Source organism: Nilaparvata lugens, chromosome 2 (assembly GCF_014356525.2).
Source record: "Nilaparvata lugens isolate BPH chromosome 2, ASM1435652v1, whole genome shotgun sequence".
NCBI classification, from domain to species: domain Eukaryota; kingdom Metazoa; phylum Arthropoda; class Insecta; order Hemiptera; family Delphacidae; genus Nilaparvata; species Nilaparvata lugens.
This window is the reverse complement of record NC_052505.1, coordinates 24,118,309-24,190,397: the sequence shown is the minus strand read 5'-3', so window position 1 is coordinate 24,190,397 and position 72,089 is coordinate 24,118,309. Positions and strand designations below refer to the sequence as shown.

At 33.7% G+C, this 72,089-nt stretch overlaps 4 protein-coding genes across 5 annotated transcripts in view; 2 read left to right on the top strand and 2 right to left on the bottom strand.

Moving 5' to 3' along the window:
• Positions 1-9,118, top strand: part of LOC120349599 (la-related protein 7-like) — a 14,250-nt gene extending 5,132 nt beyond the window's left edge. The window contains exons 3-6 of the mRNA XM_039420024.1: positions 2,759-2,867; positions 3,425-3,606; positions 4,621-4,785; positions 7,652-9,118. Of these exons, the coding sequence (XP_039275958.1) occupies positions 2,759-2,867; positions 3,425-3,606; positions 4,621-4,785; positions 7,652-8,464 (1,269 nt within the window). The 3' untranslated portion in view covers positions 8,465-9,118. The remainder of the gene's footprint in view (positions 1-2,758; positions 2,868-3,424; positions 3,607-4,620; positions 4,786-7,651) is intronic.
• A 17,452-nt stretch (positions 9,119-26,570) lies between these two features.
• Positions 26,571-30,083, top strand: LOC111049597 (cuticle protein 16.5). The gene is made up of 3 exons (XM_022335711.2): positions 26,571-26,751; positions 28,363-28,698; positions 29,683-30,083. Exons 1-3 carry the CDS (start codon positions 26,746-26,748, stop codon positions 29,848-29,850), a joined length of 510 nt encoding a protein of 169 aa, XP_022191403.1. The 5' UTR covers positions 26,571-26,745; the 3' UTR covers positions 29,851-30,083.
• A 10,055-nt stretch (positions 30,084-40,138) lies between these two features.
• On the bottom strand, positions 40,139-42,402 carry LOC111056390. Its single transcript, XM_039420023.1, has 2 exons — positions 41,844-42,402; positions 40,139-41,372 (listed from the first exon to the last, which is right to left on the bottom strand). The coding sequence occupies exons 1-2, from the start codon at positions 42,020-42,022 to the stop codon at positions 40,139-40,141; spliced, it is 1,413 nt and encodes a 470-aa protein (XP_039275957.1). The 5' UTR covers positions 42,023-42,402.
• Positions 42,403-44,232: 1,830 nt separating this feature from the next.
• On the bottom strand, positions 44,233-70,066 carry LOC111050090 (poly(ADP-ribose) glycohydrolase). Of its 2 annotated transcripts, none has more exons than XM_039420844.1 (13): positions 69,693-70,066; positions 67,966-68,097; positions 66,281-66,420; positions 65,693-65,803; positions 64,343-64,492; positions 63,039-63,292; positions 58,936-59,021; positions 58,256-58,415; positions 57,239-57,369; positions 54,926-55,113; positions 49,419-49,647; positions 47,785-47,883; positions 44,233-46,072 (listed from the first exon to the last, which is right to left on the bottom strand). In XM_039420844.1, coding segments are annotated over exons 1-13 (2,118 nt in total). In that variant the 5' UTR covers positions 69,694-70,066; the 3' UTR covers positions 44,233-45,635. The 2 variants fall into 2 exon arrangements, with proteins under 2 accessions (XP_039276778.1, XP_039276779.1); XM_039420845.1 differs by having other exon boundaries at positions 69,863-70,043.
• Between the last annotated feature and the right edge of the window lie 2,023 nt (positions 70,067-72,089).

Genomic DNA, 72,089 nt, shown 5'->3' with positions numbered 1-72,089 from the left:
ATCCCTATCCCTATCCCTATCCCTATCCCTATCCCTATCCCTATCCCTATCCCTATCACCATTCCTATCCCTATCCCAATCCTTAGTCTAGGCCGCTATTTTCTTCCAAAAGCATAATTTCATCACACAAAACAATTTTTCCTACAACTGCACGTAAAAAAATAATTCACATACTCAATTCTCCTCGTAAAACAGCTTATTTCTGAGGAGAATCTACTTTTTCGCTCGCTAACCATCTGCACATGCGCATTAGATTTTCTTTATGCTCGCTAATCAGCTGATGGTGAGCAGCTCGCCTAAAGTAGGTCAGATCTTAACCTAAAAAGTCGGTGATTGTACCGGTTCTGCACTATGCAGCCATGATGGATATCCGTAAAGACGAATTATCATTAACTCAAAATTTTCATGTTTGAGATGAAATATTTCATCGAAATTAGTTGAATTTCTACATTGTTGATAAACGATGTGGCAACATCGCAATGCGTGAAAGAGATAGCGCCATCTGCTTTGTTGAACGATAGACAAGGATAGCAACACCATTGCAAATATCCTACTGCCATTATAACGTGGACCTCACTATATCAAATAATATTTATGATTGCATTCTGTTGCTTGCATAATGATACAGTATCACAAAGTATTACACTGACTCGTATCAATATTGCTGCCAACGCCATCTAGCAAGTCAATACACAACTACATTAAGCTTTTCTCTACTCATTTTTCCGTAAGTGTAACCATTATTAAGGTATTTGAACTAATTTGTCGAATTTTTCATCAACTTTTGCAATCAATAAACATTTTCTGATAAGAAAGGAACATCTAGTATCAATTTAAATGTCATGTGTTGAATTTATCACACATAACTGACAATTAATTAGCTAACTCTCGCCAGAGTTTTGTGGAAACGTTTATATAGGAAAAGGTCTAGTCTTTGCTTGATGAGTTAGAATCAAATGATAAAAACAAATAACATAATATTTTTTTGGAGAATCAATGTGAAAATGGTCTCTTTGGGGAACCTTCACTTTGATTCAGTTATATTATTACGTGATTCGGTCTATCGGTGTCGTTCGACACGACCCGTCCAATGATTATTTAAGCAACTAAGATACCGTACATACTATCTACGTTTTCTCTATGTAGGTGTGAAACTGTTGAGAAATTTACAAACAATATTTCACCGTGAAATAAAGGCAAGTATGAGTAAAAAATTTCAAATTTGTTGAATTTGTTTATAATAGAGTATGATTTACAAATTACTTCATTGTTGTAGATTAGATTGATACATTGTTGAAGTTTGTAGTGAGGTTATATTGTCTCTACCGGTAATGAATTATTATTTAATTTTTCATGATTGAGCTCAAACGTTGTTCAACAAATTATGTAAAGTTACTAATTTCTAGTAGTCTATGTATTAAATTACAAGTTTAAGCTCCGGTTGATATTGGTACGGTATAAATATTAGTGAATACGATTTCTGTACTTTCAAGTTCCATGTTTAATGTAATAGCAATACGTTAAGGTTAAATACTTTGGTAAGTTATTGGTTCATTAGCAGGTATGCCGCTAATCTATATAGAAAGATCTACTGTCTACGTTATAACAGTAGAGATTTCACGAAACATTGCAAACCACTATTTATTTAAAATAAAATACTCTCTGTGGTCTCACTTTATCTTATGAAAGCAATCACTCTCGCTTCTGGACAGAACCCTGCACTCCGTTGTGACCGACATAATTGTAATACCAGAGGCAGAATAAATATTCACCTTCCGCAACATAGGGATAGGCTCCAGAGCACACATTACTTAATATGCTGGCTCGCGCTATTTCAGTATCCTGCCAAAGGATCTAAAGTCAATACGGTTAAAGAGTGCGGCAGAGAAAATTACTCATTTCTTTTAGAAAAGTCTTCACTTTGTTGGTTGTGCGTTTAGATGAGCGGGAAAAGTTGCATATGAAGTGGCAATATCAATCAACCCAAAAATGATATAACGTTATCAGAGCTAGCTCAAAAGAGTGTAACATTCAATATTGCGTTTTCCCAGCATTTGTTTTGAAAAGGTGATTGGGTTTTGGAAATCTCTATCACGAACCCTATCAGTCCTCTATGTTATCTATAGGCTAAAGCCTTTAATAAATTAAACTTAGAAACGTTATGTAGTTACAGCAAAATACCATTGTTGACCACAATAGGCTATAAGATTCAATGAATTTCTTACAATAACTCTTTCATCTTATTTCTTACGATTTCTCTCAAAGGCAATCTCACATAGTCGACATGCTTTCTATTCCTGCTTCATTCAAATTTTCAAACCGGTTTATCGAACCACTAATTTTTGTTGATCGAGCACGGGCCATCACAAGAACAATTTTTACGACACGATTACCAACATTTCGAATAATATGTTGCATATGAATGGAGAAGAATATAACAAATCGATTTAGTCACTAAATACTTGATGAAGATCACAACTTAATCAGTCATATTCAAGACTGTGTGAAACAAAATTTGGACCTAGACCAAGTTTCAGGGTTATTTCGATTTTAAAAGATAATTAAAACAATATTTGAAGTGCTTTAGTTTTTACTGACCTTTCAAAAATGTAGGTTACGTTTATTTAACACACTTGATAATTCATTTTTTATCTGGGGTTTATTGTTCTAATAGCTATATCATGTACATTATTTTGTATCCACTGATAAGTACTTTAACTTGGTTCTGATTATTATTTTCTTTTGTTCTATCCTCCAGGCTCCAGTGGAAAGAAGATGGGTGAAGAATCAGAAAAGACTGACAAAGAAGAACCAAAAGCGGCAGACGTGCCCAAAAAATCAATTTTTCTACAATTTCTTCTTAAAATGTATGAGTGCAGGACTACTTTCTATTATTTATAAAATAGAATTATAGTACCCATTGAAATTAATAGAATAAGAATACGAATTATATCTACTAGTTTTGGTGTTCACACCATCGTCTATTTTATTTTTATTTTTGTAACGTGACGATGGTGTGAAAACCGAAACTAGTAGTTAATTCGTATTCTTATTCTATTATTTTATTAATTTCAAAAGGCGCTACCATTTTTTATTGATAAAGAAGAGAAAAATCTATATTTGAATCTATTTTAGCTCATTAATGTCAAAATTGTTTGAATGAAACAGTTTTCCCAGTGTACATCTTTTTCAGCAACATGATGTTTATACTAGGAATTTGAAACACTTATGAAGTGAAAAATGCCCGTGACTATCACTGTAAGTGCATTTTTCACTTCATAAGTGTTTTTCGAATTTTCAGTTTGAAATAAATAGTGAAAAAGTATGGATATGCAACACAATGATGTTAATTCAACTGAGCTCATAATATACGGTATTTCATTTTGGAACTCAAGTAGAATGATTTATTCTTGTCTTGTTGCAGATGTTGATTTAAATGTGTTCCTCAACTTCAATAAGATAAAGAGTCTCACTGATAATATTAAAGATATAGCCAATTCTATTCAAAGCTCTGATCTGCTGCAGTTGACGGAATGTGGCACAAAGGTTTGCCGGGTAAAACCGCTTGAACAGAATCAAAACTATGATGAATGCACCATTTATGTTGTAAGTTCACAAGTTGCAAATTATTGGATTTTATCGTTCTTTCAAACTGGAAATATTGTAGAATTATTACATTTTATTACAATTATTGTTCTGTTTTATGACTATTGAAGGCACTTCGTGAGAAGCTTGTGAGTCTGGCTCTCTACTCCCTTTATGAAGAGTCAATCCAATGTTTTCTGAGATCTATGACTGACCTCCCATCTTGATCTCAGTCTAGTTATCAAGTTTCAAGTTTTTTTTTATGACGCAATCTATCCAGCAAGTGCTGGTCATGGATGGAGACTACTGAACCATTTTCAATGTAATTGATTCTATGCGAAGTTTTTTTAGCGAAATAACGGCACTACACTATTATAAAATGTAACTTATATCTTAATATTGAAAAGTATTATAGTGTGATAAGAAGTTTAAATTATTCTAATAGTATTCAAAGAATCACAGAGAAAAAAGGTAAAATAGATTAATTTAGTCACAATTGCTCTAAAGAATTGTATAGTCTTTCTAATCTTGAATAAATTTGGTTCAGTCTACTTCGAATAAACAGTCTACTTTTCATTGATCTATTTTAATTTTATATAACTATCTTAAGCCGTGTCCAGACTAAACAAATGCTCGACAAACATGTTTGTTGAAAAAGTTTGGGAAAATTTTATTATGATTGACAAACAATATCAACATTACATTTATTAGGCTATACATTTTTATTATACATTTTATTAAAGATACATTTTTATTAAAGAGAATCCAGATTCAAGAAATTGCTTATTTTCTTCAATCTTAACTGTGCTATCCCTCTATAATAATATGTATCGGGGTGAACTATATAGAAGACAAAAATTTCACTTTTTCACCTGCTAGTCGTCATTTATGGCATTAAAAAATGTATAAAAAATTGTAGTTTGTAAAAGATCAATCGATTGAAGTATTTTAATAAATAGGTATAGTATTCCAATAAATACTACCTACGTAATGGATTTATGATTATTAGTAATTGTATTTGTATTATTCCAACAGGAAAATATACCAGCAAAAACGGATCATGACTTCCTGTCAGTCGTCTTCTCAGTCTATGGAGAGATTGATTATGTGTCCATACCTCGCTTCAAAATCAGTAAAAAGAATAAAGGTTTCGCATTTATTGAGTTCAAGGAACCCGAGAGTGTTGAAAAAGCAATAACAGTAAGTAAAAACTATGCTTATAATTACTATTTACTATTTCATTTATTCTACATTCTTGTAGGTAAGCAAAATCATTCAACTCAAGTTATAAACAATTTTTTGAAACAGTGATGGCCAAGATTCTGTGGCAGATCTCATGGAATTCATAGGTAATCTATAATTATAAACAATTTTGTGCAACAGATAGTACAAACCATTCTGTCAAAAATTAATGACCAGCTTTTTTTTGCACAATCTCATGGTATTCATGTGTAGGCTAATCTATTCAAAAATTTGGCATAAAATTAAATTTTCGAAAAACTAGAAAGCCGGTTAAGTTTTAATTGTGATTAATTCCACGAGAACCAATCAGAAAAGCCGTCTTATCAAAAAGGTCTTCTCTGATTGGTTCTCGTGAAATTAATCACGGTTAAAATTTAACCGGATTTTGTGCAACCAGGCTGTAAATACAGTGTTTCGCTGTAAATGCGGAACACACATCAAGAGAAATGCAAAACCGTCAACTTGAATCTTGGACCTCACTTCGCTCGGTCAATGAATGATATTTTATAGTCTCATATTTCTTTGATCAGAAGTAGATGATGTATATAGCGATATTGGAGTATGAAGGGTTTCACTAAAATTACTATTGCCCAGGTCAGTAAAATCATTGAAAACGTGAATCTTTTGCTTTGATTGTTTTCTATTATAGATATGGCAAAAGGAATTTATTTTGGTTGTTTCTCCATAAACTTTTTTATTGATACTACTAGTCTATATATCAATAATAATTTTTATTGATTTAAATACTATTCATATATCATAAAATATTATTTATTACCCCGTCACATTATATTATGATGAAGTGGGGTATCATTTTTTTAAGATTGTGCAAAAACAGTGCAGTAGGCCTAAAACTTTTTTCTGATTATTACTTTTGTGAGATAATGGAATAAGTAGGTAATCAATAGACTAATATTAAATATAAATAAAAATACTGAAATTGAGTTTTTTTAAACAAATAACTTTTTCAAAAATTAATATTTTTTTGAGAAAAATTCTCTATTCAAAAATACCATGAAGAAAATATCCATGTACATTTACTGAATCAAAGCTCGTACTGTATATGTCCAACTACATTTTCTATTTCACTTTTGGCTTCAGTTCCATTGTGCATTATGATCACTTGACTTAAGTTTGCAGGTTAAATAATGAAAAAATGAATTCTTTATCTGACATTGCAATTGGATTATAATAATGTTGTTTATCCAAGTTGATAAACATTTGGGAAATATTTTGTTGATATTTTGTCAAGTCTTTGTTGCCTCTCACTTCCTTTGATATTTGAATATGTTTTGCTGACTTGGCATGCCTTTCAAGTTCAAATTTGTGGCTTGAAATAGTACAATTACACACTTTACAATAAGCTAAATCATGTCCTTCCCTTTTCTGATCATGCTTTTTTAGCCACCCAATGAACTGGGGCATTTGCATTCATGCAGGGTTAAATTTATTTGATCGAACTTTTGCTTCAGTTTTGAGTTTCTTAGTAGTTGTTGGTAGCAGTGAAGTGCCTTGTGATAGAACACCTGAATTTGAAGATGAAGAGGTGGTAGGCCTAGGTTCAGCTTCAGGTTCATCTTCATCTGCCGATTTATCACTTACAGTTCCACTTGATGGTCGCTTAGCACCAAAACTCAGATATTTTTTCATATTGGTAAATATATACTCCCAATCCCAAGAAAAGAGTACAGAGATTGTTAATAAAAATTACTGTGAAACTAGCCTAACTATTGGTTACTGTTAAAACTGTTCAAACTAACAAAACTATTGCTGTTCTCTTTATTACTACATAGAAAAAGTTCACTAAAGAATAGAAATCAAAAAACTACTGTCTACTAGGCTACCCAAAGCCTACCTACAAGCCTAGACTCACAAGGCTTGAGACTTAGTAAAATAATGCTTTAAGGCAAATATTAATTCCAACAATCACTGTCACACGAATCACGAAATGAGAATACAACAACAAATAAAATATTTTGAAGTGAACCACGCCGCGCACAGACACTGCTAAACTAAACAGTAAACACCAGTAAGTATCAGCCACATGGTGACCGCATGGAAGATGGAACTTGGAATAAAGGAAACGGAAAGGAACAGTAACTTGGAACTGGAGAACAAAGAACAAGGCCCAAACCACTACATCACTACTCTCTAGTTCAAATTATGACTACCAGAGCGGGAGGAAACCATAACTTCAAAATCAGTTTGCATATTGGAGAAAAATGAATAACACATTTGCTAAGGGTGAAATTACCCGAATTTACCCACAAAATTTGAATACCCACATTACTCAAAAATACCCTCAATTTGGGTAATTACCCACACATTAGCAACCCTATTTACCACTCGCGATGAACATAATTGATAGCATGAGAGGTAATAGCGCCCCAGGCCACGATAGTATAACTGCTAGGGTAATCAAAGAAAACGTTCACATCCTCCTACACCCTATTCAACATTTAGTAAACTTGAGCTTCCAGGCGAGTGAATTTCCAGACATTCTGAAAATGTCAAAAGTAATTCCAATTTATAAATCAGGCACAAAAAATAATTACACCAATTATCGTCCCATTTCAATGGGAGAGATAATGATAGATTCCGAGTAGAGGCTGTGTCAGGTTCGAGCTCCTCGTTTTTATAGCTTTTCGTCAGTTTAAAGTTGGATTTTTGAATTTTTATACGTACTATCGTGTGCAGTTTTCTTTGTTTTATAAAATTGTCAGTTAATAATTCCTGTTACTTTCGTGTTGTGGCTGCAAATTGTGTCTTAAAACTAAAATTAATCATGAATTCACCAAAACACACTACTGTGACTCGTTCTCAGTCAGGCAAAGCAGATAAGCAGTCATCGTCATCATCGCAGTCGTCCTCATCAGCTGTGAAAGATAAGGTGCCACAGCAGACGACATCTACTGCTTCGAAGCAAGGCTCTGCCTCTGAGCCGGCTCGCCCTTTATCACCGGCTGTTATTTCAGGTATTGAGAACAATTTCGTGCTTAAAATTCTAAATGACAGCAATGTATATAACAAATTAGTTAAAGACGTTGTGTCCGGCGTGTCTTCCCTAGTCATTGAGGGGTTGACAGCATCTCTGAACTCTGCTATTCTTCAAATAGTGGATCTTCAAAAAGAAGTGTCATCTTTGAAAGAGCAGCTTAAGCTCAGTGATGAGAAAGTCAAGCAATCATTTGATCGTGCCGATAATTTAGAGCAGTATCAAAGAAGAAACTGTATTCGCATATTTGGAGTGCCAGAAGCAAATAAGGAAGATACTGATCAACTAGTGATCGATGTTTGTAAAGATAAGCTGGGTGTTAACATCGAGCTGCAAGACATCGATCGCTCGCATCGCGTGGGGCGTCGGCTGGCCGTCGCGGCGTCCAACACCCCTCCACCCCGACCCCGCGCCATCATTGTCAAATTCGTTAGCTATCGTCAACGGTATGCAGTTTTCTCTCAGAAGAAAAAGCTCAAGGGTACTGGCGTTGTTATAAGGGAGGACTTAACACAACGAAGAATACAATTATATAATTCAATGGTCGAAAAATTTGGATATAAAAACGTATGGTCCTTTGATGGAATAATTTATTGGACTGACACTGAGGGTAAAAAGCATAGTGCAGCCAACCATGTCTGAGAAATGTATTTATGCTTTGAGTTTTAAATTTCCATTAATGATATGATTTTATTTAATTTATTTGTTCCATTTATTTAACACTATATACAGCATATTTATTTGATTTCATATTTCATACTCTCTGTCCACTTAATTTCATTCAATGAATCATTAATTACTATTATTAATATTATTATTTGTTTTTCTCTTAGAATTTTATTACTTTATTTCTCTTTATTGTCGGTCGGCTAGATAAATGAAGTATGATTCAGTATAACATTTCTCTTCAACAGAACCTTTCCATTCAGTCAAATCCATATATTATCTTGATGTTACTTTTGCATTATATTTCTGTGTGTGAATGAAGAGTAGAATCTCACGTGATTGTGATCTAGTTGTCTTTCTTATCCCGTTATCATGACTACGCCTAACTTATCTGTTGCCTCCGTTCTCTGTCCTAATTCTTCCTAATCGGTAGGGTTTACCTCTTTGTCAGGAGTACATGATAACATTATTCACTTTTCTATTATTATTATTATTATTTTCGACTATTTATTCTTTTATTATTATTATCATATATTAGTATATGTTTATGTATGTTTTTATGGCGATCTTCTCATTTTTCTGTGTCACAATGGAAATAAGTTACCGCTCATACACTATCAGTATGCAGTTTGTTGCCTAATATATGTATGTGTATATATATATTTTTTTTCTCTCTCTCTAATTATTTTGCTAATTACAGTATTTTGATTAAGTTATCAGCCTTCTGCTTCTTTTTTCTTCTCAATATTCGCTATTCCTGTGGTACTTGTATTTGATCAACAGTATTAGTATGCTTGTATCAATGGAGCCGAACCGCCTTGACCATCTAATACAGCGTTATCCTATTGTTCATAGCGCTCGACTTCTTCACTTGATTTTGTTTTTCTTTTATCTCATATGATTTCTATATTTCTTTTCTCATTTCTTTCTTTGTGTGTGTGTGTCAGTATGAATGTGGTAAGTGTCTTTTTTGTATCTTCTTGTTGTTTCGCCGTTTCACCCCTCTCTTCTGCATTGCTGCTTCGTCGCAGCCACCTTGTCTATACAGCAGGATGACGGCGCGGCCGTGCTGAGTGTCGGCGATGCCCTCAAGCGGGCTGTCTCTCCTTTCCCTGATCGTCTTAAAGTCGCTCATGTCAATGCACAATCCCTTCTCTGCCATATAGATGAATTTAGGCACACTTTCGAGGGCAAAGATTGTGACATCATTCTTATATCTGAAACCTGGCTAAAACCGACAATCCCTAATAGACTTGTTGCACTAGAGGATTATGTGCTCATTAGGAATGACCGGTTACACAAGAATGGGGGAGGGGTTGCCGCGTTTGTCAAGCGTTCTCTGTTGCCTGTTCATAAGTTTTCCTCTGATACCTCCCGTGCAGCTAGACCTGAATACATGTTTATTGAAGTAAAGTGTAACGGAGTTAAAATGTTAATAGCAGTTTGCTACAGGCCGCCTCATATTGGGTATATGTCAGAATTTGAGGAAGCACTACTTGAGCTGATGGTGCCCTATGAACATGTGGCTATCATGGGTGACTTCAATACTGACTTACTTGGACCTGATACTCATGACAAAATACAACTGACCACTATGTTTTTTGCGAATGGTATGACCTTGCTGCCTCTCCAAGCTACGCACCATACATCCACCTCTGACACATTGCTTGATCTTATTGCAGTTGCTGATAAGAAGTCAGCTGTGTGCCATGGGCAGATCCCTTTTCCAGGCCTTTCAGCACATGATATGATATTCCTTGTCTATAATATCAAGAGGCCTAAGCCTAAACCTAAAATAATCACTTATAGGGATTATAAGAATATTAACTACCACAGCTTGTTTAATGATGCAATTAACCTTGACTGGCTACACATATTCCATACTAACGATGTTAATGTTATGTTGAACATTTTGAATCACAATATAATCTCTCTTTTTGAAAAACATGTTCCTTTGAAAAATCGTAGAATAACCAGGGATCCTGCTCCATGGCTCACTGATGAGATACGCCAGCTGATGAGGGATCGAGATTATTGGTGCAAAAAAGCAAGAGCGTCAAAAAGCCCTAATGATTTCAATCATTATAAGCGTTTGAGAAACTCTTGCAAGCAAAAAATTAGAAATTCTAAAGCTACATTTTACCGAGACTTGATCTCCTCAAAGCGATCATCAACTTCATCTTTGTGGCGTGCTCTGAGGGAGATTGGGGCTGGCAAGGAGAGGCAGGTACCGACTGTTGCTCACTCGCTGGATGATCTCAATGATTTCTTCACTGACATCCCTGTAAGTTTGGACCAAGCTCGTGCTCACTTTGACTCTCTGCCTGATTGTCATCAAAATGAGGATTTCTACTTCTCCAATGTCACGGAGCAAGAGGTCTTCTTGGCTGTTCATAGAGTAAAGAGTAATGCTGTTGGTGCAGATGGTATCCCAATCAAATTTATCAAAATTATCCTTCCTCTCATCCTTCCTTTCCTCACTCATTTAATCAATACCTCACTTTTAACGTCGGTTTTTCCTGATGGCTGGAAGTCATCTATTGTAATCCCCTTGAACAAGATCCCTAACCCTCTCTCTCCATCTGATTACAGGCCTATTAGCTTATTGTCCGTCTTGTCAAAGGTTCTGGAAATCATTGTTCACTCTCAATTGAGCACATTCGTTCATGGCTCTGGATTGATTGGTGACTTTCAATCGGGGTTCCGTAGTGGTCATAGCACCACCTCTGCACTCCTGAGAGTAACTGACGACATCCGTAGGGCCATGGATAATAGAGAGCTAACAGTTCTAGTCCTAATAGATTTTAGCAAGGCATTCGACAGTATTTTCCATCCTACTCTACTCTACAAACTCAGAAAATTAGGTTTTTCCAACTCCACTGTGGCATGGGTGAGGTCCTATCTTCGGGGTCGGTGTCAGTGTGTGAGAGTTGGGGATGCCTCTTCACGGTGGCGTGAAGTGAACAGAGGAGTTCCTCAGGGTTCGGTATTGGGTCCTCTATTGTTCAGCATTTACATAAATGACGTGACAAGCACTCTACTTACGACCAGACATCACCTGTATGCAGACGATTTACAAATATACCGACACTGCAAGAAAAATGACTTTGGCGTCACAGTTGATGAGGTCAATGCTGACTTGACTCGTTTGGTACAGTGGACTGAGAATAATGGACTAAAAATTAACGAGACAAAATCGAAATCTATAGTGATAGGTTACTCAAGACTTTTAAACACAATTGACATATCTAACGGACCATACATAACATTGAATAACATACAATTGGAATACAGCTCTGACGTGAAAAATTTGGGACTGACAATGACAAGGACTCTTGACTGGACCAGCCACGTGACTCAGACTTGTAACAGGGTCATTGGGGGGATCATGACATTGAAGAGGATCTCTGACTTCATTCCCTTTCCTACAAAGGTTATGCTGGTCAAGACTCTGATTTTCCCAATCTTCAACTACTGTGACATTGTGACTCTTGACATGACAGTTCAACTTTTGCAGAGGATGCAGCGTGCACATAATTATTGTGTTCGCTTTATCTTCAACCTGAGACGTGACGACCATGTGACCGAATACTTTAACAGACTTGAACTCATGAAGCTGCGTGAGAGTAGATCACATCATGCTTTGTGCTTCCTGCATAAGATATTGAAAACCAAAACGCCTAAGTATCTGGCAGTGGAGTACCGTTACTTGGGTGATTTTGGCCGTGGAGGAACGCGGCATGGATCCCATCTGCTGGCTGTCCCAACACATAGGACTGTTATGTTCAATAAGTCGTTCCTTGTGACAGCCTGTAGTTTATGGAATTCTTTGCCTGCTGAGCTGAAGCTAGTTGAGGGACGTCGCCGGTTCGGCGCGGCTGTCTTGCGGTGGATCAGAGGTGGTGGACTCGGCTGGAATGCTCCCTAACCCGTAATTCAAGTCTATATAGTGTATATATGTGTGTGTGTGTGTGTGTGTGTATGTGTGGTTCCTCTCTTTCTTCCTTCTTTCTCTCTTCCTTTTCTTTTCTTTCTTTTCCCTTCTTCCCTTTCTTCTACCGGAATAATCTATGGATTTGGACTGAAAATTCTCAACTGTATTCACTTTTCTCTTCTTCCTTTCTGCATAACCACCTTTAAGTACTCAAATTCGAAAGGAGTTCGAGTTTTCTCTTTTTTTTATTTTTATTATATTTATATATAATTATAATATAATAAAAAATTAAATATAGTTATTATATTTATATATATTTTTTCTTGTAAATTTTCTAAGTTATTGTTTTCTTTTACTTTAGTTCATTGTTTATGATGTTGTTTTAGTTGTAACTTAGAATTGTATGGAGGGTTAAGTGTAAGAGAGGGCCGGCTGCGCCCTAACTTCGCCCTCCTAGGTTTTTAATAAAGGCAGCGATTCAATTCAATTCAATTCAATTCAATTTCACTATTGTCTATAATTTCAAAAATCCTTGAAAGATGCGTAAAGATACAATTAATGCAGTACTTGAACAGATATAACCTTCTATCCACCTCACAATACGGTTTTCAGAAATCAAAAAATTCTTCTGATGCATTATTTGATTTATTTAAATTTATTGCAGATAATATAAAAACAAAGAACAAAGTAATTATTACCTATCTTGATCTAGCAAAAGCATTTGATTCAGTCGACAGGGAGAAGCTCTTGACAAAACTGGAGATGATGGGTATCAAACAACCAGCTTTACAGTGGTTTAGGAGCTACCTGAAAGACAGAGTCCAATATGTTCAGATCAATGATAGTTTGAGTGGCCTGGAGCAAGTTGATTACGGGGTTGTTCAAGGGAGTACTCTTGGGCCTATTCTCTTCCTGATATATGTTAATAATCTACCACTGCTGAGCATCAAAAGTAAATTTTTTTTTATTTGCTGATGATACGGCTGTGGTCTCAACTGGTAATTATGGGACGACGCATACAGGAACGCTACAGCTGACTTGTCTAGAATTAAAGCCTGGTTCGACCACAACTCTCTGACTGTCAATATTAGCAAGACCAAGTACATGCCTATAGTAACCCGTAATCAGCAAGATCCAGGACACAAAGACCTGAAACTCCACTCATGTGGGGACTCTACTTCAATTTCCTGCAACTGTGAAAACTTAGAAAGAGTTAATCAATATAAGTACCTTGGGCGGATAACAATCGATAACACCTTAAGTTGGAGTCCGCACATCCAGTTGGTGAAGCAGCGACTTAGAAGGCTACTGTATGCTTTTTCCCAATTGAGTCAAGTTTTGACTAAGAAGCAGTGTAAGACAGTCTATTACGCATACGTCCAGTCTATTATACAGTATGGCATACTGGTTTGGGGAGGTCTTCCTGCTACCCTCCTTGAACCGCTTGCGGTGTCGCAGAGACAAATTATCAAAACTGTTTTAAATAAGGAATGCCGATATCCAACAGCACAACTTTTTACAGAATTTACAGTTTTAAATGTAAGGCAATTGTACATTAAATCTTTATTGATCTACCTAAAAACTAATAAACTTAAAATTTTATCAGATATTTTACATACCTATCCTACACGGTATAGAGCTAACTTCGGTTTTGCGACGCCGCAGGTGGTTCATGGAGTGGAGCTGAGGACACCTTTTTATTTGGCTCAAATGGTCTATTGTAATTTGCCCGCTGAGATAAGAACTGATATTTATTTATTTATTTATTTGAAAATTTACATATTTGAGGGCACCAGGAACTGAATCCCATTATTGCCCTCATAACACACATTGAGCATAATACAATTTGAAAATACAATACATTAAAATGAAAATAGAATAACTTAACTAATATACTATTGAGTTTTAGAAAAAACAAAATACAACAAAAAATAATAGAAAACCTTGCAAATATGAAACTTATATTATAACAGATAAAAGAAGAAGAACTAAGTATGTAACTAATACTGAAAAATTCAAGAAGAAAAGAAAAAAGAAATAAAGAAAAAAGAATTATGGAAACTTTGCAAATATGAAACTTATAAATAAACACTAATAAATTATGTAATACATAGGAAAGAAAAAAAAGACAAAACTCAACAAACATAAATCTTATTCAAGTCCCGCCTGAACACACTGTCTGAATCAAAAAAATCTAATGCATTATTAAGCCTATTATATAATCGAAGAGACCTAAACAGGGGAGCATTGTAACCACTGACCGTTCTACATCTGATAATATCAAAGGTGGGATGATCTCTGGAATTGAACGCAGGAACATGGAACCTGATCAATGAGAGCAGCGAAGGAGAAGAAAATCGACCCCTTAACAGACCATGCACGAAAATCAATGAGTCTCTCTCCCGTCGTAATCTCAATGATACAAAGTGAAAGGTACTTCTCAAACGGTCTGTAGGAAAACCCAAAGGACAGGATTGGCCGAAGCGCTTGTAATAGAGAAACCTCAAAAACTTATTCTGAACTACCTCAAGACCATATGGATGAATGCAGTGTGGCTGCATTCAAGCGTAGGGTGGAGGGGTGGCTATACCGCCTGGGCTGGGAGTCGTCAGAAAGCCTGCTTCAGTCTGTTTATTGGCACTAAGATCATCTCTATTAATTTGATAGCTTTTCTTATACATACATAGATTTTTTTTCATTTTTGAGAGCTTATAAATTTTCATAACTTACCTTTCTTCTCTTTATATTTACCACATACTTTATTTAATCGTTTATAGATTTACACATCTTCATTACTATATTCTTTTCAATAGTCACTGTGGAATCGGCTGGTTTCTGTTCCTCGGTAATTTTTTATATGAGAAGCTACCATTATTTTTTACAATAAGTATATACAACATATATTCCACTCATGCAATCTCAAGAATTTATTCATATTCCAATTCTCGAATCTGTATAATATATATGTTACTCTTTTCAATCTTTTTCTGTTTATGAAATTTCGTCAATGTACAATGTAATAGGTAATATTTAATTTCATAATTATAATACAAACTATCTTATACTTACCTTCTTCTTGTTAAAGTCGGACATTCTATTACCTATATAATATTATGAATAGACTATTGGCTACCCACTGTAACAGGAACCCACCCCCTACACTCAGACGAATAGTCTTGTAGGGGTATTCCAGTAAAACATGCTCTGTATTACAATGTAATCTGTTTTTTGTATGGAATAAAGAATATTTGAATTTGAATTTGATGTTTTTACAAAATTGATAAACTATCGATGTATTGAATATCGATGATTGGTATCGATTAAATAATAATAAAGGTTATTATCGACTAGTCGTATTTGGATATTATCGATCGACTGATATCGATATAACAAAGGTGTAGAAGCGGTCTGTTTGAATTCACATGAAATTGATAAATTACTTTTATATTTTCAAGGTTTGTAGAAAGTTTATACACCTTGGCTCATTTATCAAAAATATTATTTGAACTTATAAAATAAGATTCAATGAAGGTTCTGAATTAGAGTAGCCTATTCGTAATTGCTTAACATTCCATGATTTCTCTTTTTTATAACCCCTCCTTAGTTGCTTCTTCTTTTTGTAATCTACAGGTAGGTAGCCTACGGTAGAATACTGTACTTTTTGTTTTAGAACTGTTTGATGTATTTCTGCTCCTCTTAATTAGATTTTATTTGCGTAATTTTACTAGTAGAACTTATTCAAAAAAATCCTAGAAATTAGACCATATAAAAGTACGCTTGAAGTCTTGAATATAGAATGTTTTTTTAAAATAAAATATTAAACATAATTAGGCTTTACAATTTGCAATAAATTAAAATAATATAGTACCTGAATTTTTTGTTTTGTGTCAATTTTAATGTTTATCTGAAGACTGAAAAACGGCAATTATAAGGTTATTATAATAAATTGATGGACCTTATGTTTTCAGCAGAAATTTTTGTAGTGCCTATTTTTTATTTGCAAAAAAATATTTTTTTGTTGTTTTATGATCAATAATTAGCTTTAATAACTCTGTATTAGAGGAGGCTATTGTTGAACTCATCATACAACAAACAAAATGTCATACCGCATTATTTGTACTGATGTTTTGTTGAATGGAATTATTATTACAAAAATAGAACACAAGAGACCATTATTTTGTCAACTAAAGTTATTCTACCTGCAAACGGTGTTCTTCTATCCTCTGTAGAAGAGATATGAATTACGAATCAAATAGTATGTTCTCTTTCTTTAAAATAATAATTAAATTTAATTATATTATGCTTATTCATTTTTTATGCCAAGTTCAGTTAATAAATAAATTACTTAATATTATAATGTTTAACTTAGATATGTCTTGTCAATTTTATTTTTTCCGTTCTTACTTTTTGTGGGTTTAGATGTCAACCTCTCCCATAATCCCCTCCAGTCATGACATGGCTCGCTCAGCGAATACCCTTGAGTCCCCCTTCATAGGAATACAGTAGACAGTCACCCACCAAGTGCTGCATCTTCTGCACATCTCCACAGCTGCAGTGGAAAGCAGTAGCTATGCCCCAAGTAGTTTGTGCACTCTCACTTCATCACAGATATCAAATTTAATATTGAAAGTAAATATAAATTGAGGATACAATTCAATATTTTACAGAAGAAGCACTGGTGATCAAAATAAATACTGACGAAAAAAGCCTGCCCAGAAGAACCCGCACCATCCTTGCTCAACTGAGATCGGGCTACTCTGTGATTCTGAACAGTTACATGTCCAGAATCACTGATGGTGTGAGTGATTCATGTCCCGACTGTGGCGGCGGTCCCCACAGCACAGTGCGTCTTTTCAGCTGCCTCTCGAAGCCGACACTACTGACAGCCGCCAGACCCCTGTGGGGTGGCCCGCTTCCTGGGCCTTGAGACGGAGGAGGAGTGAAACAACAGGGTTCCCGAAGTTGCTACAACAAATTACGAGCACAAAGAAGAAATTCCTCTAGGTCGAATAGTTATTTTATTAACAACTGAGACTCATAGTCATATTAATTTATTTCACCGTAAATTTTAAAAATAACTTTTTTCTGTTATTACGAAATGCGAAATACCAACCAACAATGAAATATGGAGCACCTCAATAATACAGTAACTGTAGGCTGTAGCCTACTCAATATGAGAGAAAACTAATAATAATAATGAGGGTGATACCCACATAAGCGCATAGACTTGTGCGTGAGTAATGAGTGAGAGGGATGATGATGAGAGATGACGACTACTTTTTAGGTAGTCGGGACCGACGACTTATCGTCTCCTCCGAAAGACGAGGTGGCCGTATCTATGTGATTGTGCTGTGGTTAAAAACTTTTTCCCCGGTAGAGATCGAACTCGGGTTCTCTAGATTGTTAGACCGGCGTGTTATCACTTACTCCAACGAGCCACTCTAAACTCATGCAAAGCCAACGACAAATTGTGAAATACATAAGCCGTAATGTGTTGAAAATTTCAATAGGAGTTAAATAGAATTTAAAGGAATTTCGATAAAAGTATTTCATCATGGTAGACTAGAAGACTACATCAAAGGCTAAAAATACTTCTAGGAAGTTTCCTTTATAAATAAATAAATTAATAACAATCAAATAATCGGCTTTGTACTTTTCATGGAAATCCTAGGTAGCCTACACCTTTTCAGCAAGCAAAAGTCAGTATCAGCTCAACAATAATAGGATACACATACAATATTGAATTCTATTGTAGTATATCAGTAATCTTTATCACTGCAATACCATTCAACAAGACACAAATATCAGCATAAGTCTTTACGGTAGGGGTGGGGCCGGATGAAGCAAAGTCAAGGAAGTATGTTAACCTTGCAAGTTCACAGAGGCTGTTAGTCAGCGCTAGCGGTCCTGGTTTCAAGTTATATAATTTACAAGTATATATTATCTTCACATAGATATATTCATCCATATTAGATATATAGAATACATAGAAGTTGTATATATATGTGAGAGGTACCGTCCGTCCCTTACTCTCACCGAGCGCCTCACTCCAAGGTCGGCCAGTTCATATTATTGCCGTTTGTTCAACGATTATTCATTATTTGCCGCCCAACCTAATTAATTGGATCAACTACGTCAGGATCGGGTGCTCGACTCTGTAATGAGATTCACTTAAAACAGGCAGTATTGCTTGAATGAGAAACGTATAGATGTTTTTTCAATAAGGAATGTTGAATCTCACTATACCGCTGTGGGAGTCTGGCACTGTCAAACCAGTTTCGATTTCGATCAATCGGTGCTTTGTGTGCTGTCTCCACATTACTTTGTGTGCTTTGTATAGTAGTAGGTCTACTTGCTGACAACTGCCATATAATGTTCATTGCGTGATAGAATGAGAGTTGATGTTCAGATTTAGATTCTTGATGATTTTGATTGCATGAAGTTGTATGCTAACGCATTATTCACACTTTATAGACTTTTAACCGAGAAAACCTTTTGGAAAAGCTACTAAACAGCTAATTGGTGTTACAAATTTTTTAGATAAAAAATGTTCCATTCATTAAGGATAAAAAATGAGGTTCATGAATTATTGTGGTTTTAGAAATTACACCATATAAAAGCTAAATCCAAAGCTATTTAGCTATAACAGCTAAAAGCTCCGTTGACTGTCTATTGAATTTGCTGTCTCAGGCTTCCAATCCACCTTTAACTTGTGATTAATTTGTAAAATTAATAGTTCCGGTACGTTGAGGCATGGGGGAACCTTGGGGGGGGGGGGTGTCCGGGGTCCTCCCCAGAAAAGAAATGAAATTTCAACTCCTTAAAACTCGTTTTAGATTTTCAGATTAAGTTGTGTATTTTTACCATAATTTTTCCATATTTACATTAAAATTATTATTTTGTCACATGAAGCCCTGCCTATAAGAATAATTTATTTTCCATCTCCAATCCAGAATACTAATTGAGATCTCTACAGATTCATTTCATTCATTAATAAGCAGGAGGTAGAATCGCATCCTTATGAGAAAATGTTGTCAAAATTATCATAATACAGCACTAAGCAATCACTATATGCTATCTATTTTCACCTCTTTAAATATTTATGCCTCAGTAAGAATTCCAGATATTTTTATCAGAGCCTATTTCAGCAAGTCTTCTCTTAATAACGGTTGAATACTAAGTTTAAGATATTGTTTTAGTAGGTGGCACTGTAAGTGGACATGTCTAAAGTACTGGTAAAGTTTAGTGTAGCCTATAGGATACTACCACGGTACTGGATGTAAAAAACCGATCTCCCTATAGTCCTAATACATAGCATGACCATCGCGGACTTGAGAGGCATAAACAGGATGTTTGGATGTAGGCTATCCTGTTTCTATGATAATGCTGGTTTCTTCTAAGGAGATTGAATATGCATCAAGCAAAGGATAGAAGAGTCTGCGGTGTTTGGAAAAACCAAATGAAACTCTCTTGTTCTCATTTTAAGCGATCAACAACACATTCCAAGCTCCTTCTGAATTTATTAGCCCAATAAATTTATTGTGATTTGGTTGAATAAAGATATAAAAAATGATTTCTGATTTTGTGCACCTACCTAGTGGACAGTCACATAAGTAATAAAAGTTTCATATTTTATTATGAGGCCAAGTTAATCTTTTAGAATTTTTGTTATCAACATAATAATAATCAGAATGCAGGTATGTTGATTACGTTTGAAGGTCATTCTTACAAGCAATACATGGAAATGTTCAATTGCTCTATTTATAGTTTGATACATTAAAAATTGATTGCGTGCCCACACTCTATTAACGTGATCAGTGATAAATGTTTCTTTCTAGAAGAATCTGTGAAGTAGAATTTATGTATAAAATCATAGGCAGTCCTCAACAACTAGGCGTTCGAGATTGGCAATTTATTATCCCAGTCCCTTATGATCGAGGAGACAATAGACTTCGTCTTCAGTACCTACATTAGATGCATCTTGAAAATTAATATATAAATATTTTTTTCTTGGTTCACTACAACCATACAAGTTGCTACAATAACTACATTTGATTCATGATAAGGAAAAAATTGACATCGTTCTAATACAGCAATGAACATTTGACAAAATAATGAATAATTGATCAGTAGTTATTATTTAGAACCGTATTGATAGTTTGATATAGCAAAACTTTTGAAAACCAACAATTCTTAAATTGTCTGCTATGATTACTTTTTATCACTGTATCAACATCATTAATCATATGTTGGTATTTTATTCCTATGGTTGGTGTGGTCCGGATCATTCCCCAGGGGCAGAAACAGAGTGACCTTGATAACCATTATTACTATCACTGGCCGTTACAAGGTAATCATTACTGGAAGCAGTAATGGATTTTTCGACCAGTTGGAGTAATAAATGATTTGTTGCATACAGGTGAGTCATAAACATTACGTTTCGAAAACGAATTATGTCACATAATATGCTAAACTAAAGATTTTCCGTGTAAAATTTTAATGTTTTTGTACATTCATCTCACAAACTCAATTTAATTAGAATAGAGATATTTATTCAATATAAGATTTTATTTAAAACCAATGGCTACACTGAACGCAGAATGATAAGAAGTGTATAAGTTAATCATTATCAAAGAGAACCCAGAATAAATGCTTTCAACTACAGTACCCTGAAGACTTCAACGACTTCAACCAGAGTATTGAATAAGGTGATTTAAGGGTATAATAGGGAAAACAGCAGGAAGGAACACCAATGAGCGCTACAATACCCAAATTATTTATTCTCCCTATCAGGGATCAAACCAGGTAAGTTATCTCCTGTTTGCCGGTCGGGCATGCTACCACTTGAACAAGCATTAAGAAAAGTCTCTATAATTATTATTCATTTTCATCTAAATAAAAATGTATGATAAACAAATTTTGGAATTGATTATATTCAATACATTCGATTTGATAATAATCACAATATTGGAAGAGATAAGATAAGGATCTTACGGTATATTTTTAAAAGATAAGTTACAGTTAACATGATACGGTACCAGAACACAAGAGTTCAAGTTGAAGTTTAAAAGTAGTGTAAATAAAGAATACAATGATTTGATGTTCCGCATTGTACGATATGAGAGATCTTTGAGAGGATAAGAGAAAAAACGAAAAGAAAAAATACTACTGTAGCACAGTTTCATCATTTGACCTTGCTGCAGCGCCATTCCATCTCAGGTCACTCAACTCTTTCCATTGAGAAGATTCTGTGTTTGCTGGTACATTTAAATTTATCTGGTTGATTTTTACTTTTCTTGCCCTACCTACTAAATAAATATGATACTAATAGTAAAAAATAAACTTTTTAAACTAAAATAACAAATAATAAAAAATGCAAAAATAGGTAAGAATGCATTATTTTTTGTTTAAAATGGGGGATACAGAATAATCAAAATTAGAAAAGACTTGCACCGCAAGGGAGGCAGTAGGAGGGGGCAATGCGCGCGCGGAGGCTGCTACCTGCGCTACTCTACAGAGTTGCAAGTGGCAAAACCCCTTGCCGAGTGCGAAGCGCGAGTCAAAATAAAACAAAGAATAAAAAGTTAATTTAGAAAATTTACTTTTCACAAGAATTGAGATAAAAATGATAATGAATGAAATAAGCAAATCCAAAACAAAATAATCAAATGATAATGAGTAAAAATACATTGTAATAGTAACATATGAAATGTAAATACCCAATGTGTACTCCTATTGGATAAAATTACAAATACAACAACGTAATCCCGATGCAATGCATGAGTACATAGGATATTTTCATAGCAAGGAAAGTAGTATGTGTGCCACACCAGATTTTTAAAATTATCGTTTTATTATTATTCATTTATTTTATTTTTATAAAATAAATATAATTTTTAAAACAATTGTTCTACTTCCATCATTCATTGATATTATAATCAAACAATGCAACACAAATTATATTGTCAATCACAATAATTAGTACCTAATCCACAGCTTTGTATATTGTAGGCCTACATGTATGGCCGATTACTACAGTCAGATTCACTTTCAATTGGCATCATATTCTTTATAAATAACATTAACTCTACCCATTCAAGCAATGCTGACATTTTGAAGTGAATCTTACTATAGTGCTACTGTATGATTCAACCACACCCTACTAATTGAACATCAATACTTTTTACTGTAAACAGATAATTATATTGTCGTGGCCTATTTGAAGAACGATCTCGTAATATCTTATCACAACCAATCATACTTGTATAACCATTCCACATATTGCAGTCAAATCAAAATATGCAAGAATTTCTCATTTTCTAAAAATGGAGAGTGAAATAAATGAACCTGTCTCAAAACACGATCTCCTTTTCAATCAAAAAATTTCGGTGGATTTTGATTATAGAGACGCCATTAACTTAATTGCGGGAAGTTTATAAATAAAAATATGCGTCCTTGACTAGTTTTTCGCAGATCCAAGTTCGGTCCGCACAATAAAACGATTAGTCGGATTAGTATTATTATAGTTTCGTCTCATTCCAAAGAAAGGATATCACGTGGGTACCAAGATTGAGTTCACCTTCTAGAGTCTAGAGATTATTATAATTCACCTAATCTTCTCTAAAGGTGTCTTCTACACCGTCATCTGGATAAACCACCTCTTACTGAGAGAGATAAGACTTTTTATCCACAAGCTGTCAACTGTACCACTGATAAATGCAAGAAAAATTCTCTTCTATCTATCATCTAGTACCTAATTTTTAAAATGGTAGAAATTTATCATTTTCCTTTCACAAATAACATGCTTTTTGAATTTAATTAATATTGTTGTCATTGATTCTGTTGAATTAATTTCATTCAATAGAGGAATTTCAATCAATTATTACAAATTTAATGGATTTCACTCTGTGTGGATGGTACGGTATTAAAGAATGAGAATAATTTGAAATGACTAAATATAAGGATTGAATAAATTACTTAGCATACAGATTGTAGTTCATTAATAATGACAATTTATTACATATAAATAATATTTTTTAATAATTCAACTTTGTCACCATGTCTCTGTATTTTTATAAATAAAAATAGAAATTTAAGTACAGTACCCTTTTTAAAATTATTTAGTCTCAACATGTTTCGGCTATAGTATTATTATTATTTTATTGATTCAATGATACAAAATTATTATGTAAAATAATTTGGGGAGGATCAACAGGCACAGCCCAAACTGTTCCTCCCCGAATTTTGATTCATTAAAATAGTGCAGAAAATAGGTTGTTTTCTTCACTTTATAAAATTTTGTCTAATTTTCTCACCAAACACTTGAAACAATTATGCCGAATCATGCTGTGACTAAATAATTTTAAAAAGGGTACTTGGATTTCTATTTTTATTTATATTCAAGAGTAGCTCTGTATTTTTAATTGATGATTGTTTAAAATGTTCAAATAGAATATTAAATCACATATTGATGAATGATTACCTCCTACTATCAAATGTTCTCCTTATAACTTTTCCCAACTGACAGTACCGTACTTCTTACAAATTATTTTTTGTCAACATCAATTTATTGTAAGCTTGGAATTTGTGTTTTCTTTAGATTGAAATCTTTTACCAAAAACCATTCTTGCAAACAGAAAATATTCCCTACAAGCGAGCGAAGTATTATTAATATTTCTGGAGTCTGCGCCCATTCCTGTGAGAGAAATAGCATCAATATATTTCTCGAGATATATATCTGGATCCAAGCACAATAATAAAGCAAACAGAATAGAATATTTCCTTCATTTCCACTACAAGCAAGCGCAAAATAACGTTGGAACACAACTGTCAAAACACACACCACTCACACAAATCACCTCAGGAAAAAAGAAAAGTCTTGGCTCTTTTTCACTGCCCACTCCCAAGTGAAAATGTAACGTCCACTCAGTTCCAAATTTGGAAGTAGAAACCCATTAAACCGATCCCACACATTTCAAACCGATACATACGACACACCACGTGTGTATGTATGTATGTATGTGTGTGTGTGTGTGTATGTGTGTGTGTTTGAAGTTGAAGGTTACAGCTGACTGCTAAAAGAAGGACACTGACCCTGAACTTCAACTGTTGCTAGAGAGAGTACAGTGTCGAGAATGAGATTCAAATTAAACTGTCAGGATTGTTTGAATGGGAAAAGTCAATGTTATTCATAAGAAATGTTGACAGTTGAAAGTGACTGTCATTAAACTGACAGCATTGGTAGAATGGAAATCATTGATGTTAATCATAAGGAATGCTGCCAGTTTGAAGTGAATAGAGGCCGCCGGTTCAGTGATTGGCAAATCAGTAATGAACTTGACTGCAGCCTGCAGCCGCCCAACTTAACTGTAATCACTGCTCTGTTTTGACATCAATGAAATTTGTTTCCCAGTCTTTATTATTTCATTCACAGCACATTTCCGCATTTCAATTGTAGAGGCAATTTGTAAGCGATCAAAAACTTATTTGTCTCTATTTTTGAGCCTAATTTGGACTTAAGAAGTGTATAGCAGGCCTAGCAGGTACAATATTAGGCTGCATACCGTAAAAGTGAAAGGAATAAATCATTCGCATCTGGAAAAATCATTAATGGATGACACTGAACAATAAAGAACAAGCAACATGAGGCGTTTTTTTTTCAGACGAGTCTGCAGGGCAGGAAGCTTCCAATTGGCTGATTAGATCAGCTGATTCTCGAACTCTAACCCAATCTGCCCATCGGAGAGCTTTCTGCCCTGCCGACTCGTCTGAAAAACGCTTCATGTGGCTTGGCCCTAAGTGTGTGTGATATATCATCCTTTCGCATCCTAAATATTTATAAAAATAGGGAAAATAATGAAATATACAATGAAACAATTCAAACAAGTCAGTGTTTCTGTACAAAAACTCCATCAGTTCCTGTGTAGGTACCAATCCTCGAAGATGAAACTGGTATTGTAATAAACTAACAATGATACGAGAATGATTCCAATTACACAATAATAAAATAAAATATCATAGAGTAGGGCATACTACGGACAAACAAAATGAAACTGTAACCGATAGTAAGGCTGTAAGGATTCACTGCACTACTGACTGCACTTATTTCTTGAACTATGGTCTATTAGTCTATCTTCAATATACAAATGAAATATATCGTACATTATTATTTAAATACACACATCAGAATATGATATTGTGATATATTCTATCAACTTATATTCTTGAGGTGAGAGGGCTTCACCACTCCAGCATTATGAATTCAGTTATTTTATAGTGTTAAATAACATTTTAAACATAATTGATAATTGAAATTTGGTCTAATAAGAGTATTGGAAGTAATTAAGTCGATCACAGACATGATTACAAAAAAATAATACCAATAAAAACAATCAATGCTAGATAATTCAGACCAAGACAACGAAAATTATTAATTCAGACCAACAAATAATCTCCAGTTTAAAACAAAACAATCAAATAAAAAACATATTTTCTCAATTTAATTGGTTTTTATTAACGTTGAGTCAACTACTGCTTATTATAGAGAAGTTACAATTTGAATAGTAAAGGTATAACTTGATAAGGGATTATTCTAATGAGTTGATAATCTCTTTGGAATAAAAAATATGATCAATTTATTACAAAAAAGTGATGGTAGACAGTTATTGTTTTCTTTTCAAATAAATTTCTGACAGCAGTACCTACATAATTATATGAAAAGTAAGTCAACAAAAATTAAAAACAGAATAATACATTATTCCAGTATTTTTTGACCTTAGAAAAAGTGATCTTAGTTGCATCTGAGCCGGTTTCCAACCGTTGATTTCACCAGTGAGTGAATAGCTAATTCTTCTTCCAAGCGTTTTAGCTTTTAGCGTTTTAGCAATTTTGTGTAACATTCAGCAGTAGAAGAAAAAATGTACCTTCAAAACAAATAATTTGATATGTATGTAATGTACCGTAAGATTACATGTACCCCTAACCGTTTTTGAGAAATAAAACATGAATATAATCTACTTATTTCATATGCTGCATAATGTATCATACACCAGCTACAATTACCGGTACTGTGTACAGTAGATACTTTCCGGATTCTATCAGCAGTCAGCCAAACCATTAATAACGTCGTTTACGATTAGGCGTTGCCGTGAGGTTAGGTTAGGACTCTCCGGTGTAGAGCTCTTTTTGTCTCCGGGTGAGAAGTACAACGCAGGAAGGTCAACCCCTGCCTACCGCCCCACTATAAAAGCGAGCGCTTGCTCCTTCCAAGGCATCATTGTAGTTCCCTTGCTCACAAGAGGTAGACAATTATCAACTTACAAACATGCAGGTAAGTCACTGAAACTTATTTCTTCCAACTACAGTAATACTTTTTCATATAAGTACTTTTCTCATTGTGATCAAATTTTTCTAAATGTATTCATTTTCCAGTAGAAAATTTTTGATTTTCTTCAACTAGTATTTAATTTTTAATATTAGTACGGTAGGCAATTTTATTTTTCTAGAACCACATATATTATATAGTGATAAACTTATTGTCAACTTATAATTTCTATCTAGTATTTCCTTTTAGAGTGATCTAGTATTTTCATGTAATTTTCCTCCAATGTTAATTAAAATAAAAACTTTCTTAATGCTTCTAATTCGAATCATAATTCTAACTTGAATTTTGAATTCTCTTCTTATATTTTCTTTTAAAGTGATATAGTATTTTCATGTTATTATAGTTCACTCTAATAGTATTTATAATGAAAACGCTTTTAATTTATTCTAATTGAAATTATAATTCGAACTTGAATTTGAACTCTCTTCCAACATATTAGTATTTCTTTTCAAATTCTTTAGAATAAAATCAACTTTACAGTAATACACGTCACATGTAGTCTATTTTCACCTTCAACCAGTTTATCAGTATTTGTATTCTTAAATATTTTAATGATCATCTTTTTTATAAAGCCTTTTACCGGTATTCATTCACCATTCGGAATGTTTCTCAATAGTATAATTTTCGAGTGAAAACGTTTCAATTTCCTTCTAATAGTAGGCCTATTTTAATCATAATAGCCTAACTTTGTTAGGATATACTTATGTGAATGGAACATCCAAAGTAAAATCTAGCAGTAATTCATCTTTAGCAATGTATAATTTAATTGTCCTAATGGAATTCACTCTATTTATACAATTTTCATTTGAAAATCATGTTTTTATTTATTCTTGTCTAGTATTTCTGTCTCAATGAATACCATTTTCCAGAAAGTATTGATCTTCCAGTTAATTTTTATTCGCATTTATAAATTTTCCAATTCAATATTTTTATTCTATTCTACCCACAATATACAGTTTTTATTTGTATTATAAGGAGTAGTACATCCCAATCGGTTTATGCCTAGTGTTGTCCACTTTTTTATATTATGTTCATTCATTTGTGATACACATGAATTTACTGATTGATTTCCATTTTTATCTAGCTTTTCATTTTGAAAAATTTGATTCCATTTTCAAAAATCGTATCCATTTTCAATGAATGTGTTTCTAACAAGAGCTATTAAGTCCATACAAATCATAATTATACGTTATAGCAGTGTTATCAAAGTAGCTGAAACCCAGGTTTTCCAATTTAAAAGTATCTAAAAATGTGTCTTGGTTTATCCAGCTTTTCCTTTCGAAAAATTTTATTCCATTTTCAAAAATCATTTCGATTTTTAAATAATATTTTTCTAACAAGAGCTAATAAGTCCATTGTCCATAAAAAGCATATAGTTACTTTTCAGCAGGTTTATCACAATTTTAGTAACTTAAACTCTGGTTTTCTAATTTGAAATTATCTAGAATTAAATTCTAGATAAATTTTTTCTTGATTATTGAGAGGCTCCATAGCATCAACATTTGCTCTATTTTTATTTAACCTTGTGTATAATGGTCATTTTGTGATGTTTGACAGGTCGCAATCCTTGTTCTGAGCGCCTTGGTGGCAGCCGTCAGCGGCGGAGTCCTAGTGGCCCCCGCACCAGCCCTCGTCCGTGCCCCCGCCCACGACAGCGCAGTCATCAAGTTCGACCGCGTGGGGGGCAACTTCGCCTACAGCTCGGTCGAGGCTCCCGCCTACGCCGCAGTCAGCCCCGTCATCAAGACCGTTCCCACCCCCGTTGCCGTCAGCTACCAGGCCACCCCTGTCGTTCTGCCCGCCCCCGCACCTGCTGTCATTCCCGCCCCCAAGGTTGTCGCCCCTGCCCCAGCCTACGCCTACGCCGCACCTGCTGTTATCCCAGCCCCTAAGGTGAGACACATTCTTTTATTTCCTTAATGAAATTGGCATTTTATTTTTAATTCGAATTTGTTCAAGTGTGCTATTGTGCATTAAATGAAATATTTACTTCATTTGACATTTTAAATTGTTCAAGTGTGTATTACCTGAGATTGACACTTTAATTGAACGTCTCATTAATTTAAATCGTGTCGAACCTAAACTAGGGTCGTGTGACAGAGAGAACCTAGAATCATAACTCCACCCTTGATAAATACAATAAATTATTCTCAATGATTAATCCTTCTTATACTCTATAATTTTTATACTTTTTAAATAAATAATACTACATCAGCTACTTAATACCAGCATCAAAAATTTTTGTTCATAAAACATCACAGCTATTTTGTCTTTGCAATACTATAGTTTCAATTGAACCTATTGAATTTCTTGTTTATTTTATTCTAATGACGCACCAGTTAGCTTCTGCCGGTAGTGGCATATTATACTGTAATTCAAAGTCAATATGTTCACTATTATACTAACAATAATAGGGGACCTAGTAATTATCTATAAGCAAACTACAAAATATATTTGATTAGGTGATAGATTATAAATACAAATTCTTGTATTTTTCCTTGCTCTAAAACACCCTTTTTGAGGCTGAATTCAGAAATGTTTCCTCTTCTGAATACCCTCCTTTGGAACACTGCCTAACAGAACCCATATCCTAAACCACTATTTTTAAGTACAATTATTGTCGTCTAAGTGCCGTTTACTAAGTGCCAGTTCAAACCAAATTTCATCTTAAATTGGATTAAATCTATATCAATTTTCATTTGTTATAATGTGATTCATTTTGAGTTTAAGCAAACAGCAGATTGAATTCGGTTTAAGCTTTCACTGTGCAAGGCGGCCCTAAATGTTGTATTCATCACATTGTGCTAATTTTATAGTATTGTTTACCGTGTATTATTGCTTTAGTATTTCACTAATAAATTTTGTTCAATTTCGAAGGTGGTTGCCGCCCCAGCTGCCTACGCTTACGCCGCCCCAGCTGTGATCCCCGCCGCCCCCAAGGTCGTTGCTGCCCCCGCATACGCTTATGCCGCCCCTGCTGCATACCCTTATGCCGCCCCTTACAGCTACGGCTACGCCGCCCCCTACTACGCTTACAAGAAGTGAGCACAACAAATGTTGCCAGCCTACACGTCACAGTTCCTCCCCAAAATATTGTTTACAAACGTTGAAAATTTATGAATGTTGCTCAGTCAATCGTAGTCTGATTTAAATCACTTTAAAACTATGTATTTCTTTGAAATACATATCTATGTAAATTACCTTTCAAAATGACCGTTCACTATGTTTTACATAATTTATTAATTTATAAAACCAAATAAATATTGTCGTTTTTCAAACTTGTTTTTTATTTGCTTATAATATGTTTTTATTGCGGATGATGCCTAGTGTAATATTACATTTTTCTTCTCACATTTAAATCGAATCTTCAATTCGAGATATATGGAACTTTATAGTAAATGTCAGAGTTATCAATAGACGGACAAATTTTTTGACGGAGAATTTATTATCGTAAATGTTTGTTGCATTGTTCCATAATGTCACCGAGGTAGGGTTAACAAATTACTAAATAAATCGTTTATTTGAATAGAATATATGTATAAAAATTTAAAATAACATTTTCAAATTAAAGTTTTATTGAGAACAGATGTAGAATGTGAATTCTAAATTTATAAGTTATAATTTTGTGTTGACGTGTCTGTAAAGATCGATATTGAAGAGGGCGTTGTCTTTCGTGACTGGTAACTTGTGTCTTTTTCCTGTTGGAGCTTCTTCTGAAACTAATGGCTGGCTGTTGCTTGTATAATTTTGTGCTCTGAGTTATTGTCTGTTTAAATGAATTTATTAATGTTTTAGATTGAAGTTTATATAAATTTTTGTGCAAAATTCGCTATTAGTGTAGTAAAGCCAATAGCCACTGTGTTTCAACTGTAAACTAGATAAGTATTTTAGTTCGTAGTTACTTGAAATCATTAAGCTTATAAGTTATTGTTCGTTTTATAATTCTGTGTTTTTGCCAAAATTTTCATCTGAAGATTATAAGTTAATTTGCTCTGAAAACTGGATTTCTCATTCATAGGCAATAGATCCATTCACAGTTTATCAAGTATCTATTTTATTGGAGCCGACAACTTTCCTTAGTGTGACAGGTGTTATATGCTATTCCAACCGTTTAAGGAAAAATTGGTAGCACGGCAAATGGTACGCCCTGGTGTGGGACCCAAACTACAAAATATATCCCTGGTTATATAAAAAATTATTGGTAGGATAGATATCTTGATGGATTGTGAATGGGAATTTCTGCTGAGTGGGAAATCGGTTCAAGAAAGTTCAGGTTCTAATGAGTAAATATTTTTTACGCAGTAGCAAGATGGAGAGCAATAAAAATAATGAAGTTTTATCCAGTGAAAACATTCAAAACTTAGATGAAGAATCACAAGATTTAGACCTAACCTTAAACAATGACTCAAACGATAGTGTAGCTGTAAGTGAAAACGTTTCAAATGTAACAATCCATGAGAAAGTAGTAGAAATATCAAATGAAACAAGTATGGTAGGAGCTAAAAATGATATAAATCTTATAGCATTCCTAACACAAAGGTTTGATGAGCAAAATGCTAAGATTGATAATTTGAAACAAGATCAAAATGCTAAGTTTGATGATATGAAGCAAGAATTTGCTAGCATAAAACTAGATCAGGTTAGTACAAAGCGGGAAATAAAAGAGATAAATGATACATTAAGTAAAAATCACAAAGAAATAGGTCATCTACAGCAGAAAACTAATGATCTTGAAACATCAATGTTAGATGTAGAAACATCAATGCAAAACAAAATCATTCAAGTTTCTGATAGGGTCAGTGAGGTTAATGAAAGAGTAAATAAAAATAAGATCATAGTTGAGCAACAAAATACGACACAAAATGCTATCAATGCAGAAAATAATGAAAGTATTAAGCATGTTGAAAAAGAGGTTGTAGAATTAAACGAAAAAGTAGACAAGGAAATCAAGGTATTATCCTCTTTGAAAATAGATTGTCAAGAAAATACAGCTGCTATAACTGAGGTTAGAAAAAACATAAATAAAATTAACATGTCAACAAAACCGATGTGTAATCATACTGGTAACAATAGTAATTTCGATAAGTTTGAATTCCAAATGCAAATTGACAAAAAGAATCCAATGCATTTCTTAATAAACTTGACCGAGTATCTTGAGAGAAATGAAATCACAAACTGGATCAAAATTAAGGGTATTTTGGAAAACAATTTTAATTCAAATTTTGCTCATCGTGATTGGTGGATTTTCATTCGTTTTGATATAAATAACTTTGAAGATTTTAAAGAGAAATTCATTGCTAGAATGTGGTCAGACAACATTCAGTCATCTGCTAGAGATGATTTGAGATTTGGAAAATATAAGCCAAACTTATCTAAGAATCTTACTGAGTATTATATTTCTCGTTTCAACATTGCTAAGAATCTAATTCCAGCCTTAGATAAAGATACTATTTTCAAGTTTTTGAAAGGTCATTTTGATGAAACCATATCTACAGCTGCTATTATTCGTAACATTAAGACTAGTGATGAGTTTATTTGTTTGTTGAATGAGTTTGACAATACTGACACTTACAAAGTAAACAGACAAATGCCCCGTGATCATAACAATGCTCAAGCTAGAAGTCAAAATAAAACAATAAGTTTTCATCAGAGTGAACATAGGGATGATAGAAATAGGTCTCAGAATTCGAATGGTGTGATGTTTCATGATAATAATAAGCAGTATCAAGGAGGTAGGAATTATTTCCAAAATCGACGGTACCAAAATGGACCAAACAATAATGTTCATAGAGATCGAAATTTTCAGCATAATTTCAGAGATAATAGAAATCATCAACTTGGGAATTCAAATCAATCAAATCCAAATCGACCAGCTAACAACTACCAGTTAGATTTCAGCTTACCACCGCCAGGTTATATGCCTGCTCAAACTTCAAATCAGATAAATGCAAATCGTCCAAGACATAATGCTCCTTTAAACTAATTATGGGACGACGAAACGACAGCCCTGCTCTCCCAGTTAAGGAAAGGTCAAATTTTGATATAACTGTAGACATGAATAAAATAAATTTTGAAACTGAAACTTCAAACAGATTTGAAGTAAGAAAGCCAGAATTAATCAGTCAAATTCATGTGCAAGAAAATAGCTGTAAGAATTTAAGTAATGAAGTAATGCCTAGTTATCAAGAAAGTCATATTAAAGCATCAAGTGTTAATATGGTACATACTCCAGAAATTCAGGTAGATGAAGCTATGAGTAAATCTGAAATTGTTTGTCAAGAAGAACCATACATGATAGGTTGTATTTTTAATGAACTATTGGAGGAACAAGAGAATACTCCACCCACTGGATATGACTTAGCAGAAATAGAAGTACAAATTTTCAATAAGAAATATCAAATGATTATTGACACCGGCTCTGAGGTAAATGTAATTAATGAGAAACTTGTTGATGAAATGAAGAAAAACAATCTCAAGTTGAACTTGGTACCAGCTCCTAATGTAAGTATAGTTGTAGCTACTGGTATGAGACATAAGAAGATAAATAAACAGATTATGTTAGAGGTATTTTTTGGTAAGTTAGAATTGCCAATAGTTTTTCTTATAGTTCAAGATTTAAATGTGGATATTTTGGTGGGTTGTGATTTCTTAAAAGATGCTGGAGCAATTATTGATTTTAATCAAAATATGATATCACTGAAAGATTGTTGTTTTCCATTTATAAAAAAGGATACCTTGAAGTACAATAGACTTTTTCATGTTAACATGGTAAGAGACCAAGAAACGTTTGATACTTTATGGAAGCAGCAGATTGATAATTTAAGATTACAGCTAAGCGATGAATCTCCTGAATTGGTAAACAAATTAATTGAAGTATTTGAAAATAACAAAGATATTTTCTCTGATAGTCCTGGATCTGCAAAAGACTATTTATGTCAACTTAAAATGAAAGATGATGTGAAATTAGATAAGAAGAGTTATCCGATTCCATATCAGTATAGAGATCAAGTCAAGAAAGAATTGAAGAAAATGTTAGATCAGAAAATCATTGAACCGGGTAGCTCTGAATATACAAGCCCTATGGTAGTAGTGAAAAAGCCAAACAATGAAATTCGATTATGTTTAGATGGAAGAGAAATAAATAAGTACATAATAAGGGATTTTACAGAAACTGAACCAATAGATAACTTGATCATACGTTTCAATAAGTGCAACTACATTAGCAGTTTTGATCTCACTCAAGGTTTCAATCAGGTAAAATTAACTGAAGATAGTAAAAAGTATGTAGCTTTCAATGTTTTTGGACAGACTTATCAATATACACATCTACCATTTGGATTGAATATTAGTGGTTCTGAATTTATCAAGTGCTTGTACAAAATGCTAGGTGAAGAGGTTTGTGAGTTTACTATTGCTTATATTGATGATCTTGCCATTTCTAGTATATCTCTTGAACAACATATCAGTCGAATTGAATTATTATTCAATAAGTTGAGGGAAAGTAATTTAAAGTTGAAACTGAATAAATCGAAATTTATTGCAGATAAGATAAAGTATTTGGGTTATATTATCAGTAAAAATGGTATTGAAGCAGATGACTCTAAGCTAAATGCTATTCAGAAATTTCCCATTCCTCAAAATTTGAAACAATTGCAGTCATTCATAGGTCTCTGTAATTTTTACAGAAAGTTTCAAAAAAATTATTCATACTTGACAAATCGTTTTAAGCATCTTCTATGCAAGAAAAATAAATTCATTTGGACTGAAAAAGATAATGATACCTTTCAAGAAATCAAAGATAGGTTCATTGACTGTGTGATCTTGAAACATCCTGATTATAACAAAAATTTCATTTTGGCCACTGATGCCAGTGATGTAGGAATTGCAGCTGAGTTATTTCAGGAAGGTGAAGATAAGGAACACTGTGTCATTGCATATGCTAGCAGAAGCTTAACGAAATCTGAATTAAATTACACAATATGTGAGAAAGAATGTTTAGCTGTATTATTTGGCTTGATGAAACTTCAAAATTATTTTGGTAATCAAAAAATAGTTGTCCGTACAGATCATAAAGCCTTGACCTTTTTAAAAAAATGTAAGATAGGACATGGTCGTTTGGGAAGATGGATTCTTGCATTACAGAATTTTAATATTGAGTGGGAATTTGTAGCAGGAAAGGATAACATTGTGCCAGATATCATTTCTAGAACTGATTATGAAGGTAATTTCGAAAATCGAAATTCAAATGAATTCAAGGTATTGAATATCATTAAGAGTGATAACAAGTTAATTGAGATAGTAAAGAAGATCAAAGAAATTCAAAAAGATGATGTTTGGTTAAAAAATGTAAGAGAAAAGTTGGAGACAGGTAATTTGAATATCAACAAATTTTTTAAAGTAAATGATGATCTTTTGTTCACTAGAAAATCTGGAAAGAATAGTTTTTGGAAAGTTTGTGTGCCTTCAGCACTGTATGAAGAATTGATAGTTGAATTTCATGAAAGATTAGGTCATGTAGGTATATCAAAAACATGCAAATTTATTGAAGAAACTTTTTACATAAAAGATTGTTACAGACTTGTTACCAAAACTATAAGATACTGTAAGTATTGTCAACTTGTAAAGACATCAAATGAAAAGAAATTATTAGAAATGCATACCATAATTTCTGAGAAAAAACATCACAAAGTGTTCATTGATGTCTATGGAGAATTACCAGGTGGCAAGTACAAATGGATGTGCATTATTCATGATGGCTTTACTAAGTTTACAAAGTTGTATCCTATAGTTAAGGCTAACGCCCATAATTTAGTAAAAGTTGTTGAGAAATATGTAAATGAATTTGGTAAATTTGAATATATAATCAGTGATAATGGTACTTGTTTTCAAAGCAGATTGTGGAAAGAATCTATGGAAAGATTAGGTATAAAATATTACTACATTTCAGTTTATCATCCCCAGGCAAATCTTAGTGAAAGACCATTGAAAGAGGTCAATCGCATATTGAGAACTTACGTTCCTGTAAATAAGCATAATATTTGGTACAAGTATATTGATAAGGTTGAATTTGTCATCAACAACAATTTTCATGAATCGACTGGTCACATACCCATGGAGCTTATGATGAATCATAAATTGGCACATCTTGTTTTCAAATATATCAAATATCCTGTAGAAAATAAGTTTGAACTTGAAGAAGAAAGTATCAGAAACAAACGAATACTGTACAGAATAAAGAATAGAGGTGTCATCAGGAGATTCAAACAGAATATGCATAATAAACCCAAGTATAAATTCAAAGTTGATGATCTAGTTGTAATTCGAAATTACATTTTGTCGAGCAAGCTGAAAAAGTTTTCTGCCAAGCTGTGTCCTAAATATCGTGGACCTTACATAATAAGAGATGATCTCAATAAAGGGTGTTTCAAACTGGAAGAGATAAGTACAGGTAAAATTGTGAGAGTCAATCAATATATGATGAAGAAATACCATCAGAGAGCACACAATGATTAGGAATCCTGTGTTATGCCGGGATTCAGAATAGCATAATCGCTACACAGTGTATGGTAAGAGTCCATAATTGTGTCTTTTTTCTTTCCTGTAGCCTATTTTCTTGGCCCTTAATCTTTTCAATTTTCGATTCTTTCCTGTCTTTGTGTAATATTCAGTAAATTTCTTCTATGAAGCATATCTTAACCAATCTTGTCCATAGTCATTTAAATTTGTATTTTTTTCTGAAATAATTTTAGAAGTTAAAATAGTAGCTTATTTTCCTAATCTTTAATTGTTGATAAAACTTAACTTTTCTAAAATCTATCCATTGTTGTGTAAAGAATTGTGTGCTTGTGACATATTTTTTCATCATGTATCACTTATTTTGAAATGTGTGTATTGTTTTAGGGAATTTATTTACCCAGTTTTCTTTTTCTCTTGTTTGTATTTTTTTAGGGAACTTATTTACCCATTATTTCATCTTGATCATCTTTGTATTATAATCTTGAAATGTTTATACTTATTATACAGTCTTTAAATTTTAAATTATTTTAAAAAATAATTGATTTAATTTAAAACGTTGTGTTATATTATCAATTGAAATGAGTTAAAGGCTAAAATTTTTCTAAAGTGTTTTGTAATTGATATTTTTTTTTTAAATTTTAAAACTGTTGTTCTATAAATTTTGATATGATTGATTATCGTTTGAAATGGATGCTGGAGTGTATGTAGAATTTTTAGTGGGGTTTGTTGATTAGAATTTTGCTGGTATGTGATTGTTTTTTTTTTTGAGATGGAAACCCATTATTGCCTAAAGAAGGAATAACAGAGGTTATGACTTAGAGAGGCAGTAATGAGATAATAATTTTTGTGTTGATTACTTATGTTGATTGCCATAGATGCAAATTAATGATTAATAATGTTGATTGCCATAGATGCAAAATGATGATTACTTATGAATATTGTTTGCCTTTGAAGCAAAATATTATTGATGTTTTGAATGGTTTCTTGTTTAATGATTGATAGTAAAGTTTTGTCATGAAATGTAGTTTGTGTTTAGAACATTGAAGAGTCGAAATAAACTATAGTATCCAACAAACGATGATTAACAATATTAAATAATTTGCTTTTTATACAATTTTTGAACAAAATTAAAACTAAATAATTTTGAAACCCTGAATGATAAATCATAAATGTGAAATGAACATACTATAAATGAAATGTTATACTAAATAATAATGAAATGCAAATATATTATGAAATGATTGAATAGAAAACCAAATGTCTGAAATTATTGAAATATGTATTGAAATTAAATTTTTGTTGTGTTGTTATGATGTTTGTTTTTTACAATTTTGATAATGATACAGGGTGTTATGAAATTCTATTTCTATTTTGAAGAATGGATTAAAATTTTGATATTTGAACAGTGAATAGATGAAAATGAATGATTTTTTTTTTAAATTTATCATTGATATGTCCATATTTCACAATTTATGTATTGCTGACTGTATAATAAGATGTTAACAAATTTCAATTTCATAGATACTTAAAATAATTTTTATGTGTATTAGATTGTATTGATAGCCTAATCAAGTTTTTCTTCTTAGTTTATAAGCATTTTAAGATAACAGGTACAGCACAGACATTAACATTGAAATAGTTATCATGTGAATCTCGAAATCAGTAACAAGTGAACGCCATGAAGAGTGTTAAGAACATTTGGGTGATTTTCGAACTAGTGTGACATATCTACGCCAAAATCAACGTTGCGGCCTACACCAATAACTACGCCAAAATCTACGCCGATGCCTGTGCTGATGCCAACGCCAATATCTACGCCGATGCCTGCGCCGAAGCCAATATCTGCGCCAATGCTGATGCCAAAATCTGCGCCAACGCTGATGTCAACAACAAAAATCAATGCCAATGCCTGCGCCAACGCTGATGCCAACAACAAAAATCAATGCCAATGCCTGCGCCAACACTAATAACTACGCCAAAATGCCAAAATCTGCGCCAATGCCAACAACAAAAATCAATGCCAATAGCTACGCCAATGCCTGCGCCAATGCCAATAGCTACGCCAATGCCAAAATCTGCGCCAATGCCAACAACAAAAATCAATGCAAATAGCTACGCCAATGCCTGCGCCAATGCTGATGCCAACACCAAAATCAACGCCGATGCCTGTGCTGATGTCAATGCCTGCGCCAATGCCAATGCCAATGCCTGCGCCAATGCCAATATTAACGCCGATGCCAAAGCCGACACCAAAGCATACGCAAATAGCAATGCCAATGCTTATTGCTGACTCTGTATCTCAAACTTCAACACTACTGCATTACCTGGAGGTAATTGCCATCCATGTTCACATTCACAACTTTGAATTCAGAAGAACAGTCACAGTATCATGAAAGAATTGATTCAAAAAATCCTCTCCTAAATTATTCCTGTATGCAGAACTCTAAACCTTGAAAACTGAAAATATCAAAAAACCAAACCTTACCTAAATTAATCCTCACCTAAATTAATCCTGTATGCAGCGTCTATCTCTTTTCCAAAAAAAAAAATGAATTACATTGTCATTTCAAGCCTGAAATGTACATTGTATAATTACAAATATGATACGAAATTTATGTGACTCTGTATTGAATTTGGAATGCAGCCGTCTACTACAAACATGAAGCAATGCTAACTGAGATGTCACCTGTATCGAGTTTGGTATGCAGCAGTCGACTACAAGTATCAGCCCAACACTATGTGCATCCAGATCAGCCCAACACTAACGTCATCACACTGGAGTCACACTAAACTGAAAATCATACTGAGTGCCTTAACGGACTGTTTTACAAAATGTGCATCAATAAAATCAACCGCGTCAATAGTGAAAGAAATGAACATTTTTTGATTTATTGAAATTTTATGTGAAAATTAAATGTAACAATTGAATCGCTTCATGCAAAAAGGGCTTCAGTCAAGTGATCATGGTTTTGAGAAAAACAAGAAAAACTGTCTCACTCAAAAACACAGAGAAATTGAAAACACATATTTATTTTATTTGAAGGGAGATATTTTCAATATTGAATTTTTATAAAGAAATTCAATAATTTTTTTATAATTATTGAGTAAAAAATTTTTTTTGTTGGTTGACTGAAGCCCTTTTTGCACATAACCCTATGCAAAGCTCTTGTTGCATGTAAATTCACCTTTATAACACTTTTTTTCACACTCAAGTGACTATATATTGCAAAATTCAACATATTTTGCCACTGGAAAGCAGTATATTATGAACAAAAAAGGATTTTTGACTAAAAACAATACAGTTGAGAATTTTTAACAGTAAGTTTTAATGATCAGCTCATGTGGAAAAAAGTAAATAAAAAACTTTAAAGTTTTTAATTTTTTCAAATTAAATTTCAATCATCTTGTATTTCTGGATCGATTCCTTCTACTGTAGGCCAGTCCATGATGCTTTTGTAGAACTCAAGATGTTCTTGGGGAATATATGGTAGGAGATGCCTGACGTCGTTCAGCTTTGCTGTTTTGATTGGAATATTACTTTGATAAGCTGCAGCTGGTGGCAAAGTTGGCTTCGCATTCGCATCCTTACACATCTTAAACGAGTGACTCACAATACTATCAATCATTTTCGAGGCATATATTATACCTTGCTTATTTTTGTTGAAAGTCATTTGTCTGTAGCTGCTTATCTCAAAATGAATTTTATTTGCTTTTGGAACGCTTTTTTTGTTTGTTTCTTGTGAGATGCAACTTTTTTTATAATAGGTAGGCCACAAGGCTTTGAAGTTCAGAATATCACTACTTTCAACTTCCTTTACTACAAATTTTGGATTGTTACCAAGCTTAGTGCTGCTACTTTCAATAAGATTTCGAATTTCACCAACAGTGTAAATTCTGTCATACTTTTTAACATGCCGTTTAATTGTGGCAAAATCCTATCACAGGGCAAAAACGAGTGGCCCCTTACTGGAAAGAACATGGTGACTTTTTCAAAACGACCTGTATCTGTGAGCATCAACAAAAATCTGGTCAATGTGTGATTTTTATTTTGACCCCCACAGTTGTCTGCAAAAAGTCTTAACTCTGTTACTTCTGATGGTACCTCTTTCAGATATTCATAGAGAAACGAGCAAACCTCATTAGGGGTCTTATTGGCCTCACCCTCATGATAAACATAAACTTTTGCTGTCCTTTGTTTTATGTTGTGGATTGAAAAAACATTTACTGTAATCTGTCGCAGGTAAAAAGTTTGCTGGACAGGAATTTGAGGAATGCTGAGATTTTGCATGAAATCCATGCATATGGAAAGTACATGTGATTCATTTTTAGGGTTCATGGCTTCTTCTTGGATTTTGTTGTAAAACTTCTTTGCTCGTCTTTTATGTACCATTAATTCTGCAGTTGCAACTCTCTTAGCTGCATCATTCAAGTGTGGGTTCTTAAGCTTAATGCTAAGCTCTTCACATGTGGAACAGGTGTCAATCTGGGGTCTTCCAAACCTAAGGTTAAAGTTTTCGTGAAAAAACTCATAAAAATATGCTGGACTACAAATTCCTGGGTGTTTGGCAACCAATAGATCGTACATAGTTTTAATACTGAGTCTTGCATCCAAATACTCTGTGGCCCTACCAGCATAATGACTAAGCTTAGTTGGAAAACTCTGAATATGGCTTCTAATTTTTTCTTGGTTTTCAATACTCATTCTGTTAACACTAGGTGCCTTTCCCCTTTTGTCTAATGGATTTTTTCCTTCTTTGGCCAGTGATCTCAGTCTTTTCACTCGCTTATCACTAATTGATAGTAATGATAAAAAAGCTTTGTAACATACCGGAGTCCTTTGGTTACCAACCATAACAAAGTAGGTATACATCTTATCAACAGTACGTGCACTATCATCCTTCCGTGGACGTCGTTGCTTCACATCATGAATTTCAATCAAGCTTTGAATGAATAAATCTTGCTCATTTTTAGAAGGTAGGTTCAAAATACGTTGTAGTATGTCGATTCTGTCCAACTCCTGTATTCCATCAAAGCACTTGTGTCTCTTGCAACTGAAACAAAAATAAAATGTTTCAAATTAGATAAGGTAGGTAGGCTAGGTAGGTAAAGCTGGATTTATACAATACTAAAATTCAGTAAATTTTAAATACTGATAATCATGTACATTAGGCTAGAAAGAATAGTAATGGTAGAGTACCAGTAAGTACAAGGTATGGGTAGACCAGGTAGAATGGTGATATTAAGCTCAGGAACAAGTTTAACAAAGGATGTACCTTTTAATAATAAATTATTTAACAAAGCAGAAATTCACTACCGGTAAGATAAACTTCTATTGAACACACCATTGAATGAGAAAATTATTATTCAATGTCTGCATGACATATTTCATCACAGACAGTTTATTGTGTTAATATGAGTGTGAAAAGTTTTTGTTGACATTGGAGTCTTTGATGGATCAAGAAATCCAAGATTGTAAAAATGACTATATCTTATTCAATTAAGTTAATTTTAATTTTTCTTACTTGCATGGAGGTCCTGATTGTTTTGCATGTACAGTTTTTCCTTTGTAGTTCTTATACTCAGCACCGCTGTTCCTAGCCAGTTTGTTCACGTTTCTTCTATACGTTTCTTCGTGCCTTTTCCTCTTTCCAAAAACAATGTTGGATTCATTGTCATTGTCTTCGTCGCTACTACTAACCATAATGAATTAAAAATAATTTCTTCAATAATAATAATATAAATCAATAATTACTTGAACGGTACTCAAAACAACAGCTTCTAACCTCAACGCAAAAACCGCGAATGAATAAGTAATGCAGAGCAGCTGAATCACAATATACGATTCAGTCAGCTGATCGGAAAAATTTTCGTCACTCTGTGCATAAAGGGCTTCAGTCCGGGACTGAAGCCCTTTCTGCATAGAATATTATACGTAGGTAACTGATTTGACAACGTTAGAGCAGTCAGACTGAATTCCTTTTTGCATAGAACGATGAAACCACCATCTAAAGACATAATTCTGCTCTTAACTCAATTTGGCCATTTTTATGACTGAAGCCCTTTTTGCATGAAGCGATTCAATTCATCAATTCATTTAAAAAATAAATAATAATAATAAATTTTTCATTCAACATACTAAATTTTTTTATGCAATAAAAATTAAATTTTTCTATCTATTAAATTTATGTGCAATTTCAAAAAACTATTCTTTACATATTAAACTTTCTGTTGAGATATTTTTCTTTAAATTATAAAGCTAAATCATAAGTAATATTGATATTCTATATTTTGAGATATTGTTTGGAAACATATAACAAACGCTATTGATGAATTTTTATAATAATTTTCAATATTTTTGGATGACATGTAATGTTTTTCTAGAAAAAATTGTTACTGTTCTCGAATTTAAATTTCAACAATTTTCATTAGGGTCAATGTAAATTTTTTCTTTAAATTTTTCAAACAGTAAAATTTTTTTTATGTCAAGAGGGGGGTATTTGTAATATTACATTTTTCTTCTCACATTTAAATCGAATCTTCAATTCGAGATATATGGAACTTTATAGTAAATGTCAGAGTTATCAATAGACGGACAAATTTTTTGACGGAGAATTTATTATCGTAAATGTTTGTTGCATTGTTCCATAATGTCACCGAGGTAGGGTTAACAAATTACTAAATAAATCGTTTATTTGAATAGAATATATGTATAAAAATTTAAAATAACATTTTCAAATTAAAGTTTTATTGAGAACAGATGTAGAATGTGAATTCTAAATTTATAAGTTATAATTTTGTGTTGACGTGTCTGTAAAGATCGATATTGAAGAGGGCGTTGTCTTTCGTGACTGGTAACTTGTGTCTTTTTCCTGTTGGAGCTTCTTCTGAAACTAATGGCTGGCTGTTGCTTGTATAATTTTGTGCTCTGAGTTATTGTCTGTTTAAATGAATTTATTAATGTTTTAGATTGAAGTTTATATAAATTTTTGTGCAAAATTCGCTATTAGTGTAGTAAAGCCAATAGCCACTGTGTTTCAACTGTAAACTAGATAAGTATTTTAGTTCGTAGTTACTTGAAATCATTAAGCTTATAAGTTATTGTTCGTTTTATAATTCTGTGTTTTTGCCAAAATTTTCATCTGAAGATTATAAGTTAATTTGCTCTGAAAACTGGATTTCTCATTCATAGGCAATAGATCCATTCACAGTTTATCAAGTATCTATTTTATTGGAGCCGACAACTTTCCTTAGTGTGACAGGTGTTATATGCTATTCCAACCGTTTAAGGAAAAATTGGTAGCACGGCACTAGATGAGCTTTTTGCTTGTGCGTGGTTAATTGAGTCTGCATTGGTGAATTGATGAGATGATCAAAGGTCCATGCCATCGGCGGGATTCGAACCCACGAACCAGGTGGTGCTAGCAGACCAAAGTTTGTAAGGTCTCTTACTACTAGACGAACCCGGCCGCCAACTTTCCTTACTCGATAACAGACTTTTCTATTTTTAAATGCCAAAGTGAGAAAAAAAATAGTAGACAAAATACTTCAGTACTATAGAGTGATTAGCCTCGAGAATAGGACTTGACTAGGTGAAAAGGAAGTCTGGTTTGCTGTACCGTCAGCTAGCGCATAACGGATTACAAGAGAAACTGAGTGCATAAGCAGTACTTAATTTTCCTCAAGCAGCTGCAATTTGAACCTTATTCTTGAGAATCAACTATCTATATCTTTACCATAGTGGTACTACTTTTTCCAAAATTCGAAAATGATGGTCAATCAGGCAATATTAATCATTATTACAATCATTTCAGTACAGTACCACACTTTTTTGGAGCTACCCAAGGAAACGTCATTGAATTTACCCTTTTGTAAATTCAGAATTTATGGTGACAGAATTGATATGACTTTTCATCAAGTGTACTTAATTTATTTTCCAAGAAACTACTAATGAAAATAAATATGTGGTTAAAAATAAACCATTATTTACAACTAAACAACAATTAACAACCAAATAATATTTAACTAATATCTAGCTAGGACATAATTTCAGTATTACAGTAATATCAATTTCCCCTCTTTTTGAAAGATGGTGTCAAAACATTTGTTAATTCTAAGCTATGATTACAAGGCGTGATCTACACAACAATCATTTTCACAAAAATAATTCGAACAGTAAAGATGAGGTCAATTGTTTATGAAAGTAAGGTACACATATTTTGGAAGATTTGATTTTGTCTGCTGAATTGTGATTTACTGTAATATTCTTTTGAAGCGTTAGGTACAAATTTAATGTAAACGGAGCTATTCTTGGCTATCTTGGTCATATAGAATACTTGAAAACAGAAAATGATACACAACTAAGAAGATTTCTGTCAAAATAGTCGCTCAAATCAGTTCTTTACAGATTTAATTGGAGATTATTCTGTTTGTTATAATGTATAACAGATTTAACTCATCATTAAAATGCGTTATATGAAAAATAAACACATCTAAAACTATCAAATGAAAAATGTTATCACAGTTGTAGTTGGAAGTAGGCTAACCTTTTTTACAATAGTGAAGTAATAGTTATTTTTATGACATCATTGATGTTTTCATAACAAATGTTTCATGTTCAGCGGTGAAAAACATAGATTCTCTGTTATGTGGTAATGTTTGAAAAATTATATATAATCCGATCACAAAATTTAATTGGAAAGCCTCATCGAAAATAATGAAAAGCATTTATACAAAACTATCCAATAAAATTTGTAAACCAAAAACTATTATTGAAAGGCCCCAAAAAAAGTAAGAATACACATATTTGAAATAATATTTTGTACAGTTTGTGCAAAATACTGATATTCTATTCTTCATGCCAGGAAGATATTTATTTGTAGCATGTTAACAGAACAGAACATGTTTTTATATAAGTATTTTTAAATAAGTTCTCTGTCATATCGGAATGTATTATAGATCCAAAACTTTCATTGAAAGGCCTCATGTAAAATACAAACATTTATACAAAACTATACAATGAAATCTGTTCAATCAAATTATTAAGAGGTGAAGTAATGGTTATGTTTTTTTTATTTCCGCTAGCTTCTTGGAAGCTTTCGCAGTATTTTTCACAACAAAAACAGTTTTCCTAGAAATTTAAGATTTTTCTGTTTTGTCGAAATATATTCAAGAACACCAGCTTCAAGTTCAATAAAATAAACATTTATATACAAAACTTATACAATGAAATCCGTTATTCAAAAGTTATCATTAAAAAGCATAATATAAAACAGCAAAAACCTTTATACAAAACTTGACAATAATACTTGTTGGAATCAACTTTTTTGTACAGTAGTGAAATAATCCGATATTTTCCTTTTCATACCTGGCATCTTCTTAGAAGTTTTCGAAGCATTTTCAGAACTGAAACTGGTGTCAGGAGAATCGTCAACAATTTCACTAGCCGTGAAATCTTCTTTAGATTTTTCAATCCTAGTCCAACTATCATTCTGCTTACGCAAGCACAATTCTTGACCTTCGCGAGATTTGACACAATAGGTTTTCACTTCCATCGGTTCTCCTTTCGATGGAGCCGCTTTCTGCTCTGATCCTTTCTCTGTCACTTCATCCAGTTCCATTTTCTCCTCTTCTTTGTCCATTTCGGCCAGGATTGAGTTCATTTCAGCGGTACTCAAACCCATACTGTCATTCTCTTCCATTGCTTTGGTTGAGTCAACCTCAGGTTTCGTCACCGACTTCTCAGCTTGAGGAGCTGGAAAATAAAACTATCATCATTTCAATATTCTTTGATAGAGAGTTTCCATGAAGATCATATTCCCGCTCAAGTAATAGATTCACTTCGAGCTGTCAGCATTTATGTTATTTATAAGGAATGCTGACAGTAAATTTACCTTATTTTACACGATATATTGAAAGACTTTCACGAAACTAATGACATCCACTGAGCCTGGTCCAATAATGGTCCAATATGCATGCGGTTTGTGTCAAAACATAGGTTGATGTTCATATAATATGTGCAGGTTTTATCCAATGTATCTAGAATACATTGGTCCTAGTTAAATTGGTTTTATATGTACTTTGAAGAGAAAAAACTTGTTTGTAGATACTGCAATGGGTGTTAAAATTATAGAAATAATGATGCTACCTCTCGGATTTTTGACAGAACTCTTCGGAATGAAGTGCTAGATAAAGTATTGAATAAGAACGTGCAAATTTAACAGAGAAATTGATATTTGTATCATTTGTTTCATGTACAATATTACCTCATTATAAAGTCAACAACACTGCGGTAAAACTTTTACAACTATAATTTACTTATTTATTTCATTGACAATCACAAATCATTATTAAAATATAATATGATTGGGAGAAGACAACAGGCATAGCCCAAAACTGTCTTTCTCTCAATTTTTTATGAATAAAAGTTTTGGAAAAAATGAGGTTATGATTCCACTTTCCACTTTAAAAAGTCCAATTTTCATTTCAAAACTGATGACTAAACAAAAATATTAAATTTAATATTGAAAAACTATTTTACTTAAATCTTTACCAATAAGAAATTTTTAATAATAACGAAATATGGAAGAAAGTGGTAGTGTGCAGTCGAATTTCAAGGTTAGAAAGGAATTCTAAAAATGCATTTAAAATTTGAAACCGCTCCCACATTATACATGTTAGAAATAAGTTAAAAACAATTTTGAAATACGATAAAAGTTATCTAGTTTATTAAATCACAACTAGTATCATTAGCCATTTTAAAGTGTAAATTAATAGTTCTGTTAACTAACCATTTGCCTAATCTCAGTAGTCAGCTTGTGAATAATTTTAGATTCAGTATTAACGGATTTTTGAGGTTGATCCCAAAGAAAGTGTAAGCTCCGAGATTGCGCGTGGGTGATGAAAAGGATAATAATGATGAGAAATGAGAAACCTAAGGTGTCTCCCAGCTGAAAGTCGTTTCACGTTGGTTCGTTATCAACGAAAAGGTGGGTGAGTGAAATGAGAATGTTTCACTGACCCACCTTTTCGTGGATAACGAATCAAAGTGAAACGACTTTCAGCTCATAAATGATACTTAGTGGAGTCAACTCCTCAAGTGGTCCCCAGTTCAACGGGAGTAGCATGTTTCTCTGAGAGGCATTTAACTTATCTGAGAGATAAGATATCAGTGCTAAGACAACAAAGCCAACCGCTTCTTAGCCAATTCCCGCTCTCCCTTCTTGTAACGTGAAGGAGGAGCATTTCTCCCTTTCTTCATCTACCAATTTTTAATTGATGTTTTTATTTGATTTTACAATTTTCTATTGAAACCATGTCTTAATACTTAATCGAATACAATACTACAATTTATTGTTTTGAGTTGAGACTACACAAGTAATTACAATAAAATGCAATAAATCATGTTAACATGATGAAAATTAATTATGATACTATTCTAATTTATCTTTGAGAAATGAATCTAACCTTGATTTCTGGCGACAGCGGAGTGGAGGTATGTGAAGAGATCTACATCATTTCCGTCGACTGAGCCTTCATATTCACTCAGCATTTTCCATAGTAATCCTGCAAATATAGCATAGATGTTAGTATTCAGATGATGCATAATTAATATGAATTATGAATGATAGTTTCTATGAGAATCTTAAATTACTTAAAAAAGTAAGAAAGCAAGCATTCATACTATTAATTTTTATCATCATTGAAAAAGCATCAATTTCATAAAATTTATTGATATTAGAAATGCATTTGCTTAAATATTTGCTTCAAGTAGTAGCGAGCTCATTTCTATTCAGAAATACTGATTTCAGAAGAAATATTACTGACAACATTCCCTGTGTTGTTGTGAAAGAGATGTTTTGGTAGATATCCATACTGAACGAAAACGACTTGATATTGTGCAACCTTTATTTATTAAAACGATTTGAGATACCAGTATCGGTTGTTGATGTATACCATTATCAATCTCTAGTTGACTATTTTCCCAGTTTACTAGGGATTAGAACTACTAAATTATTAAACCAATATTTAAGATACTGGTTTCATTCTCTAGTAAACTGGAAAACTAGTCAACTAGAAACTAGTAAACTAGACACTAATAAACTAGAGATTGATGATGGTGTACGTCAACAACCGGAACTAGTATCTCAAAATGTTTAATAAATTAGTGGTTTTAACAATTGCAAGTCGTTTTCATTCAATTATTGACAACAATTTACTAAGATAAGAGAATAAACTGATATTTGTCTGATAGTGTGCTGAAGGGAAACGCATACAGCAACAGACGGAGGACAAATCCCTGCCCAGGTGCTCGAATATTGCAACGCACACATATGTCGATGCAGACGTCGCATATGTATGCAGACGCACACGTCTTTCTGTCTGTATATGCCTGCTCACGTCTGCATGTAGACGTCTGGTTTTTCTCCGTCTGTCTGCATACGACTGTCTGGTGCTGTGTGTTTTCGCTTCAACTCGATCCGCTCAGAATAATTTGTGCTTGTTTTGCTTGCTGTGTGAAATTAATAGTAGACTTTCAATTAATATAGAAATAATGACATAGCACCCTTTTATAAATAAACACTTATAACAAAAACACTACTAGTTTCAGATTTCAATCCAAAAAGTTGGAAAAAGGGTACTATGTGATTATTTCTATATTAACTAAACAATTCTATTATTATTGTAACAATAGTTACAATAACAATTCAATTTTATTATTATTACACTTTGGTTGGATTGTATTGTCATGTTGAGCTTTGTTTGATTCATGTACGTATATTTATGAGTGTGGAATAAATAAATTTGAATTTGAATTCAAGTAGCCCTATTAAAATACTTTATTGTATTAGTTAACTTTTAATGTGATTTTTGTCTGATAGTGGCCAACTGCACATAGTAGTGTACTACTGCACATACAGACAATAATCACCAGTCTGCACGAGATTTTTAATGTAACTGTTGTCCGATAGTGGGGTAACTCTTTGAATGAGTAGAGTGAATATCATAGTGTATCTAGTGCTGTGACACTGACCGACAGTAATTCTCTTGAATGAGTAAAGATAATATTATTATAGTTATTCATGTTCTACCGCACGTACCGACAGTAACGCCAGCCTGTTGGAGACAGCGATGCATGTCGTGCAATTGCCGCGTGAGCGTGGCGTCGCCAAACGTGAAGTAGACGAGTGCGTGGTGGTGCGTGTGTGCGGCTACCATCAGCTGCAGCACTGCCTTGAGGTGCACGTCGCCGCCGAACGCGCCGCAGCCCCAATTGCCCGTCGCTACGCACCTCAGGTTGCTGCACCCCCACGAAAAACCAGCATACGCCTGTAGCAACACCTCATACAATGGTATACAGGAAATAAAACTGTTGCAACACGTCATACACTGGTATACAGGAAATCAAAATAAATAATACAAGTAATACAGCTGTAGCTGTACAAAGTTTACTACCTAGACCAGCCACTTTAGTCCAGTCGAATGGTCATTTTTTAGGAAAAAGCCTCAAAAGAATTTTTCTTGTCGGTATTATATATGAATTTTGGGGCGCTGAATTCTAATTATGATACATGATTTTGAACCGCCTTGACGAACTGAGAAGAATGAGCTGCAGTACGAAAAGATCCGATCATTATGTCAAAAGTTAAGAGTGTTTGTAATGTTGATCTTTGAGGTGTCCTTATAAGCGCCTCCCCACTGGGAAATCCTGCAATTAAGTGATTCTAACTGGCAATTCTGATAGAACATAGCCGTTGAATAACAATATGATTCAAAATATTGATTTAATCAGTTAGGAAGACAAGGAAAAGTTAGGAAAAGTTTGTATTATGGCTGTAGGACATGGTTTTCTTTTTAGGCTAGAAGTCCCCTTCCCCCTATACTGAAATAAAAAAATTCTGAGAAGTCTTACTCATAATTAATTGTACTTTTACATGATATGTGATTTTTCATCATTACTTTATATATATATAATGGTATACAGGAAATAAAACTGTTGCAACACGTCATACAATGGTATACAGGAAATAAAACTGTTGTAACACGTCATACACTGGTATACAGGAAATCAAAATAAATAATACAAGTAATACAGCTGTAGCTGTACAAAGTTTACTACCTAGACCAGCCACTTTAGTCCACTTTAGTCAGGGTGAGCATAAATTATTGAACACATTTCATAGGTGAATAAAAAAAATAACAAATGAGTGTACTTACATGAATATTGATTTATTGAAAAGCCAATTTCAAATAGTTTTATTTAGAACACATGAAAAGTTCAACAAATTTCTACATGAGCACCTTTTGTTGCACGTAAAATATCTAGACGATATTCAATTTCACGCCATACATTGTCGATTATTTCTGGAGTGATGTCCTGAATTACGGCTACAATTCTTCGTTTTAGTTCGTCAATATTACGTAGCTTCGTTGCATACACCTTATTTTTGAAAAATCCCCAAAGGAAGAAATCGAGTGGTGTAATATCAGGGGATCGAGGAGGCCAGGAAATCGGTCCATCGCGGCCAATCCAACGTACAGGAAATTGTTCATCCAGGTAATTTCGAACATGTAGACCCCAATGTGGAGGTGCCCCATCTTGTTGGTAGTAGACATTTGGCTGTCGATATTCGATTTGTGGTACTGCATACTCTTGTAGCATGTCAAGATACGAAGCACTAGTCACGGTAGGCTCGGCGAAAAAGAACGGGCCGATAACGCCATATGCAGCCAACGCACACCAAACATTAACCTTGGGGCTATCACGTTCAACCTCTTGAACAACATGAGGGTTTTCGCTACCCCAAATCCGACAATTATGACGGTTAACAACACCGTTGACATGGAAGGTAGCTTCATCAGAGAAGATAACCTTTCTTAAAAAATCATTATCTTCTTCAACTTTGTTCAGAATTTCGACAGCGAAATTGTACCGGCGTGGTTTATCGTCTTCTTTAATGTTATGCAACAATTGAATTTTGTACGCATGCAATTTTAGGCGTTTGTGTAGCACTTTCACAATCGTCGACTGCGGTATGCCAAGTTCTAAACTCGCACGACGAGTCGATTTACTTGGGCTTCTCAGAAATGCTTCCCTTACTCGATCCGACTACTTCCTCGGATACAGTAGGCCTGCCAGCACCTTTCATGTGCAAAACATTTCCTGTGTCTTTAAATTGTTGATACCAAAGTTTAATGGAGTTGTTAGAAGGAGGATCACGGCCATACTCTAAACGAAAACGTCTTTGAACAGTAATAACCGATTTGCTTTCGTGAAACCACAGAACGCACATAGCTTTCTCCTGCACGGTAGCCATTGCTCAACTGAGGCTCTGTCACCCCCACCATTGAGCCGACTGTGTTTCGATGAAGGTCATCACAAATTATAGCAGGTACACCAACGTTTGCCACAAAAATAGGCGCGCTACTATTATTTGATATTTTTTTATTCACCTATGAAATGTGTTCAATAATTTATGCTCACCCGGTACTTCAAGTTGTATAAGCTGTATAGAGTGGAAGAAGTGAGTTTCCAGAATTTAAAAAAAGTTGAAAAACACCACTTTTTTGAATTTGTAGATCCAAAACCAGTAATCGTGAAATCCTGCGCAATCTATTGGAAATTTTACTGTCTTCAATTTTGTAATCTTAATCAAATTGTCTTTGAAAAATTACCATTTTACTGGACTACAAATGTAACGTTTAATCGGACATTTTTGACAGACGAACAGTGTTCTGTCACAACCTTAGACCAGTTATAGATCTGGTCTAAGTTTACAACTGACCTGCGAAAGAACATTGACTACATCGCAACACAAACTACGTCGCAATGACTGCCACTAACATCAGGTTTTTGGATGTGAAGTTGTTGTATCGTACATATGGAATGTACATTTTTCTTATTATTATTCTTTCAAATGGCTGATACAATAGGGACTTTTTAGGAATTCGGTCATCACTCATCCTATTAGCAATGCACTCCTGTTCCCATTTAATCTATCTCTTACAGAAAAGATGTCAAGCTGAGTCCGTATATCTGTATTCCTGTAGCGATCTTCTCTGCGACATCTAAATGTTCTAAAGAGGAAACTCATCTCTGATGCTTGCAACCTGCTCTCATCACGCTTGAAAAGTACCCATGTTTCGCTTCCATACAATAGTGCAGGGGCCACAATAGTTATGTAAAACTTAATCCTTGTTCCTTGGATGTACTATTCCTTAGATTTCGATGGATTGTTCCATATAAGTGTTATTGTCCGCATCTTTATCATGATTATACGAGATATCACACCCAAGCTATTATAAGTTTATGTTATAGTCATAAACTATAACTTATAGTTATAAACTTATAGTCATAGGTTTATCAGTTTACTACCGGTGTTTCAGTTCACAATTATGAAACCAGGTACTGTTAAAATCTGAGGGTCGACGACCATCGTACCACTCTGTATGAGCGGGGTTAAATACAGAGTTATTGGAGATATGTGTGTATACAGCTGAGGAGTTTAGAAGTTATTATGGGCAACACATGGGAAATGGTTATTTGTATATCTAGAGTGAAAAATACCGCTTCTTCTCCCTAAGGGGAAAGATTTGACAATTTCCCTGAGGGAGAAAAAGCATTTTTTACTCGTGATGTACACAACAATTTTCCTTCCTCCACCAATATTTTTATAAAAACTGCAAATGAAATAATTTAAAAAACTTACGTGATCAGTAACAATGTGTTACAACATAACCTAAGAAGTAAACAGCTGGCAGTAATCACAGTTCACTGTGCTGTTATCAACAGTTCAACTATTCAAAAGTTGTAACCGACATAACTATAAATGATTAAGTTCCCGTTTCAAGTTTGATTAGTTGATGGGAAATATTCGTTGACTGGTATTTTGAATAAATCAAATCAAATCTTTATTTGTCCCAAAAACATAATTACAATGACAAAAATGGTTATAAATGAAAAAAGTAAAATACAATATAAAATGAAAAAGAAAAATACCATTAATAGGATTATACATAACTATATTAAAAACGGGAAGTCCCTGCAAGGTTCGAGGAACCTGAGCGCAGAGGCCGAGTGTTCAATGCCTAACAGTATATGAAAATAATAATGGGATATTATTAAGAAATAAGGAAAAGAAAAAGTGAGTAAGGAAGGGAAGAGAAAGAGAAGAGTGAAGGTATAGGGGAGAGTAAAGAATAGTTGAAGATTACATAAAAAACATGAGAAGTCTTTATACTAAGCTATGAGGAAATTACATTGCCAAAAATTACATTGTTCGAGATTATCCATGTATGAATTTCAATTAGCAGTTTTACAACACAGTTTAATAACATGGAATATTAAAACATATTCATAATTTTTTTATAGTAAGTATACTAATATGAAGTATGTAATAATTTTAGCATACAAACATTATATTTCATATGTTGATCAAATTTCTGGTTGAGTTATTGAATTTAGTTAGCTCAATGACTACTCTATATGCTTCTTCATCTGAGCTTAGACCTTCTAACCTATTTCCAATGTACGTTTTTAAAATAGAGATGCTTCCCATGTTATTAAAATAGAGCTACTTTTACTTCCTAGGGAGTTTTTTGTTTTTTAGTCCTGAGAGCGAAAAAGTGACACTATAGTATTATGTAGCAGGGAGTCGAAACGAACCGATCGACGACAGTCGATACTGTCTCAAGTAAGTACTTTAGACAGTAGCCCAGTAGGTGGAGGAAAATAAACTTTTCCTCCACCTCCTGTTTTAAGTGTTTACTTTACTCCCTGGAACATAATACTAAAGTGTCACTTTTTTGCTCTCGGGAGGAAAAAACAGGAAAACTCCCTAGAGCGTGAAAGTAACTCCATTTAAATAACATGGGAAGCATCTCTATTTTAAAAACGTACATTTGAAATAGGCTAGAAGGTCTAAGCTCAGAAGAGGAAGCATATAGAGTAGTCATTAAGCCAACTAAATTCAATACCTCAACCAGACATTTGATCAGATCAATATATGAAATTTATGTTTGTATGCTAAAATTATTATAAACTTCATATCACTATAAAAAAATGTATAAATATTTTTTTTATATTCCATGTAATTTAAAATACCAGCCAACGAATATTCCTCATTAACTAATCAAATTTGAAACTGGAACTTCATCATAGTTGTAGTTGTGACGGCCATTGTTGTTACAACTTTTGCCGACAGATAGCTCATAGCGCTGTCGGCGGAGAACTGTGATTACAAGCCTGCCCAGCTGTTCACTTTTTAGATTATGTTGTAACACATTGTTTGGTCACGTACGTTTATAAAAATTATTTTATTAGCAGTTTTTTATAAAAATTTAGGAGGAGGAAAAATGTTGTGTATATCACGAGTGAAAAATGTTTTTTCTCTCTCAGGAAAATTGTTTCCCTCGGCTTTGCCTCGGGCTTCAAACTTTCCCTCAGGGAGAAAAAACAGTACTTTACACTCTAGATATACAAATAGCTATTTACATATTGAATGTATATAATGACTCAATAATATTGACAAGCCCACATACTCCTTTCATAGGTGGTCAATGGATGATAAAACATGAAAATGAAAATAATATATTAATGAATAGCAACCTTGTTGAGTTCGCGCTGAATGCACTGCGTGGAGTACTGTTTGCTGGCTCGCTGGAAGTTGAATGCGTCAATGGCGACGAGGACGCAGCTGCGGCGGCCGAACTGGTCACGTGGTGTGCGATCCACAACGTTGCCTGTCCACCGGAATGTGCTGCCGTACCCACTGTACAGGTTGTACCTTTCCACACCTACAAACCACAACATAACATCAAAACAATTCAAAGTCACTAAATTATACAAGTTTTCGTTCATACATCAAAACATAAAAAAATCTGGTGTGGCGCACTCACACAACTTTCCTTGCCGTTATGTGTGTCTCCAGCGTGTCGAGATTCAATTCTGCTATCTCTTCAAGTACAGTGAATGAATCAACAGTTTCCTCTCTCATTAAGTTTGCATTTGAATAATCACATTTTCTCGAATTACGAGCTCATTTTCAATTTTAGTTGACGTCAATTGTAAAGATTTTCAGACTCAATCTTTTTCACTTGAAATTCTTTGTTTAAATTGTATCTAAAGCCTGATAATTGGAAATCAAAAATGAAACTTTGCATAGATGGAGCGGAGCTCCTGAAATTTTTACAGATATGGGACTTGTGGCAGTTGATAGAGCTTATCAACTATTTTAGGTATAAAGTTGATCTTAATTGTTGGAGAAAATTGCAAAAACCCCTGTTTTTGACATCATTTTCGCCATTTTAGCCGCCATCTTGAATTGCATTTGATCGAAATTGTTCGTGTCGGATCCTTATAGTGTAAGGCCCTTAAGTTCAAAATTTCAAGTCTTTTAATTGGGAGATGAGATATCCTGTACACAGACATACATACACTCATACACACACACATACAGACCAATACACCCAAAAAACCACTTTTTGGACTCAGGAGACCTTGAAACGTAAAGAAATCTAGAAATTGGGGTACCTTAATTTTTTTAGAAAGCAATACTTTCCTTACCTATGGTGATAGGGCAAGGAAAGTGAAAAATGAATGGAAACGAAAATGAACTTCTGCCTTTGAATAATTCAACAATTGAATACAATCATGGTTTCAGATTTATACTAGCAACAATTTTATACAGACGCTGACAGTTTGAAATTTCTATGAACTATGCATTCGTAAAGTTGCACAATAAAATAAAATCATAGAGAAGCATAAGTAGCAAGTAGCATAAGAAGATATCTAATGGTATAGGTCGTTCATGTTCCACATTTCTAGCCTATTTCTTGTTAATTCAAGTCGATTACTGTCGACCACTGTCTACAGTATAATTATTACTGTTTTGGCCGGGTGAGAGTATATAATTGAATATTTTCCAATACCCATGGAATCGCCCAATACCATGGAATATTTTCTTATACTATCTGTAATACCTTGTTTTTTTCAAGTTATTTTGCTTTTTAAATTTCAATTTATGGTTTTATGTTTGTTTTAGTTGTAACTTAGAATTGTATGGAGGGTTAAGAGAGGGCCGGCTGCACCCTAACTTCGCCCTCCTAGGTTTTTAATAAAGGCAGCGATTCAATTCAATTCTCTATGATAAAATACAGCGATTATCTGCGGCCACTGCAGTACAATGATGAGAAATTTATAAGAGAATACTGTTTACAGGGAACGAAATTTGCAGCTAAAATTGAAGTTAATTGAAAGAAAATTGAAAGTCAAATGAAACAAAACAACAATTAAGAAGGATAGAACAGTTCACAATACAATTCGAAAACCTTATAATAGGCCTACGATAAAATGGTCATGAAAAGATGCCGATGAGATTCATTCTACAATCAGACATGTTAGGATAACACTTGAAGTAACAAATTAACAACTCAAAACAAATATAGATAGAATGGATTGTTTGTACATCCTAACAAGGCTGACAGACAAGTTTTTGAGCTTGGAAAGAGAGATGTTATTGCTTTTGAGCTGTGGTTAGTTTTTTATACTTTCAAGTCGATTAATAAATTGAGAGTAATTACAATTAATTGTTAATCAGGATATGATATAATGAATGGAACACGGTTTTAATTTCTCTTGCGACCTGTTAAACGCAACAATGTACGGTACTTCAACAGGAAAAATTAAACTAATGTAAACATGTTTCCCGAGCAGTTTCCTTGCAAGACACACATTGCACATTTATAATTTTTGAGATGATTCATTAAAACTTGATCCTTTCATACTTATTGAGATAGTTCAATTTGAATAGCTCTGTATTTCAATAACATTCAAGTGTGAGATATAGATATGAAAGCAGACAATTTATTATTAGAATGAACTGAAGATTATCAATTAATAATTTAGTAATTACTGAATTACCTGTAATTATAAGTGCTTCCGTGTCATCTAGACATTCAGTAAAAAGTCTGGCAACAATTAGTTCAGGACAAATGATAAATCTGATTTCTTCCTGTACACATCCTCGTCCTAATACTCCACCACCAATGTATCTGCAAACAAAAACCACATTTCAAATGGACAAATTCAACTCTATCAAAATGAAAATTTTTATTTGACAGAATAACAATTTTTATTGTCATCGACTTTGGTCACGGTCAAGTCCAATCCTTACAACTGAATAATTCAAATGCTGTAAACAGGATACACTGCGTATATCTATTTATAGAATAAATTGTACTGGATTGAATACATTTAGAGTAGTTTGACTGCTTTGCTGAGAATACTGCTCACAGGTGCTCAAGCACCCTGCTCACAAGGACTGTAGTCCTGTAATCCTGTAGTGTCGTCCACTTGTAGCCGCCAGAAGTTGCAAACCTCCGTTACACAGGTCCAGTAGATGACACTAATGTCCCTGTGTGCAGGTTGCGTTATGATAAGGCCAACAGTGTGAATCTACCGGCATCTTTTTGGTGGGTTCCGAATAATCGGCAAGTGATTACAAAGCTCATAAGTGCCAGTTAGGGGAGATGGCCTCAGGGTTGAGTGGTGGAGAGGACATTTAAGTGCTAACTAAATCCGCCTAATTGAGGATTTTTCATGTATTTCCCTCAAGTGGATAATCTTTCACTTGATTGTAAAATATTGGAGCAAAAAGTATTACTTTAATTTAATAACGGTTATCTAGAATCATCACACCCGAAAAGCAATAAAATAAGTTTATTTGAAGTTTTACACTTTTAAACTCCAGTTCTGAATCATGCGTTACTCTCTTTTTAAGCAATAAAAGAAGTTTATTTAAAGTTTTACACTTTTAAACATCAGTTATGAATGATGAGTCACTTTTTAGAAAAATATTGTTGAAATTATTAGAATCTAACAACCTATATCTGTTCTGGATGATACTCTGAATGTTCAAAGTTACTTCAAGTTACTCACTTATTGGCGAAATCTAGTTGGAGCATTCCGCTGCCCTCGTCCTCAATGGTTCCATCACTTGTGACGTGGAGAAGTGGCAACACCGCTTTCGACTTGCTCCATACTGGGAGCTGATTTTCGGGCACATGATGCCTCGAAAATGTCACTAGTCCTTCTGGACCTGAAAAGTCAATCAAATCAAATTTATTCTCCCTAAAAAAATAGTATACATTTCAAGCAACTTGTATTCGTATTACTGAATATAAAAATACCGAAATACAAGGTGAGATCAGGATAATGTAGTTGAATTTACTGAAAAATTTTGCCAATCTTCTAATATCTCAGAAGGAGACAAACAAACATAATAAGAATCATACTACTCAATCAATAATTATTATCAATAATATCAATCAGCTACAAATATTTTCCAGGAAAAATTAATCACAGGGAAACATCACACAAAAACTAGGAGCATAGTTTTCAAATTTTTTTCTAGTTTATCGAGTTTCCAAAGATATTTTTATTATACAAATAGACTACTCATTTTGGCCTTAGTCAAGTGTTAGTCGGTCAATGATTCTAGTCAGAAATGTCTTTTTGAGCAAAGACAAAAAATCTTGAAATTATAAATGGTTATGTCTTTTAGAGTAATGGTTAGGAGTTTGAATAATGAATAGGCCTACCGTGGTAGCACTACTTACATTTGGTGCAAACTCTTCTGAAGTAATTGATAAGGCACTTCAGCTTTTCTTGAATATTATCTTGTCGACCACCAGCACTGAAAAGGCTGCAAAATAGTAATTTATAGAAATGTTAATCAACAAGACATTAATTTGATAACGAATACACTATTACAGTATTATTATATTGAGTAATCAAAGATAAAAATCCAATTTTATAACTTAAATAACACATTACTCAATCTTTAAATGGTTGGATAAGAGTTTTTTATTTTTGTAGATCACAAATTACTGTATACAATAATATCCCAAAAATCATCTTATTCACGAGAAGACATCCCAAAAAATCTATACAGGGTGTTTACTTACTCCCCACCAATACTCTAGGGAGGGCATTGTTCCTGGGTAAAAAACATATCTAAATGTCATATTTAAATAGTCCAGAAGTCTTCAGTTACACACAAAGCGGCCATTTTGCTTTCTTCACTTATCATTTTTTCGAAATAATGGTTGAACATCGAAATTGAAACTTTGCACAATCGTTTTATAACAACTAAAAAAAGCTACAAAAATTATGATAATTTTTCAAATTCATAAAACAAAATGGCGGCCATTAAAATTTTTTTTTCTTAAATAACTCAGAAACCGTTGTTTTACATAAACTTACAAGAATAAATTATTTTATAAAATTAAATTACCTACCTATCGATTGGTACCTGACTTTTTTAAGATTGGACCAATATTAACTGAAATGTGGCATTAAAAATGATGAAATGAATGAATGAAACAAAATAAGAATAATGTACGTATAACTAAATAATAAAATTAAAATTAAATAATAAGTAGTTGTGATACAAGTATTTTAATAATCTGTGAAAGAGGTCAAATAAGACACATTAATGCCTGGTTTCTAGAGTTCTCATCAAAACGTTTAATGAACCATTGAATTAATTGTCAATTAAAGTTGAAGTACATAATATTTTCAAATCATTATTAAACTGAGGTAGTTTCTATCACCAAACTTCATAATTATATCTAAGTCTACTAGTAGTTCTGTGGACAGTAAACCTCGCTCATTTATAAACTACAGCCTCCTCTAATACTGTCCATCGGAGTAAACTCTGTCCTGTCCTGTCGTGTCGGCGAGATATCGGATGTAAACGACTAATATCTGTTTGAGTTGTTGTATCGACAATGCAAATAATTTGTTGTAAATAACTACTATCATACCGAGTTGAAAGCAGAGAAAAGTCGGGAGAAACTATGCTACTTCGAGTTATCAATTGCATGCCTCATTGCATGCAGTAATAATCCACTCGACAGCTGATTTATGATAAATAATTCTATAGCCTGATTTTTAAGGTAATATTGACATATGAAGGAGGCTCCTTTTCCTTTTATATTATCCTTAAAATACAAAATTTCCAAAAACCTTGTATTTACGTCGACACGAAATTTAAAAAGAAACATAATTATCTGTTCCTAATTTCATGAAAATCTATTGCCGTGTTACGCTGTAAATGCGGAAGATGAATGTAAACATATAAACATAAATACATAAAGAGAAATGCAAAACCGTCGACTTGAATCTTAGACTTGGACTCACTTCGATCGATCAATGACATCCAAATGTTTTCATCATTGCCATCTGATCAATGGTTTCGATCGAAACCGAAAATCTACACCGCGACTCACTCATCTGTTCGCACCTCTAAGCGTTTGTTCGTACACAGCCTTATACAGCCAGGGTGACACACGGGAGACGGACGGATTTTAATGTAATAATACTCAGCCAGTTTTAAAATTAATACATGTTTATTTACACAAAATCAAAGCTTATTATTTGCCATTTTAGTTAACAAAGCTCATTACCTGTCATTTTCAGTTATTTGTGAAAAATAATGTCCTCAAGGTGATGTCCATCATTTCGAATGCAGGACTCAAGTCTCTTCTCAAAATCCTCCATCACACGGACTAACATCTCTACAGGGATGGCAGCAATTTCTTGAATGATTGCATTCTTCAACTCATCCAAAGTTCGTGGTTTGTGGTTATAGACACAGCTCTTAAGGTACCCCCACAGAAAAAAGTCACACACTGATAAGTCAGGAGACCTGGGAGGCCAAGGAACATTGCCAAAACGTGAGATAATCTTTCCACGAAACATGCGTGCAAGAACTGTCATTGAATTGTTTGCGGTGTGTGATGTTGCCCCATCCTGCTGGAACCAAACACGTTTTAAGGGGATTCGTCGTCTTCGTAGTTCTGGTTTAAAGAAAGTTTCAAGCATACGAATGTATCGAGCCGAATTAACAGTAACTGTGGCCCCGTTCTCTTCGAAAAAATAAGGTCCAATAATGCCAACAGAGCCAAGAGCACACCATACTGTTACTTTTTCTGAGTGTAGAGGACGCTGATGGATAAGGTGTGGATGCTCTGGAGCCCAGTAACGCAGGTTTTGCTTATTCACAGTCCCGTTTAATGGAAATGAGCCTCATCGCTCATCAATAAAATTGCATTTTCATTCAATCCCAAAATCACTTGCATTCTGTATGCAAAGTCTTCGCGTACAGCAAAATCAGTTGCCTTAAGTTGTTGGACAATGAGCATTTTGTAGGGATGGAATTTTAATTCTTTATGCAAAATTCGTCTAACCGATTCACGATTAATTCGTAGCTCATTAGCATGACGTCTAGCTGACCGTCCTGGGCTTCTGACTACTGCTTCCCTTACCCTTTCAACATTTTCTGGTGTTGTTACACTGCGTATCGGGCCAGGATGCTTCTTATCCAGTATTTTCCAGTCGATCTGAAGTTTTTCACCCATCTGAGGATTGTGTTACGACTTGGAACAGCTCCATGTCGACCAACATTAAACCGCACACGAAACAATCGCTGCGTAGCTGTAATAGACTCACCACTTTTCACGAAACTGTCATAGACAAACAATCGACGTTGTAAGTCCCACTGCTCCATAGTGACTGAGTAAACAAAATGGCGTCTTATGTCGAGCAGAACTATCCCCACCACAACCACCTCCCACCGCCGCACTCTCAGTACTACGCAGTTCAAAACCGTCCGTCTCCCGTGTGTCACCTTGTATAGGGTTAATTAGTGGTCACAGAATGCTCTAGGTAAGGCCAGACTTATTAATTATATACAAAAAGACATAATATCAATGACAAGGTCACACCTGCTCAACTCAATGTATCTAAAAGATTCGATAAGTATATTAGGTAAGTATATTCTTAAGGTGCGTACAGACTGTCGCTCTGCTCCGCAACCGAACGTCACTCCAGCAGAGCGATTGATGATCGACCGGCGAGCAACAGTGGTTCGACCGGGGAACGCGAGAAGATCTAACATCTTCCGTAACGTTCATGATGGGTGCGTGGGCGGAGCGACTGTGGTTCGATGGTGGTACGAGGGCGGTACGAGGGCGGTACAAGGGAGGAGCGTGCTCGGTGCGGGTAGGAAGCGCGAATATGTGTACGCAGCTTTAGAGGAAAGATAGCATAATACGATATCCCATAAACCCCGTTTATGTTTCAAATTTCACTGTTTGCTCAAGCAAATAGTACACTTAGTTCTTTTTCGTGAAGCTATGTGACGCTGGATGACTCTCATAATGTGTCACTCTCATCAAACCAAAACAGTAATAATAGTCGGCTTGATTAAACATAAATCGACTTGAAATTTGAAACATAAACGCCCTATATTATGGGATAAATTTACCAGAAATAAATTTCAATTTGAGGTTAAGAAATATCTGGTGGTTGAGAGCTTTCATTCTGTTGATGAGTACATAAATTTTTGAAATGTCCTCTTTTATATCAGTGTTGTATTGTGTTGAATTGTAGTATTGATTGAGCTTGTATGAAGTCTAATATCTAATATCTAATTGACTGTATGAATGTAGTTGGTTTGTGATATTTGCTCTCATATGTATCTGACGATGTCCACGTATTTGTATAAATGCTCACGACAATAAGGAATGAATTCATTGAATTGGATATCTTTTTATGGTACATTCCAAGATAGGAATGGATGAATTGGATATGAATTGGATATCTTTTTATGGTACATTCCAAGATAGTTTAGAGCTACACTAGGGTAAATACATACCGGTTGAAGTTGATGTCGGGAAACGAGCTGTACTCAGACAGAGACTTGGCTGTGTTGCGCCTGGGGAAGGTGCAGAGGAAGGCATTGGCCAGCAGGCTGGCAATCTGACGCTGGCTGAGGGTGATCGAGTGGGTGCGGCGCCTGCGCAGTAGGGGGATCGCCCCCGTCACTGTCTCGGGCAGTGCCAGTGCCAACTTGATCACTTGCGGCAACACTTGCGCGAAAAAGTATTCCGATTCCTCTTCTTCCAGTGTCTGTTAAATATAACAAATTATCAATTAATTACAAAAAATTACTAGTAGGTACCCCTAAATTTAAAATGTACACTATGAACAGAGATATTGTGGAATATCTCCATATTAAGGTGAGATGAAAACGATACCATCTTCAGTTGCTCTTTCAATACATCTTCATGTTCTTGGTTAGACTCTAACAAAAAAGACCACTGAAGATGCATTGAAGTTTGCCTCAAATAAATTATGTGGAACTGACAATATCGGTTTGATTCCACTCTTCAATTTTATTCCAAACACGACTAGTTTCGACCATTGGTCATTTTCAAGTTAAAATGTGAAAAAAAATGTTCACATTTAAACTTGAAAATGTCCAATGGTCGTAAGTAGTCGTTAAAATATTTTAAAGTTTTTAATAAAGGGTACTACAAGTTTTTATATTGTTTTTATTAAACCTTCATAAATATTATAAAACTGATGACAGCTACAGTAACGGTTACATTAGTAATTTTTTTTCCAAAACGAAGCTTACCAGTCCTGTACTGTTTATGCAGATTTCATTTGTATTCAACAAATTTTTAATTGATCAAAAATGTAAAATGAATTCTGGATACTTGTGGAGCCAACCAAAATAAAGGTTAGCGGTCCTGTACTGTTTATGCATATTTTTATTCAAATAATATTTGATTGATCAAAAATGTAAAATAAATTTTGAATACTTGGGAAGCCAGTTATAATTTTTTATGTCTAGTGTGTGGAAGCCTTACATATATTATGCGACTTCTATTCAATTTTCATACAGTTCATATGAAACAAGGCCTGGTTTTAATTCAAATATAAGTCGTTATTGATTGTTGTAGATATACTTCTAATTCACTTCAAAGGGTATACTATTAATTATAATACATGGACTACAATACTATGAATTTACTTTCAATTATTGTTATTATTATGCGTTCTATTTATAGTTTCTTCACTCTTAATTTGCCAAAAAGTGGAAGCCTGAACAAAATATATTAATTACTAATAGAGTAAAGAACGAGAAATTGAGAATATTTCTTGCTATCTTACCGTATTGAAAAAGTAATGCAGCGATTCGAAATTCCAGCGTTGCGCATATTTGGTATTATAACTATGTATGGCGGCTTCCAGTTGATGACTGGATGTGATGGGCTTTGAAAAGGCAGCGTTGATCAACTCCCATCGCTTTCTTAGTTCAGTCTGCAACAGCACATACACCAATCACAAAGTTAATATTTGAACGAGCGTTAGCGAAGTTCTCACTTTTGACTTACTGAAGGCCAAAGTCGTTTTCTGTATGTTTGTACAGTATGTTCGACAAGAACTTTGGAGAGAATTGATCAATCAGCTTCAAATTTTGAACACGAATTCTTCGAACCTTTTTACATGTCAAGTTCTTTGGACAACAAAATTGACTCACTCCTTCATCCTTTTTCAGGATATAAAAATAACATTGAAATTGCATAAGAAAAAAATTGTTTTGCTTTAATTATTTAGTGAGCTGGAATTGCATGCTATTTCTTTATTTTTTCCAGTCATTTAAAAAAGCTGATGCTATTTAGGAGATATCACACAGACTGTCAGACAGACAGACTTTATGCGTCAACACATGATTTCAGCTGAATGATGCACAACATTAATCTATAAGTTCTATATTAACTCGCTTCCGTTAACGTCTATCTGCCTGTCTGTAACATACACGTGATTGATAATACTACTAGTGATTTCAGTTGCTATGACACATTATTTTTTCTTCAAAGTGTTAAATTTGTGAGTAAAAGCTACTATTAGCGTTCACTAACACTTGATTATTCAATGTACTCATTCATTTAATTTTTGTATCATTTATAAGTATCTTCAAATGTTGAGATCATTGAAACGGTTTGAGATATTGATGTGCGGGTTTTGCCAATAATTTTCCTTCGAAATTCTCTATCGAAATCATGTATCACATGACCACCTTCCCATTTGAAATAATGAAGTTGGATTCAAAATAAAGCTGGATTCTAAATGAAGTTGGATCCATATGACGGATCCAAGATGGCGGACAAAAGTTTTGAAGCGACAGAAAGTATTTTTTTTCAATTGGAATAAGATCCCCTACTACTGTAATATCATACTTGTAAAATATCTCAGAGATCAATACAACAGTTTATGAGCGAGTTCTTTAACCCAAGGGGTCTCTAGTTTTATTCAATTTAGAAATCCAATCATCAAAATTCGGGAAAGGAACAGTTATGGGCAGAGCCTGTAGTTCTCAATGTAGAACTTTTCATGTAAGACTCGACTCTGACACTATATGAAACTATCACAGAGTCTCATTGCACCTATCTTCTTCAAATTTTTGTGGAAGACTTCCATTGATTTAGATGTAGCAGTAAAAATGAAAAAATGGCTCACCTTTGATATTGGAGAAAGACTATGGAGAGAACATGGCATTCGAACATGGTCCTTATCCCAGACATCGACGGGTCTATCTGGGTATGGCTCTGGGATGGACTTCAACGGTACCTAAGATGAACAACCAAAAAAATATTACAATAGAATAGAATATAATTCGATGGTCTCGCAGGTTAGACCATCTTATCTTACTGATAGAGATATGTGCCACGCTATGTTATTGGTTCCCCCTCTTTGTTGAAACAAAGAGTATCTGCTTAAGGGAGATTCTGCTAAGACAGAAATGATCTTGAAAATATTAGAATTTCTAATAACCTATGTCAGTATTGATTCATGTGCTCAATATAAAGAAAGTAACCTAATCAAATTCTATATTATGTTGGAGAGCAGTGTGTTGAGTGCTTATTTTCTCATTTGATTTCTGCCTTAGAGCTGTTTTTTCACATTTTCTTGACGAGTAGTTCCAGTGGGCTTCACTTTAGTGATCCCTTTCATGGACCTAATTAATTAAATACTAAATCCCTTGAGAATTTGCAATCCAAAGTTACAAAGAAATGAGTTTTATAAAAGCGTTAAGTAAAAACCAACCTTGACTAGAACAGTGTGTGCCTCTTTGGGACATACGGACGGGGACCAATTCGGAGGTTTAGAGCTTCTCAACGACTTCAGACTAACTCCTCGCCAAGTTACACTTTCCGAGTCTGAACTGCTACTTTTACTCTCATTAACTGCAAAAATTTAAATATAAATGAAATGTAATAAAATCAACTACAAAAACTTAGAATAAATATATATATATATACGAATCTTTCATAATAGGGATTTTACAACAGGTAAAATCATTCCCAAGCAGTTGGTTTTGGTAGAATGTTTTTATCTGTATGTTATTATCTGTTATCTGAATGAATGTTTACTATATGGTTTCAGTGTAGCCTATTATTGTAAGAAAATTGAAAATAGCAAGTTATGTAATACAGAATATTATTGAGAATTTTCTTAAAACTGAAATGCTAGGTAAAAACTATTTATTAAAAGAGTCTTCATCAAATTTTTGATTTCTTTGAAAATACGAAATTTCACTACTTTTCAAGTATAATACAAAATTTAATGTTCAATGCTTAGTCACTATCGCCAAGTTGCAAGCCAAGTGGCCAATCTGGTAAGCTTGGCAACGTCGGTCTTGCCATCCACATTGCAATGATAACATTTGTGGATGCTCGGCTGACCACTCGCCTTCGCTTGGCTGGCCTTCGCTCGATAAAAATCAGAGCGATGGCAAGCAAAGCCCAGTGAAGGCGAGCAGAAAAGCAGCCATTCACAGTCTCGCGCCCGTCGTCATTTGTACGCAATGGGCAATAGTGTGGATGCGGCATAAAGGTGGTTCTACTGATTTAGTTTTGGACTGATAAGAAGATCTCTGTAGTGAGGTCCACGTTATAATGGCAGTTTTTGATAAGCAATGGTATTGCTATCCTTGTCTATCATTCAACAAAGCGGATAGCGCCATCTCTTTCTCGCTTTGCTATGTTGCCAGACCGTCTTTTAACAATGTAGAATTAATAATTAGTTAACAAAATATTTCATCTTAATTGAGAAATTCATTATGAAATAATTGAAAAATATCATTTCTTGTTTAATAAAATATAATTGATTATTTTAAACGAGAATTAACTGTTAATATTACATCAATAAACCTGTATCAGCTACTGTCTATAGAAGGCATTGACAAGACGGGGGATCGGCAAGGTAGTTCTATCTTTATCCACTGCCATTATAACGTGAACCTCTCTATAGTTGTTCGTGTGGGGGCGAGTGGAGGAATACAACTGCGCATGCCTGACTGCTGACTGCATTCCTAATTATAAAATTACGGGATACTGGCTGGTTGACGCAAATATAATAACTAGATGATCAAATGTTATTGCTACGTAGAGTATCGTCTTGGTGCTGTGGAAGGGGTAAATCGACCCAGGGATCTCCTTTCTAGTCCGCGTCTGTATAATATATTTAACTTAAATAATTTTTTCTAAATTAAAAAAGTGCCTATTAATTGAATTTACCCCACTTTACCCGTACCGGGTCACTACCACATTTATTACTAAAGACTACCTACTTGTACTCTTGTAGAGGATATGAAGAAAATTCCAATGGGAACTTGAAGACTAAAAATGACGAGTAATTCACAAAGATGGATGATTGAAAAACAAATAAAAATGCAGTCTACATTATATTCCACACCAATTTTTAAATTGAAAACAATGGAGTTAACGTACATGAGGATTTTTTCTTTCCATCGGTCTTTGTAGTTGTAGTTTCATCTTTGGAGAAAGAGCTGTTGCATTCGGAGTTCTTCTGTTTCAAAAGAGCCTCATCATTTGGTAATCTATTTTTAGTGTCCTCGTTCACTAGAAACAAAAAAATAATCAAATAAAAATTTATACATAGTAAAACATTTTAAAGATGAGTTTAAAATAATTACAAGCAGGTTTATCCATATCGTTACGTTAAAGATGACAATTGAAGAATTGAAAGGTACATAGAATTTAAAGTACTGTACTGTGGAACCATAGGCGTATCGAAGGGGAGGGGGGATCCCCGGGTACGAACCTCCCCCCCATTAGAAATAATCTTATAATTTTATTATAAATTTATAACCCTGGGAGTTGTTAGTAATTATTATTTGTGGTCAATATTGAAATGACAGTATCAATAAAGTTTGGCTAATACGACATGACAAAACCCTCAAGCCAGTTACACAAATTTTGTAAAATTACGTGAAAATGTTTCAATTATTAGTGATTTGAGTGTGATATTTTTGTTTTCTATCCAGTTTCTCAACCTTCAAAATTCTTAGTTTCTGTTGTTTTTGAGTGAAAAAGGACTAAATTTCAGAAAAGTGGAATCATAACCTCATTTCAGACTTTTAAAATAATATTATCTAAATTTGGGAGAGAAATAGTACAAGGAGTATCCTTAGTTTTTCTTTCCCATTCAGTGCTTTATTGTAAAAAAAATAATAATAATAATCTACCACTACTAGATAGAATGTTTTTCCCCTTAACTAGGAATAGAGATGACCCTACACATTCCGATGTCTGTCAATAATGTAGTCTATTATATAATGGAAAATAGTCTACGTCTATGTAGACTATTTTTAAAGAAAATTTGTTTGTCAATTAAAAGTCCAGACGGAATTCATTGCAATTGGCGTCTGTAAAGCAAACAATTTCGTTAGTTACCGTACTAAGGGGTAAGAAGTAAGCTAGTTTACTCCTTCCCATATTCCACTTATAAAATATATATTGTGCCAAACATATATTTCTTACTACCGTATACAGATGTACTTAATTTTTCATATTTAATATAAGCTATCACTCAATGCATGTTTTCAATTGTCGATATTATTAATATATTCATGAGGGAGGAGTGTGACAAAAAATAAAATACGATGGAAGTGTTTAAAGTGACTTTTTTATGGGGATTCCTAGAGAAATATAAGGTGACGGGACGGGGGTGCGTCATTAAAACCTAGGGGGCACGATACTAGAGCGATTCTCTGCAATAGACCACCCTTGAAAGATTTCTGGACATGATAATGTGTAAAACATTATTACTAATGCATTTTTAAAAAATTTCAAAGTGAAAAAACACATTCTTTGGTGAGGCGACGACCGTTTCGTGTTTCGTTTCGACCACCACCAGCCGCAATTTTTTTCACTTTAAAGTTGCATAAAGATACAATAGTATATTAGTGTAAAAAAAAAACATTGATAGGCTACATACACTACAATGATATTTTTTCTATGCAAAATTAAGCATAGCCTATTAAAAGTACAGTTATTAATCTTTTAATAAATAAGAGGATCAGAAAAATTTGTAGAAGCAGTTGGGTGAATAACATTATATCACATTATAATATTAATTTATATTTCTAAGTCATCAACTACCTACAACTTTATCCCTATAGTTTAAAAATCAATCCTTTAGATTGCCCACTTACTTGTTAAATTGATGTAGTGTGAAAAGTTGTATGAGGTTGTGATTGATAGGATTTTTTCGTTTTTACATAGCTGTGATAATAAATAGTTGAATTGTTTGCAGTGTTGCGTTATAAATTTCAACTGTTTAGAACGAATGAGAAACAAAATACTGAAATGATAAAAACCTTACTATTCAAGGATTCCTCAAAAATGTTCTATTAATTTAATAATCTACACATGTAGAGTATTAAGATTTAAATTAAAAACTGCTCTAGTGCCCTGATAAATTGATATAATGTATTTTAATATATTTTACTGCACTAAAAATTGAGTTCAACTTAACCTAAAAGTAAAAACAAATTTTAATTTTGCATTTTGTGATTTTGTAATCGACAAACTATCGATACTGGATAGTGAACTCGATACCAATCTAGATGGCTTAAAAAGTCGATAGTATTAATCGAGTGCCATGAATCAAATCTATATCGATAAAATTTCGACTGGCGCCAAATTTCAAATAAAAATTTTATGTGGTTGAACCATCTCATCATATTAATATGAACCAAATCTAATCAAACTTTATTAAAGACAAGTAGAGAAAAATGCGTGAAGTTAGGTTACTATATTAAAATATGACAGCTGAGATAAAAAAGCCAAAATTTCATAAATAGAAATTCCAATTCAGTCAATATAGACATGAAAAAGGGGATGTTTTTGCAATTTATATTGTAGTTCTGATTTTTTAATATACTGTTTGAAATAGCTAAAAACATAGCTAAAACAAATAGCTATAGTTTAAATACTGAAAAATGAAAATAATAATAAATAATTTTCTTGAAACAGGAATTTTTTTTTATAAATTTCATAATCTAAAAAAAGAAAGCTAATTTTTCTGTCCTGTTACAGGATTTGGCTGAAATAGCTAAAAACTGGAAAATGAACCGAAAATTCGAGGTGTTTAGGCCACTCTGTATCTAGCAGAAGAAAATTTTCTTGCCAAATTTTTAGGCCACTCTGTATCTAGCAGAAGAGACCTCAAATTTATAAACCTGTATCTTGCCAAACCTCGAATTTTCGGTTCATTTTCCAGTTTTTAGCTATTTCCGCCAAATCCTGCAACAGGACAGAGAAATTAGCTTTCTTTTTTTTAGATTATGAAATTTATAATAAAATGACATTATTCGGAACTCTCTATCTTCAATTAGCACTGAGTTACAATTCCCAAAATTGTGAGAAATTTTAAGAAAAAATCAATTTTGATAAATTTTAGTTCTTGATTAACAATATCTTTTGATTGTTACCATTCAAATGTATAATACAAAATCCCTCTGGGCGGGATTTTATGCTTTACAATCTGAGACCAGGTAGAGCGCTCTATTTCATAATATAGATTTCCAGGTACACTTGACAAGGTGTCAAATAAAAACATCCGACACAGGCGCTTCCGACGGTTTTGAAATCCCCTCCACTTTTGTGTTCATAGCGAATTACAGATGTCAAAGCACATGACGAAATCTAGATTAGTTTGACTACTGTAAAATTAGAATTTCTAGGTAATTAATTTGCTTTATTCAACCGTATTATAAAGATCTATAACCATTTCTATGAATCTTAACAAAACCTACATTTTCATGGATTTTTCCTTGCCGGCTATCGGCTTCAGTAATTATTAGAAAATTTATAAATCACAGACACAAAAATGTTAGTATAGTCTATATTTGTCTCGTTAAATCCAATTTTACACTTTGTCTTTGAACTTGATTAAATAAATACAAGAAAGACTAAGCCTAATCATAGAAGAAATTGTGATTTAAAAAATTGAAGAATAATTCAACTTTGTAAAATGTCTATTAATGTAAACAATGTGGAAATAATAGATGAACTCTTCAAAATAGCCGTTGAAAAGGTTATGGGCTGCGAAAGTGTGTGATTGTAAAGACAGAAAATAGATTATATACTTGTACAATAGAATTCATGACACATACAATTGAAACAGAAGCAGCTACTTAAGACCTTGCTTTATACTTGTGTGCTAGTAACATGTCGATTCTCTGTGAATGTTCACCCGAGTTAAAGCCATCAAAAGCTATTATAAAAATTGGTGAAACATCCAATGTTGAGGAAACAACTAAACCAATGGGCATAGTTGAGAACAATTTTAAACCATAAAGAAAATTAGATGCAGTAAGCTATCTAAATGGATTTTGTAGAAAAACAAAGAGAAAATTGCCAGAATACTTGGATGGTAAAGTTTTATACGAAAAATTTAGTGTGATTTGTAGGTTTATGGAGCTAACCACTGAGGGTTCATCAGAGAACAAAAAAATTGCCAAAAAGAATGCTGCTTTTGAAATGATAAAAATGATTGGATTGGATATATCTATGATCATAGATTATTCTGGTATAGTTTGAGTTTA

Bases quoted from the DNA above. Each gene is read 5' to 3' on its own strand.
- LOC111049597 (XM_022335711.2), top strand. The intron at 28,699-29,682 runs GTGAGACACATT...TCAATTTCGAAG, and splicing joins CTGTTATCCCAGCCCCTAAG to GTGGTTGCCGCCCCAGCTGC.
- LOC111056390 (XM_039420023.1), bottom strand. From the start codon at position 42,022: ATGGTTAGTAGTAGCGACGAAGACAATGACAATGAATCCAACATTGTT. The intron at 41,373-41,843 runs GTAAGAAAAATT...TTTTTGTTTCAG, and splicing joins CAATCAGGACCTCCATGCAA to TTGCAAGAGACACAAGTGCT.
- LOC111050090 (XM_039420844.1), bottom strand. The intron at 57,370-58,255 runs GTGAGTAACTTG...TTTTGTTTGCAG, and splicing joins CAACTAGATTTCGCCAATAA to ATACATTGGTGGTGGAGTAT. The intron at 47,884-49,418 runs GTACGTGCGGTA...CTATATTTGCAG, and splicing joins ACAGGCTGGCGTTACTGTCG to GATTACTATGGAAAATGCTG.